The 72,089-nt window shown below is 28.9% G+C and overlaps 1 protein-coding gene across 2 annotated transcripts; it reads left to right on the forward strand.

Moving 5' to 3' along the window:
• The first annotated feature begins 20,402 nt into the window (after positions 1–20,402).
• LOC107442078 (zinc finger protein AEBP2) lies at positions 20,403–56,187 on the forward strand. 2 transcript variants are annotated; one of them, XM_043045388.3, is made up of 6 exons: positions 20,403–20,802; positions 30,815–31,559; positions 35,137–35,398; positions 40,956–41,080; positions 46,484–46,551; positions 50,277–56,187. In XM_043045388.3, the coding sequence occupies exons 1-6, from the start codon at positions 20,504–20,506 to the stop codon at positions 50,431–50,433; spliced, it is 1,656 nt and encodes a 551-aa protein (XP_042901322.2). In that variant the 5' UTR covers positions 20,403–20,503; the 3' UTR covers positions 50,434–56,187. The 2 variants fall into 2 exon arrangements, with proteins under 2 accessions (XP_042901322.2, XP_042901323.2); XM_043045389.3 differs by lacking the exon at positions 20,403–20,802 and adding an exon at positions 27,198–28,757.
• Positions 56,188–72,089: the final 15,902 nt, after the last annotated feature.

The following is a 72,089-nucleotide window of genomic DNA, read 5'->3' on the forward strand; positions in this document are numbered from 1 at the left end:
AATGTTAAACGAGAATAAGGCAAATATCCATTAAATAATGATTGTGGATCTGAAGATTCACAGTCTTTTTTTAATCACTATTAGATTCTGAAACAAATCTCACTTCCCTACATGGTTTTCTCATAAAGTGACTTTGTTAAACGAGAATAAGATAAAGTAAATTTCTAAGTCTGGTTTCTGTAAATTTATAAGTTATTTTCTAAAGTCTTTGCCAGAGGTCATTTTATTTGACATTACCAAGAATGCTTCTGAGAACTTTCTTTAAGAAATGCATTTTATAATTTCTAAATTGTGTTAAAATCTGTTTTAACAATATTCAAACTTCAGCCAATGGATTAAAATCTAGTTTTCAATTGCATAATCATTGGATATATTATTACTTATCTTTATTACTGCTTTAGTACTTATCTAATAATATATAGTAATGGAGAATGATGTTTTTGAACTTTTTAACTTACATTCTTAAACTTTAAAACCTTACCTTTTAAAGCCTTAATACCTTGTTAGCATTGCTCTACCATATAGCTTAACTTTTAAACACTCATTTTGCTAAGAAACTCCTGGGAGTGTCACATTTGAGATATTTATGTCTAATATCAGATATAAGTGCAATCAACTGATCAATGCAAACAGGATAATTATAATTCTTTTTAGTTTTATTACTTCTTTGTATATAATGTATTTGAGTTTGCAGCTATCAAGTCTTTTTTTGTTTTTGTGTTATTAAATTCCAATCATTCATTCATTCATTAGTTGTCATGGTATGTGTTACTATATTCATTTGCTTGATTAAATTTTTTATATATTTGTATTCTGACAAGATCTTTTTTAAATATTTTCCTTTTATCCAAAATAAATATATTGAGGTATAAATATTTTACACTACAGTAGTGTGTCATTTAACTGAACGCTAATTTACCCGTTTCTTTATTTTCAGACTATCTGAAAGGGGTCAAAAAATGGTTTCTTCTGTCCCGGGGTCCTTGAAAAGAAACTCTCATTCTCTTGCCCAATTTCAATGTGAGTGGCTTATAGTTTCTAACAATGAAACAGGTTTTGATTAAAGTTTTCAAGAAAACTTTTAAACACGCTATTTGCAATATGTTATAATAGGCAGTACTACAATTGCTAATTCTAAGCCTTAAAAAATTGTGAAGGAAAGTTCTCATAACTATTTTTTAAAGTTGTCCAATTATCCTGATATTCCGTTATCTGGATCATTTTTGATCCAGTTAATTGCCACTCTACTGTATTTCTAATTAAATTCAAAGTTTCATGTTTGTTGTACAATCTCTTGATATGATTTTTTTAAACATGTCTTGCAAGTTTATTTCAATAATAAGTTAGCCAATTTACATTAGCAGTAGATAATTTCGACATAAAAATAAATACAAAGTGTTTCAGATTTTCAGGTCCAAGCAACTGCCAACTCTGGTATTTAAGGCTGTAAATGATTTCTATCATAGAATCTGCAAGTGATTTATATAAAATATTTACAAATATATTTTCCATGGATAATTTTGTTTTATTATGTTATTCAATGTATTAATTTATAATACTGCTATATCTGGCAAGTAACTTAATATTTTTATAAATAATTTCATTACATTTTAGTTTTTATATTTTCTTTCTTTTTTTTTTAAATCTTTCAAATTTTAAAAATTTTCTATGCATAATATGGTATTTAGAACCCTTATTTGTATTCCTAAGTATCAAAAAAAATGGCAAAGGCTATGGGAAATAGCAAAGTCTATGAGTTTTTGCAGATTTAAAAATAATTGTGTTTTTGAAATTTCATAATTAAAATAAGTATTTTTAAAAATGGAGCAATTTTTAGCAAATTTGTTGTAGTCATTTTAATTATGGGTTGTTTTCCCTTTTTTACCAATTCCATGTTCGATTAAACCAACCCCTGTTTTTCAAAAGCAGGAATTTGTTGTAAGATTTGCTTCGGAAAATGCTTTTACTGTTAAGCATTTTTCCTATCCAAATGTGCCACTTTTTACCATTGACTCTGTCAATGTTAAAAAAAGGCATGTGGATGAGGATATAAAATGCTTTATTGGCGATTGAAATTGGCTACCTGTAGAAGTCGATGCAATAGTTTATAGTCATCAACCATAATTTTCAATTCTGCTACAAACTGAAGCCGCTTCTTTTTGGTATATTGAGAATAGCCCTCACATTTTCTTGGAGATCAAAGTTAAGGGAAAGGACATCCCATTCATGACAAGCACCCTGTTATCCAAAACTCACCACTGGGAAAATTTTTCAATGTAAATTGACGCATTATCCTACTGGAAAATTTGGCTTGGTCCACCAATTCTCTCCACAAATAGCAATAATAGTGTTTGAGAAAGAAGGACATGAAATTATTTTTTTCCCAGGAAAAGTCAAACTACACGGTTTTACTCCACTAAAGTAAAACCGGGTGGTTTGACTTTTAATGTGTTTGTATTCTTTGTAAGTCAAAACTATCTTGTTTTTAAAAAAACCATGCGCACTACTGTATTATTTTTTTGTTGATATTTTACTGCATATGAAAAGGAGGACCGCCTGGCTGGTAGAGTGTTGAACACATGTCCGAGAGGTCATAAGTTCGACCCCCCAGCAGCCGAAGACTTTCTATGTACAAAATGGGGACTGGTGCAAGCTAAATCTGTCAGGTTCATAAAGTCCTCCAAGTTCCCATGAAAAAATCAATTTCTCTGGAAGTACTGGATCTGATATTGTTTATGCTCTGGTTCAGGTCTAAATTGCGATTTGTGGATGGATGGTGTGTGAATGTGTCCTCCCTGTGAACGGGATGTGACGTATATATGCTGTCTCTGAATCATCCTCAGTGATGTTTTCAAGAACGTCGCTAACAGCCCAGTGTGCAGCTCTAGTGCAACGTAAATGGAAAGTACCGCCTCGTACCATACAACAAAGATTATATGTTTTCGAAGAAATTTGAGGACACACGTTGAAATATGGTAATATTTTCGTCCTCAAAATATTTGTTTTGTGAAGACAATCAACGAAATTCTAGGACTGACATCAAGATTTGAATGTCCCGTTGTGGACTGGTGGTTAAAACACTGTCCCCAGCAGATCACCGAAGTCGAGCGTCACTGACTGCGGTCAGTGTGTGGGTGGGTCACCACTTGGATTAGTCTGTGTAGAGACTGAGGGTGTGCGGTATTGGTCCTCGTTAAACTGTCCTACCGTAAAGTGCTCGACTTCGGGTGCAGGTCGTCGAGCTACCAAAGTTAGTGGGGGTGCCACCCCCTCTGCTGAGGATCAAAATTGTGATGGCATGTTTTCGGGTCATCTTCAGGGATGTTTCCTAGACCGTCGCCAATAGCCCATTAACTACGAAATAGCACAGAACTTAAGATTTGATGATCGCTGCACCCACTGTAATGAGGCATTTTACTGGGTGCGATTTGTTCACATGCAAAGAAAAACATCATATGTGAACAAGAATTTGATTGGCTAATTTGTTGCGGGTCAATATTTTTGCTCGCATCTCTGCATTAGCATGCAGCATGAATGGCCCTTTATAAGGAGCATTCAGTTTGCAATGCAAAAAAAATCGCATTTCCGAATTTAAAGATGTAGATAAGGATTTAATTAGCGGGTAAATGTATTTTATCAGTAGGTTCTCTTTCGCAAATGCGTTTTTTTCGCACGCAGTGGGAATGCTCCCATATAGTTTCTTAGCATTCTCGCACGTGTCAACGACATGCAGTGTGAGTCACCAATCACAACTCAGTATTATTTCCGTGAATGTCATTGCGCCAATCAGATTTCTAAAAGCGCCTGCGAGCTTTACTGAGAATTTTCCTTTGTCAGTCTTGCATTTTCTGTAACCGAGTTTGTAACGAACAGAAATAAGTCGTCGAAAACGTAGAAACATTTTTAAACAAATGAAAACTACCAATTAAAAAAGAATACGGTGTTTATTTCTGTTGTTATGTCTCTATTACCCTCCCTGAATATCAAGGTTGAGAAGATCACTCCAAATAAAAGTAACGAGCTTCTTCTGGTTCCTACTTCCTACGAGTATTCGATTAAACCCTTTCAACAAGTTAATTTGCCTTCTGCTTCATCATCTCAAATCCGCAATTCCAATTTTAAAGTTTCTTCACAAGATAGTAAGAATTTAATTGATTCTTCTGCTAATCGAGTGACATGCAATGTATTAGTTTCTGAAGATTCAAAATCTTTAGAAAATAGCTCGCATGGAGAATCTCAGCTGAATACAAACAAAAATAGTTTAGTGTATAAATGGCCATACAAATGCGATATTTGTTTCCAACCTTTTAGTAAAATACCAGCTTATATTTCCCATTATTACTCCCAACATCTTCAAAAGAATAATAAAGGAATTTCACTTCTTAAACTTTTATCATTATTCAATATTCCACAAAAAAATTTGAAAAATGATTCTACAGATTCAAACCATCAAGGTCTAAAATCTGTATACAGCTGTAAAATCTGTAAAAAAGATTTTAAGGAACAGTGGCTCGTCCAGCTTCATAACTTGAGCCATGACAATAAGAGTATCAATCTCATTGATACTCAAAGTAATGTTAATAAGCTTTTACCTTTAAAATTAACATGTGATAATGTGCCATCTCTTGTTTCTTCATCATCATACAGTGGTAACAATATATCCACCCCACAAACTGTTCATACACCTATTAAAGGAAATAATATACTTTATGTCATATATCCGTCTACCAATGTATTAACTGCACCAGAAATAAAATCTGAAAAGATATGTGAATCTGTTTTAAATTTACCTTCAGAACCTATAGCTGAAGCTCAGAAAGTTTCAGTATCTGAAGTTAAACTGAAAGTTGAGAGTAAAACTAAATATGTATGTGAAATCTGTAAAGAATCTTTTGTAGAGAAGTATTTGTTTAAAATGCACAAGGCTACTCATGGTATAGAAATTGTTGAAGCGAAATGTAAGATTTGCTGTGAAGTTTTTCCAAATAAACATCAACTTCAAAAACATCAACATAAATTTCATGCAGAAGAATTTCCACATGGGTGCCATCTGTGTCCTAAACGATTCAGGCTTCCTTTTAGGCTAAACAGACACATTAATTTTCATACTAAAAATTATCCTTTTACTTGTTCTGTGTGTAATAAGGGTTTTACTAGTGATATTGGCTTTAAAAATCATACCAAAATGCATGAAGAAGGTAAACTTTATCAATGTGATTTGTGTGGTTTATCTTTTCAGTATAAAAGAGGATTAGTTAATCATTACGTTATTCATTTTAAAAAGAACAGTAAAAAAAAATCTACTGTTAAGAAGCTGTATACCTGCGATGATTGTGACAAGACCTTTAAGAACAAATTCAATCTTAAAATTCATTCATTTGTGCATACAGGAAAGACTCCTTCAGAGCACTTCTGTAAAGATTGCGGCAAAACATTTAACAATGTATCGAACAGAAAACGCCATGAATTGATTCACAAGGGTGTGAAATTTTATACGTGTGATATTTGTAAAAAAGGGTTTGATAGGAAACAGAAATTCAACGATCATTTAAATACTCACTCTGGGGAGACGCCATATGAATGTAATCTGTGCAGCTTAAAATTCTGTCAAAAAATAGAGCTTACTCAACACATAGTTGAGCATACTGGGATAAAACCTTATTCTTGTGAAATATGTCTTAAATCATATAATAATAAAGGTTGCCTGAGAAGTCATGTGAAAGGACATTTGAACTTCAGAGCACATGTGTGCAATGTGTGTAATAAAGCTTTTCGAAGTCTTACAGATTTAAAAGCACACTATAGAAGTCATACTGGTGAAAAACCATATGTGTGTGAAGTGTGTCAGAAAGGGCTTTCAAGTAGATATGCTTTGAAAATTCATTTCAGGATTCATACAGGGGAAAAACCTTATGAATGTGACACGTGCCATAAGACATTTAGAGTAAAAAAATGTTTTGATGATCACTTTAAGACGCACCGTAATTGCAAAGCTCCGTCAACTTTGTAATTTAAAAGCTTTGATCTATGCTTCTGTTTTTTGAAAAAAGAAAGTCCTTTAACCAGAGCTCATTCTAGGCAGTGTAAACAGGGCGAAGCACCCTGCTGCCCTTTTAGTCAAAAGAATCCACCCTGTTGCCCCTGATGTAAAAGACTCATGCCTTTTCTTTCCTCAACTCTAATTTGTTTTCCCCTCAAACTCTACTATGGATTTCTTAAACTTTTGTTATTTTTAACTCTTTTTATTTAGTTTGTTGTTGCTGTCAATACATAGATTCAATAGCCATCATACCCCTTTGTTGCACTTGTCATTGAAAGTTTGCAGTTACTTCCACTCTCATTAAATCATAATTATTATTAATCATTTTAATTATTAAATCATATCTACAAACACTTAAAAACATACATTTATTATTTTATTAATATATGCAAGCATTTAAATAAATTACTAAGCTAGTTAACTCATTAACTCGATATATATGTTAATTTATTAATAAAAATTAGTAATTAATATGATTGCTTTGCTACTTTTACTAAAGTAAAGAAAAATTCTTTTTATAATTTACAATGTTTTTAATAGAACGTGTAAAGCCCATAGAAAGAAATTATTGCCTTTTTAGAATAATAATGCCCCTTTTTTAAACTTTTGCACCCTGCCCTTTTTTCTGCTTAGAATGAGCTCTGCTTTAACTAAGAACTAGTGTTTTTATGTCTTTGTATGCAGGAGTGCAAAATATCTCGGGGAGGGGGGGGGTAAATTCAGACAACCATGGGTAAATTTTTAGTCAAATTAGAAAAAATTGTTAAAAATTTTTTATTTTGAAAAAAATTTAAAAAAAATTTCCTTATAAAAAACTTTATGTCAATTTTATTAGTTTAAATTCCTTAACCAAGACCTTAAATTTAATTTAATAAATTATTATAATTTCAGTAGGTATATTTTGGTTTTTATTACTTTTAACATGCATGCTACTTTTTCATAAATTGCTTAAAAACTAATATTTTTTTTTCCTTTGCTAACGAAAAAGATATCAAAAATATTTTGAAAAAGTTATGTTAATTTTTAAAAAAAAGACTGTAATCTTTAGCGAAGTTTCAAACTAAAAAAAAACTGCTTTTAGGGGAAATATTAGACTGAGAATAATTTGCACCATTGCATCTATGTTATTTTATAATCCACTTGTTTAAATTTTTAAATGTTGTAATTTTTTATAATGTATGCCTGTTTTGTTAGTTCTTAGTTGAGCTTTTTTTACTGAATTAAAACTTTTTATTTATCTATCCCATGAATTAATTATGAAAGTTTTAACTGTTTTTTTAAAGTTGTATTAAGTACACTTTCTTGATGTATCCAATGTTATTTCATCTTAGATTACACAGTGATGATGAAGCAGGCTCAATCAGTAATTTAAAAATAGCATTCAATCACTATAGCAAGCTTATGCTTAAGATAAAATTTTTAAAATAACCTACTCACAATCTAAACTAAGATACAGTTTTAAGAAAATACATTTGGTACATTTGCAATGTAGTACATAGTTTCTTTTAATAATTTACTTTTAGGAATAATCATGATCTATTGGATTGAGAATATTTAATTCATGTAACTTGCAAACTCCATCCTTGCTCATATCAAGCCTGATTTCATTGTTAGTACACAGCGGCCTTATATCTAGTGCCTTGCATACTTTTATTTACGGCCGAATCAGAACTTTTAATTTTGTAAATACCATATCTATACGTATCCTAGCAGCAAAATAGCTTTAGCCTTCATCAGACCAATATTCACAAATCTTGTTGCAATAAGGGTTCGTAGGGCCATTATTTTCCGATATTGGCCCTATATAAAATTATCTAATTCATTCAATATTTTACAGCCAGTTTACAACCAATATTGGCCCTGTATAGAAATTGTTAAATTCACCAGATATTTTATGTTCATTATTCATCCAATGAACGCCCTATATTGGCCCCATAAAGACCAATATTGGCTATCCCCTCTGCAGAGGATCAAAATTGTGATGGTATGTCGTTGGATCATCCTCAGGAGTGTTTCCCTGACCGTCGCCAATAGCCCATTGTGCAGCTCTAGTGCGACGTAAGTTAACTACAACTACAACAACCAATATTGACCCAATATAATACCCATATTCAGTCAATTTTGAGCCTAACTGGGGCCAAGGTAAAATTCTTGCTAGGGTAGATAAAAGCATTCTCATATAAGGGAATAAATTGATGTTGCACTTTCACCAGGATTTATTTTTCATCAGGAAACAGTAAATATGTGTCTTGTAGCTAGTCAAAAACCTTTAAACATAAATAAATAAAATTGAAATGCAAAGTCACAGTTCCTTTCTCTAATTTTTATTGCGATTCCTAGAAGCAGTTATTATATTGTGGAACCAAGTTTTTTTTCTTTCCCATCCTATGTTATTATTTTCTGCCGCCGAACATAGCCAGAATGTTACTTTTTATTCTGATTCTTTATTAATTATAAACTGTTTTCTACCCAAAAATGTCACTAATTTTGAAAATAATTTTGGCCAAGTGATTTTCATTTAACATTTTGTAGTAAATGAAAAAGAACTGAACATTTTTGGGAAAGAAAAAATATATATAAAGGAAGAAGAACTCATAGCAAGTGATACTCTGGTTCATGCATTTGTCGACAATAAAGAAGTGTAATATTGAAATGGAAAATTTGCCCTACAATTACAATAAATGGCTTTTCAGCATTATGGACAACTCAAAAATATGTGCTAGTTTTTAATATTCCAAAAAAATTTTTTTAGACCTATTGAGTCCATTACAATTAGTTAAAATTGTAAATTATGTTTATTTTTCTTATGTTATTTTTAGTATGTTTCTTACAAAGTTACATTAAAATGACTTCTGTTCACTTTCATGTCATGTTCTGTACACTCGTGTTCTTTTTCAGAGATATTGTACATCAGTTTATATGTATTCAAAACAACTAATTCAACCAAACTATTCATTCATTGATCCCTTTCAGATAGAGAAAGGATTTTATTTATGGAGTACCTATAAAGTTACTATTAATTTACATAGAATTATATGTTCAGAATTTCCTTATTTATATTATTTCCTTTATAACTAATTAATATTTTTGAATAATTTTTGTTTTAATTTTCTTCACTGAAATGTGTTCTGTAGAACTCAATTACTGAATTTTTAATTTTAATGTAGGCATATTTAAAACTTGAACTGTGAAGAGCTTTAAACTTTGACAAAGTTTTAAAATTACTTACAACCTTAATATTTAAAACTTAGTAACTAATTCCAATGGAGCACATTTTAATGAATAAAATGAAACAAGAAGTATCTGAAAAATATTTATTAGTTATTGAATAAATAAAGAAATTCTGGGTGTATAATTAACCTTAGGTTAATATGGAGGTAGTAAATTATTATTTTTTTTCTTCCAAACTGAATAGGACCTTTAAATCTTCCTTTCCTCCAGCTTTTAATGGAAATAAGGAAATCAAAGGTAAAACTGTTTCCTTTAGAATGAAAACTCTTATCATAATAAGAAGAAATTAATGAAATACTGTCCCCTTCTCCCTCTCATACAAAAATTAATATCTCCTTCCAATTTAGATTGCCAAAATTATAAAGTTAATTTTGTTTCATTGACGTTATTTTTGCATTTGCTACTGGTAGTGGAAAAATATTATATGGATATTTCTGAGTTTATATAGATTCCCATAGCAGAATCGCTTCGACATTGCCGCAGAACGATCTACAAAAGAACTTTTATTTTATGAAGTAAAAGCAGAAATTTACACGTCAAATTTGGTTCGCGCATTTATATAATCATTTTTTGAAGAGCTGAATATATGCCGATATCGTAAATCCATTTGATTTTATTTTTCGGCAGTTATTGACATTGATTTTCATGTGGCTTTTAGATATCGTGATATATTTCAGGCTATATGGGAAATTTTCATCATTTGCTTTTTAAGACAATGATTCTATTGATTTTTTTGGCAGTTATTGCTTTTGATTTCCACAAAGTTTTTAAAACCCTATATATTTTATGCGATATTATTTATTACAACAATTAAATCTTGAAACAAAACATACATTTGAGCAACCCCTTTGTGAAGTGCCCGTTAATCTGTTTTTCGATAATTAGTGCTACAGATTTCATGATTTTTAATTATTTTTTTAATGTGATAATGATTTGAAAAATGCGATTAAAGAAATAATTATTGCTTCCCCCCCCCCTAACAAAATTCGAGAATATCGCCCATGTTAGAATCTAAAAAATATTACATATTTAATTAAAAAAATTATATTGTTTTTTTGTTTTAGTAAACACGGCATTTTTGTTACCTTAAATTAGTAGCATGCATCTTTGCTATCATTGAAAGTATTATAGAAAGATATTAATGCTGGAGAGTTTTGTCGCAGAATGCCCGAAAAATTCTGCCACAGGGATATAAATAATAGTATCTTGGTGTAAAATATATATATATAGTGAAAAAAAATTTTATTTCCAATGGCAGATTATAGACAGTAACAGCATACCTAAACATCTAATAAAAATAAGAACAGAAACAAAGATGCAGCAACAGAGTCTATTAATCACAACATGTCTCTAGCTTCCCAATAGCGTTCAGTGATAGAATTTCTGCAAATTGCAGAGCAGCGGAGAAGGTGCGTGGAGTCCATGTCCTCATGAACTATATAGTGAACATCAAGATGATATTCTAAGCTGTTTAAGATAGATGTTTCTCTGGAACCTTTGGTTTGCACTAATGACTTATCTGGTAAAAATGGTGTCGCTGAAAGAAATGCAAATTTGATACCGAAATTCAGGAAACGCACACCTCGCTTTATCAAACATTGTTATGAAATTGTGCTATGCCAGTAGTTTCTAGATATTGTAAGTAAGATTTTAGCTTAAACTACATTTTAATTCAAAGGTTTCAGGACAGATGCCTGCAACAATTTTTTAAAATGTTCCCAAACAGAAAGTATTTAAAATGAAAATAGTATTAAAAAATTCAAAGTCGGATTGTGTCTTGTTATCTGAGGGTTGACGTCTACCTACCTATTCTCTTTGCGTCAGTTGGCACATATGGCCCCTTTTTCCAGCGCTACTTTTAACTAAGTTTCATGAGCTGTAAGTGCTACAACTTGTTCTCAAATAGTGAAAAGGTGTGTCCCAAAAATTTACCCTATTCGGCAAATTTTGCTTGGCTTTTGGGCATATTTACGAAAATTCATTTTCCTTTATTGTAAAGAAAACACAAATGAAATTGTGAACAAGTCTTACTTAGTATAAATTTCTTAATTTATATGGTGAAATTAAATTCTAAAGCTTTCAGGTAACGTATTACATTTGTAATTCGTTACCTGAAAGCTTTATCATAACGAATTACAACTGAAGAAGATGAGACTGAAATCAAAGTTAGTTTGATTACCTAATGAAAGGTAATGCTTGCTGCCTTTCGGCCTCCCTTAACTTCGTCTTCTACGGCAATCAAACATGTTTGGATGTTCTCAGTCCACCTTCCTCACTAATGATTTCCCTAACTAAATAGTATTTTTCTCTCGCTTTTATAAGTGCGTTATAATTACAACCTTTAATATGTTTAAATTTTTTTCTTCATTCTAGACTAGAATTCTAAAAATTTGCGTCAATGTTTTGTAGATTATTCCTCATAACTCACTGCAGACCAGGTAATGTTTTGACAGTTGAGAAAAGAAAAAAAAAACATATATAAAGTATTTATTTTTGTAACATAATTTTGTTTATAATCAGGATTATGAAGTGAATAACTCAGAATATTACTCTTTCTCACCTAGTATTTAATCTCTATTTTTAACTAACTTTGAAATTCTTAATGAAATATCCTGTCACTCGAAATTCTGCTTAAGGCTTTTAAATTTGTATCTTAATGAAAGATTAAAAATGGCTGAATTTTCTTGTACATGTAGTTATATTATTTGATACAGAACTATTATTATATGCTCTATAACATTTTAATCCAATCTAATTGCGTTATTTTCATTCTTGTATATGTTCATTTGTTTGTAATAAAATAGCAATGGAATAAATGCAAACTTTTTTTAAATTCTCGCTTATTGTTGTTTTCTTTTCACTTGTATTCTTCACACCCACATGCAAATGAACTTCTTTCTTTTATTTTTATTGAACCTGGCAATTTTTTTACAGCTTTCAAACCACTCTATAACTTTGCCTATACAATTTTTTTTATATATATTCTGGTATGTTCTTGTCGAATGACTACGTATCAACTGTCTTGAAAGTAATGTGAATCAATTAAAAAACATTTATTGATCCCATCGGGATTGATACAGTACATAAAAAGTTTTTAAAATCTCCTAGCCGGTGCATCGCTTCCAACTATAGTTGGAAGACATTGATAGTCGGTTAGGTTTTTTTTCCGGAAAATCCTTTAGATTTAATGTGACCAGATTTCTGACCATGATTTGAGAACAAATCAGTGGAGAATCCTCAAAAAAAAAAAATTTCGAGGATACCCATGTATTTATGGAAAATATTAATTACCTATGCGTAATTAAGCTTTTTTTATTAATAACAAATCCAGAACAATCTACATCAAACTTAATATCATTACTAAGCAGTTTTGATATATCATATGATATTCTGCTTTTGTTTAACACTTGTAAAATGAAGAAATTCATGATTATTAGTTCATTTTTTGTTTCAGACGATTTTTTGTTCCATGCCTTTCGATAGTTTTCTCCGAAATTTTCTCCCGAAGACAAAATTATCTAGATTAATGAAACATGCGCACTTTTGATTTTTTATTCTTTTTGATATTTCACCTAATATTAAAAGCCTTGATATTTCGGACAAATTGAGGACTTTTCATGTTCCCGGTGATTTTAAAAAGTTTTCAGGACAAAACTATTGAAATTCGAGAACTGCCTTCGATATTTATGGTCATTTGAGCCAACTTTTCTTTAGATACTTTGAGCAAAAGACTTGGTACTTATTAACTGAAGCGAAATGATGTCCTTTCATAAAATTTTCAAACTCTGTAGGAACTGGAAGAATTCTGGAGAATCTATGGTTTGACACCTTTGTATGGGCTATGACACAATGCGGAATGGTAATGCTTTGCATCACACACTTTTCTCAACTGCAAGTTGTGCATCAGAATTCTTGTGAGCAGGGCCTGATTTATCATTAGGCCTGAGAACCCAGGCCTAGGGTTCCCACATTTCTGGGGGCCCGCTAAATGTTACAATTATATAATTATATTATCTCTCTATTTTTTTTTTTTTTACTTAAGAATTGTATATTAAGAATAAGAGTTAACAAAAATGGAATAACCTTGAAGCATAGTTTCTTAACCTGTGGTTCATGGACCCCTTAGGAGTTCATGGGGTCATATTTTAGGTGTCCTAATTTTTAAAACGTTTGGATCAATAATATTTAAACGACATTAATCTTTTTTTTATTTCTAAAAGGTGAAAACACATACATATTTGAAACTAAGTGATTTGTGATTGGTCGTAAGCCACCCCGTGATCGAGATACCCTTAAATTCCGCACGGACTGCCCGTAACCCTCTAATATGTCTGTCATAAAGTCCTTGCTAAAAATGGATTTCGACTTAAAAACACTCGAAGAGTTCTGGTCTTCTGTGAGAGAAGTCTACCTATTGCTTGTAAAGCGAGCTATGGCAGCTATAGTTCCGTTTGCTACAGTGTATCTTTGCGAAGCGGGATTTTCCACACTTGTGACAATAAAAACAAAACATTGAAATCGACTGAATGTTGAACATGATATGCGAGTTGCTTTGTCGAAAACCATCCCTCAATTCAATTTATTAATTAAGGAAAAGCAGCTTTCCTAGTCCCGCAGTGGACTGATCGTTAAAACACGGTTCCCATCAGCAGATTACCGAAGTCAAGCATCACTGGCTACGGTCAGTGTGCGGGTGGGTGACCACTTGGATTAGTCTGCGTAGGGACCGAGGGTGTGCGATATTGGTCCTCGTTATACTGTTCTATCGTAAAGTGCTCGACTTCGCGTGCAGGTCGTCGGGCTACCGAAGCGGGGGTGCCATCCCCTCTGCAGAGGATCAAAATTGTGATGGCATGTCTTCGGATCATCCTCAGGGATGTTTCCCAGACCGTCGCCAAAAGCCCATTGTGCTGCTCTAGTGCGACGTGAATGAACTACAACTTCAACTTAAGTTTGGTTAAGAGGAAAAAAACTTCGTCGAACTTAAAAATCGTCGGGAAAAAGCTATTGTCTTGCAAAATAATGAATTATTAAAAATTCAATTATTAATTAATAAATTCAAATTCGTGCGAAGTAAAAATTCGCAACAAATGTAGGTCGGTACTTTATTTACGCCGCACTAGAACTGCAAAATGGGCTATTGGCGACGGTCTGGGAAGCATCCCTGAGAATGATTCGAAGACATGCCACCGCAGCTTTGATTCTCTGCAGAGGAGATGGCTTCCCTGCTTTGGCAGCCCGAAGACCTGCCCGCGAAGTCGAGCACTTTGCTGTAGAACAGTTTAACGAGGACCGATACTGCACACCCTCGGTTCCTATGCAGGCTGATCAAAGTGGTCACCCACCAGCTTACTGACCACAACCAGTGATGCGTGTGGTCAATAAGCGGGTGGGTGAGCACTTTGATTAGTGCCAAGTAAAATTTCGATGTATGTACAACTTCGTACGTACAAATGTACGAGTGCCAAAATTATAAAATAACAAGTTGTGGATCCCTAATATTTTCCTTGAATTTATTTCAGTTTCATTTTTTGTGCATGCTTTTGTTGTACGCAATGCGCAAAGAAGGAAATCACTCAAATAACAAAAATAATTAAACGTGAAATCTAATGTCCGGCAAAGACGAATCAACTGTCCCGCAATGTTACGCGACGAAACGACTCGGCATAAATTAATGTTATTTAGTCATTCAATTTACAAGATATTATTACAAGATACTCAATTTACAAGAAATTTATTACTCCTCTTTGGAATTCACAGTTTCGAAGGTGCTCCGTGATCAAAAAAGTTTAAGAACATCTCCTCTAATAAAATTAAAATAACTTAAATATAAAAACTATGGTATTAAGCCAGCGAACTGGTAAGAACTGAGTAAGTGGTTCTACGGGTTAGCAGTAAGTCACTGAGTTCCTTAATGTATTGAATTCAACCCTTTGTGGCCGTATGGCAGTTTTCAGTCATTAATTCCGGATAAGTATTAACGAAATAAGACCACAAAGGGTTAGTAAGAAGTTGATAGGTCGTCTAAAAGTAGGTGTATAGAATAAGAGTAAGGCGGAATGAGCAAGCCAAGCGTTCTCAGTATGCCAAACTCAGTATTAAAAAGAACTGCATAAACTGTCTTAGGGATTCACGAGTGATAGCTAGCAAGGAGTGAAACAATATCTCCTAGAAGAGAGAAGGCCTCAGCACGGACCCCCCACTGCGCAGCTTAGTAGTCGAAATGTAGTGACATCTTTCTTATTTGCCTCCACTGCGCAGTTTCGTTACGTCGGAGTACTGAATTGATTCGTGCTGAGGCATTTTCTCATCTAGGAGGTGTTGGGTGGAGCCCTCGCGAACGTAAATGAATGATCCTTAAAGTTAACGACATCTTTTTAACTCGCGTTTTCCATCGAAGCATTTATTACAAAACAAAGACTTTAAATTGTTTATAATAAAATCCTTTTTTTCGCGTTTGATAAAAAATTCAAATAAATTATTCCGTTTAAAATACCAAAATACCTTCAGAGACAAAATTTCGAAATTTTCAATTTAGAAATGTTTTAATTAGATTTATGTGTATTGCACACTATAAGACTGTATAATACAAAAAAATATGAAATAAAATTTAAATTTTTTTTTTATAGAAAACTGGTTGAAAAAGAAGCAAAATTAATTTTTTTCCAAAATTTCATAAGTTTGTTGAAATTTATTATTTTTTCATTAATCTTGTTTTATAATTCTCATAAAAAACTCAATTTAGGAAATAGATTAAGCATTAAATTAAATATTAATACTTCTATATTTTACTGCAAATATTGAAACTAAATTGCGATAAATTATTTTGGTTTTAGCTGCAAAATATAAAATAAATAGTTTCCTCAACCAATCCGTAGTTTATTCCATTGACTTAAATATAGAAAGCAATCATGCGAAATTTCAAGTAATTTGAACTAAAATATTTTAAGATAAAGAATGAAGGAAATAAACCGAGTTCGATATTTGTTTCGAGAAAAAGGTAAAAAAAGACACAATTATCAATTTAATAGCCAATATATATGGTTTTTTAAATTATCATTACTTATTCTCTATTTAACGTAAAAACAAAACTCAAACGGTTTTTTAAAAAGAAAAGTCCATTGTTTAATTTTATGTAAAAACAGAAAAATGATAGTTTGGTTAAAATTGGCTTGAAAAAGGTAATTAGGTACCTTAATTACTAATTTTTTTCTCTCTTAAATCTATGAATATTTTTTTTTATAATTCAAATAAAATATTATGAAATCAATCCGTATAACACCTCTTCATAGAGCATGGATTTCTAACTTTTCCTATAGACCAGGGGTTTCCAACTTACATGAGGCCGGGGACCGCAATTAAAAACACGAGTCAAATGGCGGGCCGCAACTTAAGAAGTAGATTTTTAAAAATATTTAATTGCATATTAAAAAAATCTGGCCACAAAATTTACAAATGTAAATAATTTTGTCCAAAATGAGTGGTTTCAAGAAATTAAATCGGAGAATATCTTCGGGAAAAATTCTTAATCGCGCATGTTAAATTATATTCACAAAATACGAAAAAACGAAATAAAAGACAGCAACATACACAATTATTTTCGTATTTGAATAAATATTTTCTTGAATGCAAAACCTAAGAAAAAAATTTTTTTTCTTGCACGGTTGGTATGTTAAATTTCACATAAACGAAGAAATTAGGGTTTTTTTTAACGAAAGAAAAGTATTTTAAACCCATATAGAGTTTTACGAAAATTGTACGCAAAAAAAATTACAACTAATATATTTTAGTTCGCGGTCCGGATGAGGCCGGCGGGCCGCCAGTTGGAAACCACTACTATAGACCAGGGGTTTCCAACTTATATGGAGCCTTGGGCCACAATCAAAAACACAAATCAAGAGACGGGCCGCAACTTTATCAGAATTTTATGTGGGACTCTTTTATGTTTGAAGGAACGTTAAATATTACTGTCAGATTTTTACCAAGTTGTGCAAAACAAAAGTATTGAATTACAAATTAAAATAAGAAGTAGATTTTTAAAAATATTTAATTGTTATTAATAATATTTAAAAAAATATTAAGTAAAAAATAAAAATTCGGGCTACAATAACTTTAATGCGCACCTATGTATTAAACGATTAATGTGCTACAGATATCTAATTAACTTTAGAAAGGTTGGTATTAAAACTTGCATAGTAGCACACAAAATGTTCAATGAGAAAATTGAGGTTTATCTGCTGCAACCAAAAGTGAATAGATAATTACATTTTAAATTTAAAATTTACAAATGTGTGTGTAAATATTTTCGTCCAAAATGAGTGGTTTCAAAAGTTAAATCGGAGAATTTCTACGAGAAAATTTCTGATACGCACATGCTAAATTATATTCACCAAATACAAAAAAAAAAAAAAAAAAAAAAAATGAAATAAGAAAGAGATTTACATTTGATTAAAAGAGATCACGATTATTTTTGTATTTGAATAAATATTTTCTTGGATGCAAAACCTGAGAAATAACTTTATTTTGCACCGTTGGTATGTTAAATTTCACAGAAACGAAGAAATTAGGTTTTTATTAACGACAAAAGTATTTCAAATCCATATAGATTTTTTACGAAAATTGTCCTAAAAAAAATGACAACTAATATATTTTAGTTCGCGGGTCACAAAAAAATTCTTCGTGGGCCGGATGCGACCCGCCAGTTGGAAACCCCTGCTATAGACCATTAAAAATTTTCCCCTCCTATTATTAGCTACATATTCTTAATTTTAGAGAATAAAAGTTGGGAGGTATGGATATAAGTCGAAATGAAATTGATAAGACCGTTCTCCAAAAACTGTGAATAAATTTAGTTTAGCTTTATTTCAATAGCGAATGATAATAACCACGTTAGCAGGACTGCCAGCTTTCTACGCTTTGCGGAAAAATTTCGTTTGTGGGTGCAAATTTTATGTTTGAATGTATGATTCTTTTTGATGTATAATGTTTCTTTGTTTAGTAATTTTGACTTAAAATACAATAATTTTCCACGCTAGCTACGGCATCTGAATGATTCAAAAATTCACATAGAATACTACTTTGTTCCAGTTCCTTGGAAATGTTGTGAGGCTTTTTTAAAAATGTTGGCATAATTATCCAAAATTCTGAAAGCTTTAGCTTTTTTTATTGTCTGTAATTCAATAAAATGTTTTGCAAACAGAATAGTCAGCTCTAGTGCGACGTAAATTAACAACAACGAACAGAATAATAGTTGGCTGCCTTGAGATATTTTTCTGACATTCAAACCATAAGCGTTTTGGTGTTCAAAATTGTTGAATGTGTTACTTGTTCTAGTTGTCAAAAAGTATATTAATTTTACTTTCTGAAATTTTTGTTATTAATTATTTAAGTTAGTTTTAATTTTTGTCGTTCTCATTTTTTTAGTTGAGAATAAAGCAATTTTTTTTTTTGAAATATTTTTTCCAATGTTAGAAATTTTCTTCTCCTCTTGATTTAATTTTAAAATAACCAAGGAACGCTACTTCAATCAAAAAGCCCTCAATGAATTCTTTACCTAACTCAGGAGTTTCCTTGTCTTTTGGCACTGAGTACAGAACTACAAGGTTACGAAAGATTCACAATGGGGATCAAATTCTACTTTTTTTTTATTAATAAAATAATTTAAAGTAAAAATAAGTTCAAGATCTGAGTGCAAAACAGTGACCACGAAGAAAAATCCAAATAAAAACAGCAAGGGCGTCGTTTGTGTGAGGGGACGATGCGTATATGCCCCCCCCCTAAATAATTAGAACTCTCTAAAAATTCCTCTCACTATTTCAGACAAATAAAAATTTTTTTTATATGAATCATCCAGTGGCGTACGCAGAATTTTTTCAAGGGGGTGTTCATAATTTTCTGAAGCTACTAAAAGAAATTCAAGTATGTAATAAAGCACTATTATTTCCCTAATTTAGACAGCTAGACAGTTTTGACATTTTATTTAGACAACATTGTTTAGTTAAATTTTAATTTGATTTTTTAAGTTTAAGAACATAATGTAATATCTTCTCGCATGTAATATCTTCTGAAAAAAATCCAATGTCATATGGGTGGGAAGTAACACTTTGAGGGCCACTTTCACATTCATCAGATTTTGTTACGCTCGAAACGTTTTCTTCAACGGAAGTATCACATTTCTGTACAACAGAAAAACTTACATTGTACTCCGTTCCCCATTTTATATAATTTTTCACCCCATCTCCAAAATTCTCGAATTGTCTCAAAGATGACAGAACGTCTAAGATTCCAGAATCATCGCGTAAAGACCTCGCGAATGACAGCCAGTCTCGAAAACTATCGCGACTGGCAGAACAGAAAGGAACCAGTCCATAACAGTATTACTTGAATTTGGTTTCAAAAGTACAACCCTATTATATTAAATGTTTTTTTCAATATTCTGAGAAATACCGTGAGAAAAAATGGTAGGCATAAGGCAAATAAAAATATATAGTCTTAAAAAATAATACCCGCATAATTTCTACTAAAATTTTTATTTTTGCCATTTTGTCTGAGCTCAAGGGGGGTGTTCAAACCCCTAAACCCCTCCCTTGCGTACTCCACTGGAATCATCATTGATTTAAATTCATTTAATAATTTAAAGCAAGGAAGGAATAAAAATGATTAATTATTTACCAGATATTAAGCAGTTTTAAGAATTTTTTCTTGTGTGTGAAATTTAAAGAGCTACTGTGACAGTTCATTTTAATTTCGTCCCCCTCAAAAACTGAACCCCAGCTAAGCCCCTGGAAAAGAGATTTGATAATTTCAATAAATATTGCATAGAATAAAATAAGCAGACAAAATTATTTAGCGAATAATTTTTGTGCGACGCATTTTAATTTTAAACTCGTGCCTCTGCAAAAAAATAAACTTTTCAGGATGACACGGGAAAAAGGGTTCTCTATATTGAAAGGGTTAACTGAGGGGCACTTTTCAAGGAATAAAAAAAAAATGAAAATAAAATTCCCGAAACTTATGTAAAAAGTATACGGAACATGTCAACGGCTTTTTTTTTCTTCTACTTTTTCCGACTCTTCGCCCACCCCCAAAAGAGGGGGTATAGCTTTTCCTATCCCAGGATACTCCGCGACGATGTAAGGGGGAGAGAAAATGAACAAAAAATATGTTTTCTGATTCCTCTCTTTTTTTTCCGAAGTTGAGAGGAGCAGCAGGAGCAGGCAGAGCTGGTTCAAGATGGCGGCTAGCGGCTTGGTCGATATGACCGATGCCGCTGCAATTGAAAAAGCAATAAATTTGAAAGTTCCCCTTGTGCGATTGATACCGATGAAGGCGATTTTTCCTCAAACTCTGGAGAAGAACGGTGTGAGAAATGGATCAGATATTGCGAAGTGCTTAGAAAAATTAAATAGCCTAATCCCTCCAAAAGACAAGACCAATACACTAGTAAAAACAAACTCTCACGCTAAAAATAATGGATATTTTGGAAGAGAATCTTTCAATAGTCGGCTCGGACGATCGCCAAGCACCGACAGGTAAGTGAAAACTATTATAAATAAGTGATATATCTTTTATAATTACGTTTAATTTCCATTGTCAATAAAAAGCTAACCCCCTAGTGGGGTGTACCATTGGAACAGTCCCTGTTTAATAATATGTTTGGGACATATGGGGGAATGAAATACAATAACATAGAATCGAATGATTATGTTTTATCTAATTTAAAACTCCTCTTAATGATTTTATTTGCTTTTAGTAATAAATAATGTTATTATTAAGTTAGTTTTATAATTATTAAGTTTTTATTTATACTTCAATGTTGCGATCATTTCTTTGGTATCTTTTTAATTTGTATAATTTTGTTACAAACAAATGGTTTTGTATTTTGTGATTAAGAATGATTATCATGTGTACTTTTCTTGTAAAAATTATAAACAATATGGTAGATATTTTTAAGTTTTATTTAATTATCTCTAGGCTTGATCTAAAGGGGTGAAATAATAGTTGAAAAATCACTCGATTAATAATAAACAACAGATCAGATGTATACTTATTAATAAAAATGAAATCTGTTTGTTGCAATAATTTGCTAGCCGTCTGGAGTGGCGCCAAGATTTCCCTAACGGAGGATTTGATAGCCCCCCCCCTCCCCGTGAGAGGGTAAATTCGGGATTAATTGCATTTTTTAAAATTAATGTGTAAAGAAAGTAACAAATAGAAAAAATGCCATTTAGCTAGTACCACTTTTGCTTGTTATCTGCAAAAATTGTAAACAAACACTAATAATAAAATTGTCTATATTTCCAATTAGTGCCCATATCAAAACAACTACACATGTGTGTTTAATTAATCAGCTGTAAATTTTGCACTTTTTCATAACATGGTTAAACTTGCTCAAATTTATCTTTTTCTTGAGTCTGTGTTTGCTGGTTTTAACATTTCAGTAATAGAGCACTAATCTGCTAGAGTTTAGAATTGAACCTCAATTATAAATAACTTATATGTACTTCAATTATCAAATTAAGTGTTCTAAACAAAAAAGTAACCTGTCTTAAATTGTTGAAAAAATAATCTTTAACTGAAGGTAAAAAAAGACTGGTGTTTACATCTGTCTTGCTATAAATATCAAGTAAATTTATATTGGAAATATACAGTCTGTTTTTTTAAAAAACTATTTAATGTTTAGTGTGTAGGACTATAAAGCTTTTTCTAGTCGTGGTTTAACATAAAAATTTATGCAACACTTAAATGTATGCTCGGATTTTTCTTTTGTACTAAGGCTTGCTACAGGTAAAGAATGTATAATTAAGTACCATCAATTTTATTATTTATCTATTCATCTTTGAAAAAGTTTGAAATTATATTGTTACATGCTGAAGAAGAATACTAAATTGAATTTTAGGTGATATATGTAATCAAGGATGCCTTTAATTGACTAGTAATCCTTGCATTTTAATAGAGGCTCAATTATGTGATTATTATAGTTATTTAATTTTTACCTAGCTTTGGTCAAGATTTGACAGTAATGAGCTCTTATTCTGACAATAGAAAGTTTTTGCAAAGCACTTGCCATATGTTAACTGTAATATTAACTTAATTTTGATATCCTTAAGGGACACGGTGATATGTAGAGAAATTGTAAATGTGCTATGAAGCTCAAATAGAGTGAACGTTAGAATTATGGGTAACCACAATCCAATACAAAATCTTTCTTAATCTTATGGATTATTAAAATTCTTACTTTGTCATAGTTGTTGATGACATACCAAAAATGCACTTCAGGGCTAGTTCCATATGTGCTTGTTCATGCCACTTTATATCACCAAGATGGCAGGCAGTGACCCTACTTATATTTGATATGGTTGGGCTTGCACATCGTAATTATTTCAACACAAATACTGATATAGAAATCTTCAATGTACTGATGTCGTTTCCAAAAATGTGTAGTCATGTTTGAAGCTGTTGTATATCTTCTATATTAAAATAGCAAATACTACCCAGTTTTGTTGATCTATTGGATTGCCTCGTCTAAGGAATCTTTAAGTTTAAAAAAGTTTATACAGCAATTTTAAGTCTTTCTATCATTTTGTGAAATAAGGAATGCACACAGTTTCTCAATTTTATGTCTTAGTGTCAATTGTATAGATGTCGGGTTAAGGAGCATTTTAGATTATTCATTGTTTCCAAAAATATACTTGGTTCTTCCTTTTCTACTTAATTTCAGCCCTTATGAGGCACCAGCAATATCATGCAAATGCAGAGCTGTATGGTAAATATATTGAAGATAAATTATTCTCTTCCTTGGCAATGTAAAAAGGATATTTTTAATTAATTTTAAAATTTACCTTTATAATTTTTACTTGCAATACAGAATCCTACTATTATTACATGAAATAATATTCTGTATCTTATTGCATACTACAATACAGAAAACAATTGGATGGATGCTTTATTTGGCAATGGTAGCAGTCAGTCGCAATTTTTTAAATTAATAAAATAAAAGTTATTGTCTGTGAAGTTGTAAAATAGTTTAGGATCCAGAAAGCCTCATTATTTTTGATTATTGATTATTAGATTGATGAAGTTAAATGATAACTTAAAATACTTATTTAACTTGCCTGATGATTTTTTAATCCTTTTAAAATGTCTAATTGAATTGTTTATTACTGCATTTCCCAAATGACATTCCCTGAAACCTTAGGGTTCCCTGAAAAAGTTAAAGGGGCTCTGCGAGTTAGTACATTTTATAGCCAAGAATAAGTTTTGAAACCTCTGATTATGTTTAGATTCGTATTATAATTCAATAATAGGTAGTAATGCAATTATAATTCACAATTTGTTTAATCTTTCAAAAACCTTAATGAAATTATTTCAAGTAAAATATATGTGAATATTGGCATTTTTTTTAAAGAAAATATAATGTTTCTAATAACAATCTAATACATTGAATAAATGGTGAAAATACAAGCATGCGTAAAATATTCCCATATTTCATATAACGCTTATTAAATTGAAATAAAATAATTAAATTGTTTAATAAAGAAATATGTTTCCTTAATAATTATTTTTTAATATTTATCACAGTTTTTTTTAAAGTTTTCATCTCAAAGTGAACCATAATTAGGCTTATAAATGCATACCAAAGTTGAGTCCATACCTTGACTAGATGCAGTAGAAGGATTGCAATTTAACTACTGAACATAGAAACTAATTTAAAATTATTAATGATAAAGCGATGAAATATCTTTTATAGGTTATAACATTAACTATTATTACCTTAATAAACTTTATTTAAAAAGTCAGTTGTGATTCTTTAGAATTTCGTAGCCGAAAAAAATTGGGAACAGCTGGTTTATTAAACAGAAAAGAAAATTTACTCTTTTTTTTTCTTATCTAAATTTTTTGTTCGCAAATTTTGCAGAAAAATCTGAAAAAGGAAGAAAATAAAATTGGCAATAGAGAAATCAAACTTTTGTCATCCAGTGATCAATCTGTGATTTATTTGGATTATTGATTTCTTTGGATATCTGAGTGGAAAAAAAGTGTACTTAAAGTCATGAGAAAAAAAAAAGTTATGCCACTTTATAAGTATCATTTTTATTTTTTTAACTAATACAAAAATTATTTAAACTTTCTAGCTGAACTAAAAAGATGAATAAAATAAAATTTTTCTAAAGATAATTTATTATTCTAGACAGTTTATTTCTAAATGTTGTTTAAACAACATGAACTTTTAATATGAAATAGGAAGTACTATTAAATTATTTAGAATTTGATTAATCTACTACCTATTTCAGTATCCTTAAAAATTTTGAATGAAGGAGATAATAGAAAACTGCATTATATACCAAATCATAATTTTCATTGTCTTGTATGTGACTCCTAAAAAAGAAGGAAAAAAAATAATCGTTTATAAGAAGTCTGAGTAAAAGAAAAAAAAATGCTATTATAAAACTTGCTCTTTAGAATTATAGTTTTAATGATATATTGATATGAAAAGTATAGCTACCCATTCTGAAAAAAAATTCTTGGAAACGTAACTCACTGCACATACCCAATGAATAACTTGCAATCAAATAAAAGAGAAATAATTAAATCAGGGAATGGTATAGTTTTCCATCATCTTGAATTTTTAATGAGATAACTAGGATTAGAGTTTAAATTTCAAGTTCTATATGTATATAACATTGGAGCGCTTCTGTCAAGCTCATTCCTATTAAAAGAAGGAAGAAAAAAAGGTTCAATGGCAGCAAAAAAGAAAAAAAAAAGTTTTTATTTCAAGAGGTAGTAATTTTAATTCATAGTCATTTTACAAAACACACACGAAGAATAAAAGGATTGAGCAATTATGCTTCTTAATTAAATATGGAAGGAGTAATTAAGGTTTTTAATAAAAGTAATTAAATATTTTTTTTAGGTGAAAATGAAGATTTTTTTTTCGCGGAAAAATCCATTGTTAAATGTTATCATAAAAAAATATTTTTCCCGTCACTTTTTATTATTTTTTTTTTATTTTAATTGTAAAATTGATTGGCTTTCTTGTTAAAGGTTTCTGTTTAGAAAAAAATAATTTTTTTTTCATCAATATTATTATTATACAATTTTCTCAATTATAATTATTGACGAAGACTAAACATTTTTTTGGTGATGGGGTATTTAAACTATAATTTATTTAAGAGTGGTTCCTACATTTGTATTTTACTTTGTTCTAAAATATCTATTTGAATTTTTAAATTTAATTTATAACTTAATTTTTTTAAGGGTAAAAAAAATTTGAGCTAGGTTATCCTCTCTGACCTCAGTTGTCTGGTCTAAGGTTCTGTTTTAATTTGTAAATATTTCAGTATACCAGCCTTAAATTTAATTAGGTGCAATTTGAAGAACATGCAACTTCCTACATAACTTCGATTTTTCAAATTGTTAATTGAATGTTATTCTTCAACTGAGTTATTATAGTTTATTTTTATTTGTTATTTTATACAATTAAAATTAAGCTAGCATGAAGGCATTTTTTTAAAAAAATTTTACGAATGTATAAATTTTTGGTATTCCAATAAGCAGTTTCACAAATACCAAAAACATCATTTCCGACAACCTTTTAAAATTATTTCTGGTTGCCGTCCGACGAATACGACCTTCAGGATTGCGCTGATCGATAATTTCAACCTTTGAATCTCTGTTGTGATTTGCATTCATTTTCTTTTACATGTGAAAACAATTTCATTTTTAATCGCTAATTTTTTTCTTACCGTTTTGTTTTTATTAGAAAGTAAATTTCATTTTTACTGATTGGATAATTCATGAACTGCTGAATAAATATACTAAAATATATTATTTGCTTTTTTGTATTAATTTTTTTTAAAGAAATTTTGAGGGTTATTCGTCTGTTAAATGCTGTTTTTAATCGTTCAGCTATTTTTTCTTCTAGTTTCTATATTAAAAGTAAATTTCAATTTTACTGATTGGCTAATTTATGTACTGTTGAATAAATAATTTTTTAGTTGTATATAATTTTTTATTTCAGTAATTTTTGTAGAAATTTTGAAAAGTATTGATTTATCTGTGAATTGCTGTTTTTATTACGATTCGTCCTTAACCTTGTACTTTCCTCTGCTTCCGTCATAGGTATATCTGTTAACATGGCGGTAAAGGGGGGGGGGGTTATAGTACTTTCAGCTGTTGCTAAGCCTTTCGTCACACATCTGTTTTGTGGGTATGTGTGTGAGTGGGGTTAAAGTAATGCACATTTAACCTTTATTCAGCATTTTAAATTCAAAATACTCTCTTTTTCTAGAAATTTATAGACGATAAAAGGGGGGGGGGATTTTTATTCCCTCTTCCTTTTTGAATTCTCTTTTATAACAGCTTTTTTGTGTTATGTGACAAAGTAAACAGAAATTATTAGATTGATATTAATTTGTGACTCACTTTTCTTTCTGGCCTTTTGTGCTAAAAATGTGGTAGAATGTTCTGCGTGGGGAAAATAAAATGCCTTAAAACAACGTTATAGTGTACATCGACTTAAAAGTATAAACTTGTTAATTTTGACTTTGAACTTTTAACAGAACTGCATAGTACTTTTGTTTATTTTTTTCTTCTGTTTTTAAACTTAGTATTTAGGACTCAATGTTGTTTTTAGGAAATGAAATTATGAAAGCCACGCGCCAGAAAAGTAAATGTGGCAGTTTTCGTTGTGTAATTAGAATTACAACTTTCTTACTTGCCATATTACATTTATTATTACAAAATGAACTTTTCTTTCTGAAGTAACTCGTAAATGACTTTTAAATTATACTTCTGTTATTCTTCATTTCTGAGGCTTGGATCATCTTATGTTGTTCATATTCAGTTTATATTGAACCTTTCTAACTAAGATATGTTTTATGCAATTGCCAAATTTGTTCCATATTCTTGCCTGTTTGGTTGGAGAAGAGGTACTAGATAGTTCAAGGGCGCTTTAGCTTTATTTATTTTTTTTCCTGTTGAAAGGCGTTTTACTGTTTTGCAACGCTACGTTAAGCACTGTATCGTTGTGATTTCTATGATCAGTATAGTATCAATATCATAAATTTAAATAAAATTTTTTTGTGTACTTGGATATTTTCTTTGTTTTTCTATTCTATTCTATGCCTATTAAATATAATAGGCTGGAACTATTTATTTCCTTTTGCGTTTTCTTAGCGTATATAACTTATATCTATTTTTCAAAAACTGTAAATCTCAAATCTTTTATTTTAATAATTTTTCAACTTCTCGGTGGTTCGATTTGGGGAAGTCAGGGTTCGTAGATTGGACTCATCGCAGATCATTTTATTGTAAAAACGTATTTTTCATAAAATATTTTGGCTTAAAAAGGGGCCTAATTTTTTTTTTTTTTTTCTTTTTTTAATTTTAAAGACAAACCCTTCTCAAAATTTTCTTTTCCGAGTCAATAATTGGCATTTTGCGTGTAGCAGGTGAGAACTATTTGTAAAAAATTATACTAAATGGAAAAATTATTTATTTAAATGAAAAAAGTAAAAAAAAAAAAAAAAATCCTTTTTATTTGTTATTTAACAAGGTGCGTATCGTTTTTAAAAAGTGCTTAATTTTGATTTACATTTTTTAAAAGCCCTTAAAGGTGCTTTTTTTAATTCGGGGCTTGTAAAAAGTGCTTAATTTTCTATCTTTCAAAAAGAAATTTTTTCTTTCTCCGTGTTGATTGTCTTTCTAAATTACAGAAAAATTCATGATTTTTCTCTGCAATATTTATCAGAAACTAATTATTTTATCGTGATTATGTGAAGTTAGTGAAAATTTTTTTGAATTTTATTGATTTTATGTTCATAAATTAAGAACTTTAAACGATAGAAAAAAGTAATTTTTATTACTGCAGAGATCCTAATTATTTATTTATTTATTTTTGTAAAGTGTTTAAAAATATTTTTTGAGTGCTTAAAAAAAAGTACATAAAAGGTGCTTATTTTTTGTTGAAAAATTTGACTAGGCACCCTGTTAAAGACTAAAATGTTTTTATTTGAAAGCAAATTTTTGTAATTTTAACAAATTCACAAGAAAAAAAAGGAGGGGATCCATACAATTATCAAAAAAAGAATCCTGGCTAAAAGAACCTTAATTGGAGCTAATCACAAAAATATTTTGTAGATGTTTCACAAAAACCTTAGAAGAAGTCTGCCTGCACACACTTCCGCTTCTTTCTTTATCCATATTTCTACTGCATTCATACAATCTTCCTTTGCCGACAGCGGGTATTTTAAATGTTTCTTCGTTATTTTATTGAAATGCAAAAACACTGTTCTAAATTAAAATAAAGTTTTAGGGGGCGGGGTAAAGGTGTATGCGAAACGCGTGGCAAACTGAAAAAGAAAACAAAAATAGCGGAAAGACCTCCTTGAAGCCAGGCCTCCCGTAATATGGGTTGGAAAAGAATGATTATTAATTCCATGCCCCTTATGCGTTCCACTGTCTATAGCAGACGCGAAAAGCGCTGGTGAGTGTTTTGTCTCTTCGAACGATGTGCATCTTATTTCATTTTGGATAATAATTTTTAATATTAGAATTTCTTTTTTTTCCTTCTTATTTCTGGAAATTTTTGCTTTCTTTTAATATTCCTTCAAAAATTATCCTTTTTTTTGTTTTTAAGATTTTATTTTACTTAAGCGTTTATTAATAGTTTCGTGTTTTGTTTATTTTTGATCATGAAATTTTATCATTTACATTTATTACGTTAAAGGCAAACGTTTGAAAAATCATTTTATTAATGAGAAATGCTGTTCCTAAAAATTGTTTGTCCAAACAATGGTCTTTTCCTCAATTTTATAATATCATGCTAATATTTTTCTTTTCTTTTTCATTATAATATATTTTTCCATTAAAACAATTTTGAGACAAATTTATAAACAAATTTGAATGTTAAAATGGCATAAATTGATGAGCTGCAGTACTGAGTAGGCTTTATTTATTTATTTTTTTATATTGATATTTTTCCAAGATCACATATGTAAGAATTAAACTATTTTTTTTTTTACGTTAGTGGAATTTATTCCAAGATCACAAATAAGAATTAAACTAGTTTATTTATTTTAACGTTAGTGGAATTTATTCCAAGATCACAAAATAAGAATTAAACTATTTTTTTTAACGTTAGTGGAATTTATTCTAAGATCACAAATAAGAATGAAACTATTTTTTTTAACGTTAGTGGAATTTATTCCAAGATCTCAAATAAGAATTAAACTAGTTTTTTTTTAACGTTAGTGGAATTTATTCCAGGATCACAAATAAAACAATATTTTTTTTTTTTTAACGTTAGTGGAATTTATTAATTATGGTCCTAAATATTAAGTCACTCATTGAAGCAAAGTAGGATTGTCAGCAGCTTTTGCATTTCATCTTGGATCTTTGACTGGTGCTTTCTCTCTCTTTGTATTAAGTTTTGCAATTTAAGCTTTGCTAATCAGTAATTGTATTTAGCTGTGCACTAGCATTTAGGATGGAATTATATAAAAGTTATTTACTAACATATATTTTTATCTTATCAAAAGTCTGAATCTATGGTGGTAAGAATTATAGTCTTGACGGAAAATAGTTTGTTTTATTTTTATTTCTTCTCATGTTACCAATAATAATAACAAATCACGCATTTGTCTGTATAGAAAAGTACGCAATATTCTTCACAAAATAGGTGCAAAAACTTCCAAGTTAATGCTGTAAATTACAGAATAATCCACCACAAATATTTTTCTGAACCAAATTTGTTGCAATTATGTTAGAGGACTGTTAAAATGGCAAAACAAGGTGAATTTTAAAAATAAAATTAAATCATCTAAAAATTTCAAAATTGATCTGAGGTGAGAGCAAAGGAATATGTTTTGTATTAAAGCCGAATTAAGTACAATGAGTAAAAGCTTCAAAATATATACATGTTACCGTAGTACGTAAAATCTGTATTGTAAAATTTAAAATACAATAGAAATCATAAATAATCATAGGCAAAATAGAAATCATAATCATTACTTTTTAATTTTATCATATATTATATCTATTCTGCCCTTAAAACTACAATTCCTTCTTAAAAGAACTATAATTCTTGTTTCTAAAAATGAAGGTTTCTTCTCTTATAAGTTGAAAATTTTCAAAATTCTTACTCATCAAAATTAAGATTTTGATTGCAAAATTTAGCTTTGAAGTAAATTTTGTAAGTCTGTCTGTTTAAAGAACTCCCTCCATGTTTGTCTGCTGCTAAAACAAGAAGAAACACATTTTAGAGAGGAGAGTTTTGGATACTTTTCGCTCTGGCAGCACCTGTCAAAACTTGCTCCAAATGTTTTTACCATGCCACAACCCTACTTGGAATAGTTCTACCTCATAACCTTAAACACTGACAGTGCTTCAGATGACTGGTGAGGGGAGTTCTTCCTATAGACAGACTATATGTATGTAACTATGACAGAAAAACATGAATAAGCCATAAACTGTCGATAAAAAGTTATATTATTTATTTTGTACTTTATTAGGTATTTAAATTTTTTAAATATTTTTTTACAGCATTGTAGTGAGCAACTTCGGCAGCGACCAAGGTAGTGTTGATTCTTGTCATTATAGCAGCAATGGAAGTGATAGTAACAGTGTATCTTCTCCAAGCTCTCCAGAGGAGCCAGACTTGTGTTCTAGAGCAGGATCCCCCCATTCTATGCCTCCATCTTCACCAGATCTTAATTTTAATGATCAAAATGATGATGCAGTTAATCAGATGGACTTTGAGGACAAATCTACTGTACAAAAAATTTGTCCTTTGTCGGGAACTACAGACTGTAGTACATGTGGAAATTGTTGTGAGACTGTTTCTTTCTCCAACAAAATTCCTCAGTCTCTGTTCTCTAAAGAATGTGACTTTGGAACTTCGCAAATAACAAAACCAAAGGAAAACTACCTCTACCAAAGTAAAAACTTTGTGCCAAACTCCAAATGTGAATCATTCCAAAATTCAGTGACTCATTGCAATGTAAAAAGTGATAAAATTGAAGAGTGTACACTTTCTACCATTAAATGTGATGTTAAAAACTATAAATTTAATTCTGGGTCCTCACAACAAATAGCTGTACAACCCGAATTTGTATCATGTAATGGCACAAATCAATCCAATTGTTCCTCAACTGAACTACATTGCAATTGGATGCAATGCCAAGCATATGTAGATGGTAATGCTGAACTAGTCGAACATATAAGGAATCAACATGTACAAGTACAAATGGACAAAGAAAATTTTGTCTGCCTTTGGGTTGGATGCAAAGTAATTCATTTCTTTTTTCTTTTCTTTTTTAAATAGAACAGTTTAATAAATTACTCAACTTTCCTCTGTAACATTTATTCCAATTTAACTTATACTCAAAGTGGAGTTTTATAAGCCAAATTGTATTGTAAGTGTTTTATGTGATACTCTAAAAATTTACCAATTGATTACTATTATTTTTTTTTACACTATTTATTTCAGTGGTTGAACTTTTTATTTAAATTTTTATTTAATTTATTTTAATTTAAATAGGAATTGATACTCATCCATTTTGCCAACCCTAGTACATTTAGCTTTTTTATCAATAATTTTCTTTATTTTAATTTTTTATTTATTCAATTAAAAAATTAAATAAAAAGCTGTTGAGTTTACTGTTTTTTCATTGGCATCTTTAACGACTATGCCAGCTAAATGCATTAATACCAAAAGTTTTTTATGTTGTTAAATTTATATTTAACAATACTTTTAAAGAAACTGATTTATTAACGCTCAATTTCAGTCGTTTTGCTGATTTATTTTTCATTGCTAAGTTTGTCACCAGATTTGAGAAAAATAAATCAATGTGTAATCAAGGAAAATCACATCTATGTAAAAAAATATAAATTTTATAATTAAAACTATGCAATAACATACAGGTAAAATATGAACAGATTAAAATTACTGACCCATGAAATGTGAGTCAAATTTTTTATTCTACTGAATAACTTCTAGGCTTTGGCCATTCTTTAATCACTTACATCTGTATTATGCACAGCAATAGTCAATCTTCTGATTACAAAATCAACTACATTTGATTGTTTCACGCACGAAAAACTTTTAAATTACATCTAATTCGCAATCATCAATTACAAACAAAATGTCTTTAAAAAAAACAGTCCTACGCACAGGTTCAAGCTTACAGGAAGAAAAAAAAACTTGCACTAATTGCCTCTGGTAAATACTTTCTGAGAAATAAAAATGTATTTATCCAATGTTGATTATTTATTTTCACAAAATTTTGTTTCAACAATTTGTAATGATTTTACAATACTAGTGCATATTGTTGTTTTAAGTATTTAATGTCTGTGTTGAACTGCAATTATGTATAGTAAAACTTTAAATTATTTTGTACTTATTTCAGTTATTATTTCCTTTATTAATCTGAGAAAAGGGTTAAATGAAAACATTGTTTGCTGGAATAGTGTACTCTAATGCATATGACATTGTATCAAGCAACAGGCTTAATTTTCCATCTTATATCTGGTATCTCTTTAAATATGAGATTGTTATAAGTAGTTCATATTGTATATCATTTTAAAACTTTGAATATTTATCTAGATTTCGGTTGACATTTTTGTTGAGGCTAAGACAGTGATAGATAAAGATAATGTTAAATGTTTCTCAACAGCATGGCAGGGAGCTGATATGACATGAGCGTACAAAATTTGACTGGATGAAATTATATTAAACTGGAATTATATTAAAAAAAGAAATTTTTCTATTTCGAAAGAAATTGGAGGCTCCAATTTTCCTTAGGGCTCCAATAATTTGAAAATGGTTGGTAACTAGCAAAAATTTCTGGTAGTCAGTAAAAGTATTTGCACGATTCCCCTTTTCTGTTCATAGCTTCTTTTTTTTTTCGGACTTGAAATTTAGTTTTATTATAAAATTTGTGCTGCAATAAAATTTTGCTAAATAATAATAAATGGATGGAAGGAGGCAAGAGGACTGGCACGAGACATGGGTGCCTGGGTGTGCCAGCTGGTGTGAGGTAGATAGATGAGAAGAGAAAAAAATACATCAATTGGGGTTTTCATTCTTTTTTAACGTTAGATTATTAACACAAAGAAATTTTAAATCACACTTTTGAGTGATCATGTTTTAATGGGCTCAGCTTTATGCCAATTTCATCCTAAATCCATATTGCTACAAATTTTTACACTGTTTGTAAAGTCCTGATATTTTTAATACAGTAATATTAAGCCAGTTAAATGTTGTATCCTACGTTTAAGTAACTATTTGTCACATACACTTAATTTATGCTTATTAAATCAAGAATTTGTTTGGTATTTTAAATAATTTTGTAGCAGTTGAACCCGGATTTCGACATAATCTTTAAAATTCTGTTATACAAAGGCATCATGACATGAATCTTGAATTGCGCATTTGATTCACCATCTTTTGATTCACAACGACTTTCCAGGTTTTGTTGGTTATTTATAACCAACAGCCGAATAATCTTTAAAACGAAGCATGTAATAAAAGATTAATATTTAAATAGAAATTTTTCCACCAATCATTCATTAATTTGGTTGCATGTGTTTTTGTTTCTTACCAAATTGAACTTGAATTTGACTGGTATCTAAATCAATTCTATTATTTTTTCCCTCTATATTTAGCCTCTAACATTTGTAGATAGAATTTAGTTTTTAATTGAACCTAGTTTGTTTGTTTTAAACCTGTTTTCTAACAGAGTTTCAGTAAGGAAGAAAATTTTTCTCTAACATAACATTTTCTTATTTTTTTAAAAAAAATATTGGTATACAGGAATGCAATATTTTAGCCTTTAAATGGATTTCCATCATTTTAGGAATGAGTGGAATGGAATTAGATAGAAATTGATAAATAATAATAAAATTATAACTCAATTTGATATTTTTACTGAACGTTCATAATGCGTATTACCAAAGTTTTAAAGCTTTAGAAAAAATATTTTTTTAGTTAGCTAGGTAATCCCTTTAATAAACTATTTTTTTCTGAAAATTATTAGTCAAGTAAGTAATTTAAGAATAAAATAAGTAAAAAAAAATTTAAATCTGTAAGAAACTGTTCACATCTTTAAAACAAAGGAAACACTTTCTGCTTTTCCCTTTCAGAAAATATGCATATTTAACAAATAATACATGAGCAGCTGTTAATTTCTCCCCATTATTACAACAATTAATTAAACGTTTCTCTATTTTTATTTCATACTTTAAGGTCCACTTAAAATATGACTACTCTAGCTTGTATGAAAGTTATTGCAATTTTGATTAATAATGATATTGCTACAAATTCTGCTTTCTATCTGCACAAAGCGATTGAAACTACCATTATCAACTGCCATTATCATTATACGTAGAGCTCCAGTAGAAATTTTAGTGCTTTAGCTAGTTGAAAAGTCATTGAAATGTCATCATAAGATTTCGCCCTGACACAGACAGAAATGAATTAATAAAAACCTACGGAAAGCAAGTGTAATTTAAATACTGTAAAGCAATGAATTCTAAAAATGTGTTCAGCTTTTAAGTAAATTGTAATTGCTTACTAAATCTTGATTTTTTTTTTTTTTTACTTCTGCAAATGATTACTTTTTTATTTTTGGAAAAAATAACGAATTTATGAATAAGAATTATTTTTAAAGTTGTTAAAAATCCATCTCTGATTGCTGTTGTTATTAGAATTCTGCACTATTAATTTCAGCCTGTTAGTTTTATGTATACACAGTCACTAATGAAAGTGTGGTGGTTAGAATTCCAGTAAACAGAAATATAATTGACCATGTATTTTTTGTCTACATTCGCACTGCTTTTTTTAAAATTTTTTTTATTTGATTTAGGTTTATAACAAACCATCCTGTTCTTTGAGTTGGCTGGAGCGACATATTCTGCAACACGGTGGGAACAAGCCTTTTAAGTGTATAGTCGACAGCTGTAACCAGTACTTCCCTACCCAAGCAGCATTACAACGACATGTAAACTCCCATTTTGACAACAGTGGCCACAGCAATGGATCTCGTAATGGAAGATGTCGAGATGAAATGGGATTCAAGAGCTTTAAAAGAAAAAAACACCTCAAGTACAAACGGAAACATGTTAACGGTATAAAATTTTCTTCGTTTCTTTTAAACCTTGATGTTTACCTTGCACATTTTAAATTTTTATTCTCATGCTTTATATACTTTTACTGCCAAAATTTTGTCGTTTCAATATAGTGGTCTCTCGTTGATTCTTGTCGATTTAAGATGAATCTACTCTGTGATTAATGAGAACATTTTGGGGATTTCTAACATCTTCTGATGGTAATTAATAATAAGAAAATACTTAATGAGTACTACTTATTAGATGATGCAGATTTGTTTCTTGTATTTTCTTATTTTTTGAGTGCAGTGAATAAATTTTTGTTTTTCATTTCATTTCATCAAACAGTTTTTTTATCTTTTTGACTTTTAAAGTGGCAATAATAAATATTATCAAAATTAATTTTTTATTCTATTAGCTATACAGCAAAATTCAGGGTTGCCACCAGCCATGAGGGGACTAAATGTAACAAGTGGGAATTAAAAAATTGTTTGCAGTCTACTGATCGCCATTTTTTTCATTGAAATTACACCTTAACCATATATATTTTTTAATAAATATGGAATTGTATATTTATCAAAATAAACATTATCTAATTTGGACTGAGATTAATATACCATTAAGGAGGGTTATCCTTTAACAGTCTTGTTACAAGAGACCATTGTATATGATGATAATATTTTGATTGAATTTCAGCCGTTGATTTTATGTTTATAAATGTGCTAAAATTCTTAGAACTAATGGAACAAAACTTTGTTAAGTGGTGTTAGAATACAGGGTGACAAATATTTCTTTTGTGTCAATTATTCTGGGAATAAAATAGGGTAAAAAGGATGACATTGTTTTCAAGTTATTGTAAATGCTCGAAATAATTCTTAATTTTTCAATATCTGTTTTAAGTTTTCTTAAGTAATTTGCTTGACAAGGGTACAGAATCTCAATTACACTGTGTTTTATTTGTTTTTCATATTTATTAAAAATCTCATTTTAGTGAAAACTAAAGGTGCATGAAAGCCTTGTATAGTTCATGTACCTTTAAAAAAATTGTTAATAAGAGATTTATTCATCCCATATACAATAGGATTAAATAAAATCGTATTGTATTTTGCAAACGATAGAGCATTTGAAAATTCTCTTTTGATTTGACTTTCTTTTTTCGCAAGTTCTTTTTTGACTTAATGAAAATTAGTAATATATAAAATCTGTGTTTGGATGGATTAAAGAAATAAATAAAATCGTAACATATTTAGTTTTTTAATCCACTTGTATGATTCCTTTCAAAATCAATGGTTTTTCTAAATTTTTTATTATTAGATTTCACACCAGCATTGAGAGTTAAGTCATCCAAAAGGAATACCTAAGATTCCATTTATTGGTCTAAAAATATATCATAGTAGTTAAATGTAAAAAAGTTTTAGCTATACCAGTATGCAAGTATTGGGTGCATATTAGTTGTAAATATTTCTACAAAGAAAAAGCTATTGTCTCAATTTTGAAATATTCTAAATGCTAAACGGTTTTTAAAATATTAACTATTTTGTGTTATATCTCATTATTCTAATATCATGCAGTAAAGTAATCACTTTTTCGCATGCTTGATTCATGAGGATTTCTTTTTAAATTCAATTTTTTTTTTTTTTTTTAATTTTTTTTTATAATCGTGTTTCTGGCACGCATTGCTTTATATTTCTATGTGGCTTTGAAATCCTGATATTTTTAATAGGATATTATTTTGGCTCACTTGATTCATGAGGATTCTAGTGTTGATTCATTCGATCTTGTCATTAACATTTTTGGCTATGGATCTCCATGTGGTTTTTTAAATATAGATTTTTTAATATTGTATTTTTTTTTAAATGTTGTGTGTTATTGGCAAATCATGAATTGTTATCACTTTTCATCATTTGAGTAATCACTTTTTGATGTGAACACTTTTCAACGATTTAATTGTAAATCCACATGGTTTTGCTGATCTCTTTAGGCCATTGTTGCTACTAATTTCTGCATGATTTTTAAAATCTAAATTTTTTTTTTTTTAACATGATAATATAAATAGTGGCATACAGGAATATTTCAATCGGCAAATTTGTTGTCATATTGACATGAATCCTAATTGTAACTAATTTTTCCCAACTGATTGCTCTTTTACATTAACTACATTCTCTATCTCGAGACTTACTTAATTTGGACCTATTCTACCACTTCTCTAAGTTTACACCAATAGTTTTGAGTCAGTGTATATGTTGTCCATTGGATTAAATAACAGGAGCATTAGTTATAAATTATTAACTTATAGTGTTATATAACTTATAGTGTTAACTTATAAATTGTGTAATATTAAAACTTTACGCTTCAAGTTTATCACTGAATGTTAGTTGTAAGCCTCTTTTCTAAAACTTGTGTTTTATTTACAATGAAATAGATGAGTACTACGGATTTTTCTTATCAGTCTTATTGCTATACGTAATTGATAAATTGTAGCTAAGTTTTGTGCTTCTTATTAAAAAATAAGGAAGTTATTAAATATTTTTTTATATTATTTTTATATATATAAATATATTTCATATTATTTTATATTTATATATATTTTAGGTTGTAAGCTGTATTTTTAAATAATTCTAATGTGCTCCTATTATTTTATCTGTCCAATTTGCATACCTTGTTATTAGAAATAATTATAAATATTTTGTGATATGCATATTTTTTAATACATAGTATATTTATTTTGTCTAGTTTCTTTAATTGTTGTATATTTAGGTTAATTATTAACTGTACAGACATAAGCAACTTTACAAGTAAATGACATATAATAAGATCAATTTTACATTAGTTTAATTACTAGTTTTATTGCTGTACTTGTTTTGTATGATAGTTATTAATTGTTTAAAAAGTGTTAGGCAGTTAAATTAGATACTCTTTTAGAACCTATTTATATATTTGTTTAGTTAATATATATATTATTTTTTACTTTTAAACTAATGTTATCATTTAATTATCATTGTAACTTTTTATTATTTGTATTGCTTGTAAACTATTTTACCATTTTTATCGTGTATTATTTACTATTTTAATGATTATTAAGTAAGACTGACGATAATCTTTGTTTATTTCATTAGAATTTTATCACTGATTACAGTCATTTTTATCTGCACCATTCTTTAAAAATGTAGATAAAATTAATTTTTATATAGCTAGTGAAATGTCTGTTTGTCTTTTTGCAAAACAATAATGTGCAAAAAACTAAATAAAGTAAGAAAATAGTAACAAATTAAGTATGGTAGTTAAAATATCTCCCTTGTTTCAAATATATTGGCCCTCTTTATGATATGTTACTATAATCTAATGTGATTTTAATATCTAATTTAAACCAGATGTAATTTAGTATTTTTCAAATAATAATACACTTACCAAATTTAACATATTCTTATGCTGAATTTCATTGCTCTATAACTGATTCACTTAGAAGTAAAATTAGAAGGATATGCTAGTATATAATATATTTTATTAAAATAATTTGTTTATATGGTTAGATTCAAATTTCATTTGTAAAATTTGGTTCATAAAAAATAGTTTTTTTAATATTTATGATGTAAAACTAGCTGTAATTAAAGTTAGTAAAGCTGTAATTATTTATATTATATTTTTAATAATAATATTATTACTTATGATAAATAGTAGACATTTGCTTTAAAAGATGTAAGGAAAAAATGGATTTTTTTCTTTGCTCTTGTTTAATATGTTGCTTAGAGCTAGCTTTGGTTGCAGTTAAAAAAAAAAGAGAGAGAGAGAGAGAAAGATCGAGGTGATGCTTGTGCTCCGTATAACATTATAATACTGTTATGGGTTGTTCAAATGTGTTTCTTTCTTCTAGCTTTCCTAATGGTCTTTTCTTATTTGATGGATTCAGAATTTTGCTTTCTATAAAATCTATAAGTGACAACCGTGGAAACATCAGGGGAACATTCTTTCGTGAAACGTTCAAAATTTCTCTTAACTTTCTTACTTAGAAATTTCTAAAAAAATGTTTTTGATATAAATGCATTGCTGGAAAAATAATGTAGATTCGCAACTTTGTCATTTCATTAATAATCTTAACAAACTGAGCATACATCAACATTTATGAAACTCTATTAAACAATTAAAACAACTTTGATGGCATTGATATTACACAATATTAGAGTGGGAGGGTGAATAGCACTCAATTTATTATAGTTTTTATTAAATCTTCATATTTGTAATTTGGATTGAAAATTTCAGTTTATTTGATCCTTTAATAATAAAATAAATTTTTTAAGGGATTTAATTTATGTTGATTCTGAAGTTCTTTATTAAGATATTCAGTTTCATGTGATTTATTGTTAAATTAATCAAAAAATTACTAATTCCCTTTTTTTTTTTTAAAGATTAATCATGTGTGTTTGTTTTTGCATTATTTTTTCTCCGTGTAATATAAATGTATTTCTGTTCTAATTATGAAACAGTGTTCATAGATGTAAATTTATGCTTAGTTTAATTATGTATAAAATAAAATGATTAAGTTAAGAATTTGTGTGTTTAACCAGCAGTGTAACAAATGTTGTATTTCATTAAATCGTTTCTCTTTTACTAAAATTTAATTTATTTTTAAATCATTATTATATCAAGAAAAAAGAAGGAAAAAAAACATAAATCAGATTGCATCTAAGTAAAAGAGTGTTTGTTAGTTTTAACTTAAACATTTTTATATTTATTTAAAAGATATTTTTATTTTGGCATTTGCTTTTATTAAAGTTTAAAAAAAAAAAAATAGAAATACTGTTGAAAAATTTAGATAAATTTTTTGAAATTTATTAATAAGATTAATGCTATAATGACACGATTTATGAAAGATAAGTGATTAAAAGACTATTTTTTAAAAAAAGATTTATGTTAAGCAGTTCGACAACCTCAAATATAACATTCCATGATATAAAATTTTTTGAAAATGTAAATAATTATATATTTTAAGAATTATTTTTGTATAGATACAGTTGAATCACACATATTTGATTTTAAGTCAAACATTTTCTGATTTAGAAATCTTTTCCATTTAAGCAATAAAGACTTCAATTATGAGCTTCCACTGTATCTATTGTTCACAAATTTAGTTCAATGAAAAAAAGTGTGGTCATACTAAGTTCATTAACAATGTATGATTTTTCACTATTCCAAGTAGTTATTTATTTTATTAGTTATTTTTTACAATTCCTTCCTTGCTTTGACCTAATTTCGTATGTTCAATAACTACACTAAAATTTCCCCGGTTTATAATGTATTTGAACCATCTCCAAAATAGTTTTGTATTAACCACTCTTCTATAAAGAGTGCTTTACGTGATTTATTACTTTTATGATTATTTTATATAATATTTTTATTATTTTAGTCATAGAAATTGAAAATATTACCACTCAGTGGAGTTTATTTTTTAAGTAAAGAATTTTTCTTTATGAAAACAAAATTTTGCCAACACCACAAATTTGTTCACAAACTTATATTTGACCACCTTTTTTTATGAATGTTGTATGGCATTTAATTAATCGCAGAATAACTCATATTTCAGCTAAAACCGAAGATTTTTTTGATGCTAACATCATGGAGCAAATCAGGTACAAGCTAATAGACATTCATTCTGATCAACTTTCACCAAGTACAAATGATCTTAGAACCGCAACTTTTTATAGCAAGGTAATGCCAATAAATTTTTATTTCTCAATTTTAACTTTTACAGTATAATGAAGAGTTTATGCCTTTCAGAAGTAACTTAAACCAAGAACACTTTGTATTTTTCGATAAAGTGTAAAGTTTAGATAAATCCAACCTTAAAACCATAAAGTGATTGTTTGGCAACCTTTTATCATGTTGAATGCCATAGGGATCACCGGTGACTGGCACTGAGTTTGTTCGTCACGCCACGGGGCACACCGGTGACCGGCGAAGCCAAGATTATTAGAAACACATAATTTGAGTAAATTTTTAATGCCTTTAATTTTTTTTTAATATTACTATCGTTACTAAAATGGTTTGAAGAAAGTAATGCAATACATATTGAGAAAATCATTTTGACCAGACCGGCGAGCCATGTAAAATTAGTGTGGCATTCAACGTGTTAACCTAAATTGTGCAAAGAGAATATCATATTATGAGAAAGATTTATTGATGTAGGAATTATTCATTACTTGAGATATTGGTACATTTCTTGCATTAATGAAAATAATTTATTACAAAACAGGTTCTTATTTAACCTCAGCAATGTTTTGATTTTTGAAAAATGCAGTAAAATCTAATAGTTGTGAAAATTATATTGACTTCAAATAAGTCATTTAGATACATTAGAACAGTATTGTTCCCTACTACATAGTGTAGTTACCGAAAGGTCTTTTTAAAATTAGCTAAAGAAAAATTTTTTTTTTCACGAGGTAAGCTTTTTTGAAGGCACTCACTTATTTGATATGTGAGTGCCTTCAGATCAGATGTAATGTTACTGCTGATCTACATTTCTTAAATTTTTTTTTCACAAATAAATTTTAAAAAATGCATCCTCCTTTTTTTCTTCTTAAGTATGCATGCTTATGCAAAGTTTTAATTTAAATATGTTTAATGAAAAATATTGTAGGCAGGGATCCTACAAAGTTTAAGAACCCTTTACAAAACTCCAAACCTCGAAAAATGATCTTCTAAAAAAAAATCCAACTTGAGGCTTTTTACAAAAATTTAATTGAATGAACCTTTCACAAAATTCTAAACTTCAAAAATGACCTTTTCATAAAATAAATAAGTAAAAAAAAAAAAATTTTTTTTTTTTTTTTTTTTTTTTTACACACTAGAAAATATCAATGAATGTGTTAAAAATTGACCAAGACATGTTTATGGGGTCAGAATTATGTAACAAAGAAGAATGAGATGTAATGTTTCTGACAACCAGCAATTGACAAATTGTTTTGTTTAAAATTTTTAGTATTTAAAAGTTCATATAGTCTTTTATAAATTTGGCCTTAGTTTTTGACAAAAATAATTTTCTCTAAATTCGAAACTTTTTTCCTCAAAGTTTCTATTTCATTTCTTGCAGCTATTTCTGATTATACAATGATTTTTATTTTTAAACATGATGTTGAAAAATAAAATTTTTTGTATGATTAGAAAGAGCTCTAATAAATTTATTACTTAATTGTATAAAATTTGAGCTACCTTTAACTTTTAAAATTTTTAAAAATGGCTTTAATTTCATAAACTGAATTAGCACATTGTTGGGAGACATATTACAAAAATAACTGTAAAATAATGAATGTCACAGCGTAAATCTTTTGCCTCTCAAAAGCTACATTGCAAAATATAAATCACATTATGATTTAAGAAGCGCAAATTATTAGTATTATTTCAGTTCATAAAAAATTGTGATAATGATTTTCAAAATGAAATTTTTTTAAATAATTTCGTAGAAAATTCCACATGCTCTTTTCTTTACATGGTTTGAACCTCATAAATTTCTCTCTATTAAATATTTTAATTCCCTTGTTACTAATTTGTGTTGACACAAAAGTTGTATTAAAGGTATGTTACTTAGACTACATAATCAATAAGTACTATAGTGCTCAATCATTGCCCTGCATAATTTAAATTAATAAAGCCTCTTAGAGTTTCACACTGATTATTTTAATAATATCTCTTATTTACATATTTAAATGCTAATATCTTTTTTTACTTAACTTTTTTATGGATATTTTTCTTAGAACTTTATTTAGTTAGAAATTCAAGTTCAAGAAATCTTTGCGTTTCTTTGATGACAGGCCACTGAAGAATTGAAGGTAAAAAAGAAGTGTTACATGTTGTGCGTCAGCTGCAATTCAGTAAAATGTTTTCTTCTTTTGTGGTACAGCATTTATGGTTATAGATAGAAAGGATTAGAGCATTCACAAATTGAATTTGCTGAAATTGCTTCTTTTGAATTTAGAAAATGAAATGCACCTCAAGTTTTAGAGAAAAAAAAACTCTGTTAAGATCCCAGAAGCAGATTTATTTCATATGTTCTACAATAAGACTTTTAATAATTATAAATGTCATGCAGGTATCATCAAAGATAAATAACTCAATTTTAATTTATATCCGGATGGGAACATAAGTACTTCTGAAATGATATGGATGTGAATAGTTTTTCCCAAACGTAAACTGACAAAAACAATACATAATTTTGAGCACTTCCTGCTTTGGGAGCTAAGACTAAAACTTAATTTAACAGAATAATGAAAAATTTTCATAATAGAAATATTTCATTACAACCTTTATGGCAGGGATGGCGAACCAATGGCACGCGTGCCATTTATGGCACGCCACATAATATTTTGGGCATGCCACCGATCACGAAGTTCACTGTGAAGCAATTTACCAATTAAATTAAAATTCACAAAAACAAACATAAAAAAATAAACAATTATTAACAAAAAATTACGAATTAATGCCAAAAAACAATTAATTAACATAAAAAACAAGCTAACAATAAATAACTATCAAAAAAAAAATCAACAGACCTGCTTAAAATAACATCTTACAAACTAATATAAGTTATTTGTCATCTAATCTGCAACAACAGAGGTCACACTGATGTTACTTTAAGTTGAATTACGCGCCGTCAAACAATTTTGACTTCGTGATTATTGGGAAAATAATAACACTAAATACTATCAACTCTAAACTCTTCATTTACTATGAAAAAGAATACATTTAGCAATGTCTCAGTTATACGCGTCTATGACCAAATTAAACAATTTTTTAGAAAAAATGGAACGTTGGTGTATAAAGATTCGCCACCCCTGCTCTATGGTAAAAAAAAAATTTTTGTAATTTTTAATTTGTGAATTAAATTCTATTTATTTTACTGAATAAAGATCTATAAAAATTTCTAACAAACTTAGGATAAAGCATCAGTGCTAAAAAAGATAAATTATGCAGCTATTTCTTAGGCTCTAAGAATGAACTATTAGCTTAAACCTCAACTTAGTGAATAAAACATTTAGTGAATAAAAAAATAATGAGAAATTAAAGATTTATTGAGTTTATTTATATATTTATTTTTTCTTAAAATAATTGCTGATTACCAATCTGAAAACAGTTACATTTGGCGATCGAAATGGGCTACGGGTGGCGTAGAGCAGAACTCTCTACCTATGGCGACACTTTGCATGCTTTCACCATTATCACGTGGAGAGTCATAGTTGAAGGAAGTACGTTAGTTTCTGTCTTGATTTTCAAATAGATTAAAATCTTTTAAGTTAAGAAACTATATGGAACTAAAAACTACATTAAACATATTTCTAAAAGAAAGTGTCATGGAAATTTTAAAAAATATTTTTAACAATTAAATATGAAAAATATTAAGAAAAGGAAAAATATTGTGGTACATTCCTATACAACTGAAATGAGGAGGTGAGGGAAGGGCCAAATGCATGGAACCAGTCTTCTCCCTAGATGGCGTATTCGACCATTGTGATCACCTATAAAAAAAAATTAGGGGCTGCAAAAGGTTAAAAACTAAGAACTTAGAAAATTATTATGGTGCATATTTAAGCATAAACTAATGTACTTGAAATAATAAATTCAATTTTTTTTTACTGGCTCTACAATTTCATGATTTATATTGACATAGGTGCCAGTTCATAAAAATTATTAAATTTTCAAAACTATTGTGAACATAACTTTGTGTACATCAATGGCCAATCATGCAAATATTGCAAGTACAAAAATTACAAAAATGTTTTAGTTTAAAAATCTTTTTCACTCATGTAATATAATTTTTTTGCATACTTCTAAGGAAATAGATTCTCACCACGTTTTGAGAGTGTAGGATTGAGCATAAGTGGCATTTTTAGATATGGATTGGCATCTATGTTAATTATTGCAAAAAGTTCTTTTTTATCTAGATTAAATTTGTAAATAATATTTTCTTTCTTAATTTTTTCATGCATCTAATGTACTTCTGAATTATTTTTAGGACTCTTTTCTTCAGAAGAAAAGATAAACTCTAAACTCTCTCTATTCTGGAGAATTTACACCTAACACACTCGAAACGAATATTTAGTTGTCTTCTTTCATGTTATAGATTAACTTGCATGATTTGTATTTCTAAATAAAAGCTGCAATGGTATGCTCATACTCCTATCATTCTTTGTACCAAGTGCACAGAAATGTTGCACTGAAAAATATTAAGTCTTCTGTTTCTTCTTTTTTTCATATCTCTTTTATTTTATGTATTATTAAGTTTTCTTTCCTTTGTACAGGGTGCGTAGCGTTTTTAAAAAGTGCTTAAAGGTGCTTATTTTCGTTTTTTAAAAGCCCTTAAAGGTGCTTTTTTTCATTGGGTGTTTTTAAAAAGTGCTTAATTTTCCCTTTTTCAGTATGAGATTTTCCCCTTACCATGTTGATTTTCGCTTCGAATTATGCAAAAAGACACAGTTCATTTGTTCTATTCAACGTTTTCACAATTAATTCAACCCCAATGCATTTCGTTGTATTGTCAGTCCGTAGCGTATGAATACATCATTCATTTTACATGATTCAAAATTTCAAAAACAATGCCAAAAGTTTTTTTTTTTTTTTTTTTTTTTTTTTTTACATGACAGTTAAAACAAGACAAAACCGTCAATTGTCAAAAACTTTCCAATCCTGCCTAATCATGATATTTTTTTAAAGTGCTTGAAAATATTTTTTGAGTGCTTGAAAAGTGCTTATTTTTTTGTTGAATAATTTGGTTACGCACCCTGTTCGTAGTTTTCGAAACAGTCATTTTATTTAAGTTATGTTAATTTAACCTCTTAGATGGTTATTGCATATCATCAAATGATGGCATGCAATTTATCAAATTCAATGTTCATATTGGTGTTCACGAAGTTAAGTAGTATGCAGAAAATGCTATTAACTACATAAGATATATCTCAGATACCTTATGTAAATCTATTTTAATAAGTTAATAACAGCTATTTCCCAAATTTAAGAAGAAGAAGAAAAAAAATGCTGAAGAGGTTAAATTTTATGGATTTTATTTTTCTGCTTCAAAATTTTTATACAATTAAACAGTAATTACAATTATTATATTTTTAGGTCAAAGCAATAAGAACAGAAAAATCTGGAAACATAAAAGTTTTATTACACTGGATACCTGAAAATATGTAAGTATGCTTAAGTTATTATTTTTTTCCCCTTTTCAAAAGGAACTCTTAGTGATTATTTTCATTGTATATTTTTAATCAAGCTAATTATATGTTTTTTTGTTAATTTTTTATTGAATCACTGTATAAAAGGGCTTCAGTCCTACTTTTCCAAAAAAGCTAAAAACTTTTTTTTGCTTTCATTATTGGTGGGTAAATATTTATGCTGTAGGTACTTCCTCTAGGCACTTAATCACAGGGTACAACAATATTTAAATTACTTAGCAGAAGAGCTTGTTAAGTAACATTTAAGTGAATTTGTGAAACTTAACTTTAGAGCAGTGTTTGTGATTAAAAGAAAAATAGTAAATAAATTTTAAAAATCTGTTTTATTTTATTTTAGTGTGGTTCTCTTTATTTAAATCAGATACTTTAAAAGTTTAGAAGATACTTCAAAAATTTTAGCTAATTAGTTATAATTTATAAATACTATTGCAATATTGATATTATTAAAAATAAATTATAACAATATATTTCTAGCAATATCATATTAATGATTGTTTTTTATAAATAAATTATCAGTTCAAATGACTGATTCAAATTTATTGAATAAAAGGAGAGGGATTATTTGAAGGAAAAAAAATAAGGCTAAAATAAACATGTTTAATCATTTCGAATTCAGATATTTTTTTTTTTTTTATATAAGATTGAGGTGACAAAATTAATTATGTTACCTAATACTTTACTTTAACTGCAGGTTGACTAATATTCTATATAGATTTACTTCATTTATTCATTTTTTTTATTTTAAAAAATTACTCTATATTAAAAAGAATCTGAATTAGTCTTTAAATATCTTGTTTATGTCCTAATTAGAATACTTAAAGATAAACTTTTAGATTCAGAAATACTGTAACTATTTTGTAATAAAATGTGGTCTTGATCATGTTTTAAAATTAAAAATTGATAGGATTGTCTTTAACTTTGTTCCCAGTGAAGTTGGTTTAAACTGAGGTAACTTTGAACCAAACAGTTTTTAAATTAACCAATCCTGGTTTTTGTAAGATTTTTTTTTTTAATAATTTAATTTTCTATTTAGAAAAAAGTTAAAAATTAAATCGATAGTTATAATTTGCATGTTTTGATAATTTTTAAAATTCGTTAAATATTGTAATTGTGTGAGTTAAGATCAAAGTTTCTCTAAATGTTTTTTTCCATCTTGGTAAATAGATTCATGCTAAAATCAAAAAATTAAATAGGAATGAGGTGTTATACTAATTTTTATATTTTATTTATTCTTTATTTTTAGAATTTTTTTCCTTATCAGCGTTATTAAATGTTACTGCAAACATGCAGTATGTTATGATTCTAATAGTTTCAAAGGACAACATTTATATAAAAAAGAATTTAAACAAAATAATATTCAAAATTCATATGCAATATGAAGAAAGTATGTGTTATTTTACTTAATGCTGATGCATTAAAGCATATTGTTTTGTTTAAAGATTTTTTCGTTAGAATAAATTACCAGAAAGAGTGTTTTATTCTTTATTTATTTATGAATCATTAGTATACTACTAAAACACTTTTTACTATTTTATACGTAGATATGTATGCAGCCAATTTGACATTTTTCGTCCTTTTTATATTTTTATTTTATTCAAAAAATTTTTTTAATTGGAAAAAAAGATATTGTCTTAAATTTATCTTGCTCCTTTTCATTAAAATTTGTATGAGAAAAAGCAAACAAGAAATATTTATTTCATTAAGTAAATTTATATCTATGTTCTAAAATGTATATTGGTAATTAATGTCATTAAATAATTATGCAGTATGACATTTTCATGTTATTTTCACAAGCAAAGGGAAACTCAATCTTTTACATACATTACCAATACAACATTTAGATAATAAAAATCCATTATGTTAAATAGAATTGTAAAGTAATGAATACGCAATTTCAAAATCTTCATTTATTCTTTTTTATAGTGTTCGCATATTTATGAAATGAAAAAGAATAACACACGAAAACTCTTCCTAAACAAATGTCCAACATGATGTTTTCATTAACAAGAGAAATTTAATTTAGCAAAAGTTTTTAAAAAAAATCATTAAAACCATTCAATCTTTTGATGTTGACACACATTAAGTTCAATACTTCTTGAATTCTCTTTCAATGAAAGAATAGTTAGAAGACTTCTAAATTCTTATCTTCAAGGGTCGTAATCTAAGGTCAAAAAGTATGTGAAATATGGATTATTTTGCATTGATCATAAGAAATGTATATTGCAGTCTCATGCAGAATTTAACATGAAGTCTGGTATGCATTCATGAGATTATGCATTCAGAATTTTTATCAAAAATTTACTTTTAAGTTTTTTATTTTAAATTTTTATTCTCTTATTGTGAAATGTTTATATTATCATCAGTTTATATTTGTGTAAAAACATGTCATTGTTGCATCGATCTTGATCTATGATATTTATTGAAAAAAATGGTGGAAACCAGATTATATTTTTGGTGCATTTTTCATCTTTTATTCACCATTAACATATACCCCCACATAAAATAATCAAGTGGATTGAAATTTTGCAAATTGCTTCAGAACCATGTCTGCACCTTTTTTGATTCGTGGGTGGGTGCTGAGATTTGTTGAGAGCAATATGATTGCCCTCTAAATAAATCAGAAGGAATCAAATGCTTTTTCAAGACTTGTTCCGAGTAGTACCCCAAGTTGGTTTTAACTCCTAGATAAAAAGAAGTGGAAGCTTTCCTTTTTGGGAAATAGCACCCCCATACCACCACTTTCAATGCATTTTGTTATCATTTTACTGCCAATTTTTCTTTTGGAATGTCGGCAAGACTTGCTGTATATACTGTTTTGCTGGTTGTGCCTGTCTTGTAGGATAAAAACTTTATCTTCAGAAAAGAGACTGTCACAGCCCATGTTGACGTAACATCTTGCAAGATGTTGTGCTAATAATATCTCGCTCTTTTTAACTCTAGTATGCTTTTATGCATTGATAAGACCTTGAATTCATTGTTTCTTGTATGGTATAAGTTGTAAATCTTCTTTGAGTTATTTTGTTCATCATTGTTGTGGATATCTTTTTTTAAATACCCCGAACAGAAACATGAGGAAAGATAATGATAACACACCATGGTAATCAAGAGAAATGCTCTTGACATTAAGTAATTTCTAATGTTTAAAAAAAACGTTTATCCAGACATCGGATTATTATTATTATTCTTTTTAATAACCATCATTGAACAGCCGACCTAAATTTGAGTTTACAGCTACCAATGTTCAAATCCGTAGCCTTGTAATTTTGAAACCAATCCAGAAGACAAGAGAACTCCTGGATCAATACCTCCAGACGTATTGTTTTGTTATGGGTTCTTGGAGAACTTTGTGATTGCGACAGATTTAATGTGCACCAGTCACCATTTAAAACACTGGGATTCTTCGGCTGGCTGGATTCGAACTCGCATTCTCACGAACAGGAGTCCAACTCCCTACGAACCAGGCTGTCATGGCCCAGACATCGGATTAGTGATAATTGCATAGCATCAGTTTTACCGATGAATCACCCGGTCCTAACACCTTCAGTAGTTTCGTTGCTTGTAGCGTCCTGCACCTCCGATACCCTTTTTAATATTAATATCGTGATTTATCCATATATTTATTTTACATTTGCCTTTATATATATATATGTTTTGTTCTGTAGTATAATTTTTCTTCCCAGCTTACCAGATTTGTGGGTATCTGAAAAATCTGCCATCAAGTACAAAAGAATTTCCTATGCATCACTGCCACCAGATATCCGCACATCATTAGACTCACTGCCAACTAATGGTGCAACAAGCAATGAACCTCCACGGGTAAAGCACCGCCGAAAGTGATCTTTTTCTCATTTTCTATTCAGCGAGAGAAAAAACATGTTCCTGCAAGTGCCATGCATTGAAAACTTACATTCACTGTGCTTATACAAAAACTATATTTTAGTGTGTTTTTATCCCAAATTAGTAAAATTAAATTTCACACTTTCATCTGATAAGCAATTAAATAAAAGGAAGGCACACAATAATAAGATTGGCTGCTAAGTGAATATTTTTAGGGGAGATAATAATCAGTGCCTTTGTGTCTTTTTCATTGAAAGAATTGTTCTCTCTCCACAAGAAGAAAAAAGATACACATTTGTTATTTTTCATGCTGTGAAGATTTCTTGCATTTAATCTGGTAACAATAATATACATTATTTAAGATTCTGCAGTTGGGTCTTTATAAAACAGTGTGCAATTTTAAAAAATTTAGTTTTCAGCACCAACTCAATGCACTTTTTTTCATATTAACTTTCTCGTTGGGAAATTTTTCTTTAAAACTTTTTAAACTTTTTTTTTTACATATTTTATTTAAAAAGTAAAATATAAAAGTTTGCAAAATCTTTTTGAAAAAGGAAAGTAATAGAAACTAGTAATTATTACTATTTCTTATTTAAATATTTACTATTTTTTAGAATATACAGAGTAGAAGGCAGGCATATTTTTTTTTTTACTAAAATTAATGAAACTAGAACAATTTCTTATGTTCTCTTCTATTTGTTCTTTTCTATTTGTATTCTATATAGTTCTAAATTAATTTATTTTTAATGAAACAAGCAAGTTTTAAATCTCTTAAGCTTATGGCCAAATAGTGTTCAACATCTAAATAATTTTAGAACACATTTAAGAAGTTACTTGTATTTCAAGAATAACTTTTAAGCAGAGCTAAATCTTTTTTAAGGTGAAATGTCACCTGCGAACGACAGATTTGGATCTTTATGTGCAACAAAACTAAAGAGGAGGAAATAATTTGTAACAGCAAACAATCCTTTATTATAAAAATATTCCTGACCATTATTTTTAGCTAATACAAAGCAACAAAATATTAGTTTTTAATGCCCATAATTTTACTTTTCTTTCTCATTTTACTTTTTTTGCAAGCATGCTCTAGTATCATTTATTTATTATTATCTTGCTGATTGGGGATAGTTGGGATTACAAAGTCTAGTCATGTAGTATACATATTATAAAAGATTTTTATTATTGTGTGTAAAAAAATGCATGTGTCTTTTATTCACTAAAAATTAATTCAAAGAAATGGTTGTTGATTTCTACTTTTGGTGTATTTCTGTTATTATATGATTTTATTTTTGGATGTGCATTTTTTTCTGGTTTGAAATTGCATGTAAATATGATTTTGTCTTTCTTTCTTTTTTCTTTCAAGATATTTTATTTTTTCACTAGATGAACTATAATTAATGAAGCCCTTATATATATATTTTTTTCCAAGCGTTATTCTTGTATCAAATTTTAAACATATCGATCTTAAATTTCAACTGTAATGAAAAGTTTTTCAGCATTATTTTAATTTTGAAACCTTTATTTTTTGATGTATATATATTTCTCCTGTTAAAAGAATTATAGCATAAAATGTAAATATTATTCCTACAAAGCAGGTTCATGTATCATATTGATTGTTGTTTGAAAAAAAGATTTGAAAATTTTTTGTTAGCTTAATTTTTTAAGTTAATTGTAAATGTGATTTGAAAAAACTACAATTTAGATTAATAACCAGCGTTAATACAAAAACTGTCTTGTTGCTTATACTATCAAAAGTCTATAATTTCTAAGTAATTTTGAAATTATGCAAACTTTTCTGACTGCAGAATCTTTTATTTATTCTTAATAGATTCATAAAATATCTGTGATAAATAGTACAAATATTTTTGCATTTAAAAAAAAAAAGCCAGTTATTTCTTAGATGTTTGAATACGATTGAGAAATTACACTTTTTCATTTGTATCGCTCAGTTTTCCAGCATCACAAATTCTATTAACAATAAATACATTTATTTAAACAGTGTCTATACTAAAATGAAATAAAGTAAAATTGCAATCTTGGTATGTTATATATATTCTGTTTCAATTTTTATTTTATTTTAGTTCATTCTTTTTATTAATGATTAATGTTTTTAAGATAATAACAGTACTGTTCTTTATTGTCATGAAAAAGTTATTTTAACTTGTCAAAGTTAGATCAGTGTTTAGAACAACACTTTTTGAGATAGTTCATATGTTTTATCCAGTTTTTTACTAGGCTATGAAAATATAAATCCTATCTAAAAGTGAGGCATCTAATAGTGTCTGAAAGAAAGGTAGCCAATTTTATTAATCAAAATTTTCTTATAATTATATTCTTGTGTTTCAGAAACGCATTTTGCAATAGTGCTTGCGTTAACTAGCTTTCATTTAAATTTTTTGGACTTCATATTTTAGTGTAGTAGATTTATTCGATAGCTAAAAAATTTCTACTTAAAATTTTATTTATTTATTTATTTTTTAAACACAGAAGTAATTGTATTGATATACCAAAATATAAAATACTTGCAGAAGTAAATCGAGGAAAAGTACGCCACTGCAAAAGTATGGAGGTTCGTTGTTTAAAAGTCTTTTTTCTCTTTAATAGAATTTAATAAACTATGTTAAGTAAATATGACATATACAATGTTTATTGAAAATTTTACCGATTTTTTCCATGGGTGCAGCATTTCTTCTCGAAATTGTTGTACTTCGTAGATCAAATAAATTAGTCCCCTTTCTCATCAAAATTTTATTCGCACAAAATGCGACCCTTAAATAATACTAATTATTTGGAGTTCAATCTTTTGTATAAATATAGAAAATCCCTCTTTTTTTAAGAAAATAAATAAAAAATCAGCACTTATATGCTTTGCCTTAAGAATGTGTATATTAAAAGAGTTGGGCACATTATTTGTCTCATTTTTGGCTCAATTGAGGCATTGATTAAAAATAATTTGATAATTTTAAGTCTAGTAATTATTTTATTGTGAATTTACCCTTTTCTTAATTCATTCATTATAAATAACTTTGTCATGAATATTAATCTGTTCTCTTTTCTTTTTATCTTTTATTTATTTTTTAATTTTCAAACCTTAAGGAATTAAAATCAGATGATTCACATTTTTCCTTTAATTCTTATTCTAAGTTATTTTCACTATCTTAATTTTTAATTTGAAATTATATTGTAATACTATTTATATAGTAGTATTATAATAATTGAACTATTTAGACTTCATTAATAATTGTAACATTTAAATCTAAGAAATTCTGGCTTACTGTACCCACCGCTTCATTTATATTACATTGTTTTAGTTTTTTTTTAAATGCCTATTAACTAACTATGCATTAATACAGAGTGTTTCAAAACTGATGCAATCTCTATATATATCCCAAAATATAAACCAGTAAAATATATTTAAGTCTTTTTACATTTTAGTTTTTAACAGAGGATCTGCTTTGATTGGTTTAAGGCATGAAATCGTGTAGGAGCGAAGTTCAATTCAAGGTGGCAACTTGAAATCCACTCAATTTCAGATCGATTAGTACCAGCTGGTCTGGGAAGTAAAGGTGGTTGGCGTGCAATGTTGATCACACTGCCCCCGCCATACTATTGGTCTTGAAATTACGGAACCCTAAACCCCCTGACTTACTTGGCCCACAACTGGCTTTTGTGGGGTAGCTTTATTTCATATAGCACAAAATGATTGTGCATTTTGAAGCTATCTTTTAGAAATTACTTATTTCTTATAAACTGTTTTGCATTTTTATACAAGTTCTTGTTTGGTTTAAAACCCGCAAGATCTACGAGGTTTTCTGAAATGTACATATGTGATTTTTAAATTGTAACATAAAAATAGCTTAAAAAAACTTTAAAAAAAGGAAATATCATGAAATGGTGTTAGTTTGGATCCAGTTTGGTATTTGTTTCTAAAAGTATATGGGATTTTACCATTTTTGAAACACCTTGTACGAAGACATCTAATGTTCAAATATTACAACCTGAAACCTATCAAATCATCTTCATTAATGCCTAGTCTGTGTTCACTCCATAGATTTTCGTTCAAAACCTACAATCATATTATAGTCATTCATTTACTTCTAATAGTAAATTTTAGTGAAAACCAAATGTGTGTTCATTCATAATATATCACCTTTAATTTATTCAAGCCATATCCATACTTTTTCATTCTGTATGAATTTACTTTTTTGTTTTTTGGTGTTTTTAGTTGTGATATTTTATACACTGGAGCCAGAGAGTTAAATTTTTTTCTATATAAATAACAGTATTTAAATATGAATAGTTTATTTAAGTATTTCATGTTGTGGACGTACTCACATGCTTAATAAATGCCTTGTATTATTGAGAATATTTTATGCTTTTTTTTTTTTTACACAATCTTGAATTTTTTGTGTGTTTAAAACAAATTAAATAGTGATAATAGATTATACAATATATCATATAACTTCAAAAATCCATATTACTAGAGGCTTAAACATTTCATGAAACTCGATTTCATTATAAATCCGTATGGGGTTTTTTTCTCGAGATGAATTAAAATAAAATTGTCTGGATTTTCGTAACATAAACATTAACAAGCTCTTTTATATTGATCTAACATGATAAACATTTTTATGTATGTTTGAAATTAGAGTGAACTTTGGTGGCTATGAAAAAATGAATTAAAATTGCTAAAATACACTACTACATGACTAATACATACTATATCTGGTGTTGATAAACTCTTACATGTAAGAATTTGTGTCATTTTTACAATTTAAATCCAAACTCAATTATTACTGATAATATGTAAGCAAAATATAGTCAAACCTTGAAAATAAAGTACCAAAATATTCAGGATATCAAAAAAATAGCAATATTTTTTAACATTTATTCAAAGCAATAACTGCAGCTGCTTTTAAAATTATATAGCATTATAATTTATTATAATGATTTACTTGCATTTAAAGTAGCAATTCAACTTCAGTAGTAGCTCTTTTATTGTTCATCCTTATAGCAATATAAAAAAGTCATTGTACAAGACAATAATAAATTAATTTCTTATTTTTAACTGTCTGGCTTTAGTAATCCTATTTTTAATAATTAATCATCTTTAATTTTGGCATAATTTATGTGTTCTTATATTTTTAATATAATAAATTTGTATAAAAAGTCATTTTTTGGTTAGAATTTATGAAACTTGTTTTACCTCATGACCATAACCACATATTGTTAAATACCGCATATTGTTTCACACTCACCTCTAGTTACACTGCCAATGTGTTCATTATTGTTAATGGCTTTTGATGTATTAGCAGCCTATGAAATTTCTCTTGTAATGTCACTGCCATATCAATGAATTGTGTTCTCTTTCTGTAAATAATGATTACATTTTTCCAGGTGGATGATTAACTCTAATCATTTTTTTTTCTTTTCTGTTTACAATTGTATATTTAATCCTGTACATAATTTTATTCATCTTTATTTTCTCTAGATTTATTATATTTTTTTATATTTATTTCATTCTATTTAGTATAAAAAAAATCAACCAAATGGGGTAAAAATTATGACTGATGTATCATTATGTAATTAAAAATCGATAATTTTCTAATTTGCTTGGCATGTTGTGCAGAAGCTTTACTTCTGATGAAAGCTTCGTTGCCTGTACTTTGTAAAAACTTTAAAAAATTACTGTAGATTTTTTATTATGTTTCATTTCTGTGTTAAAAATAAAAAAAAGGGAAATCACTTTTAAAATCATAATTTTATTCACATTGAAGAAATCAGATTATTTTTATTTTAAAAAATCAAGAATTGCCTTTACTTGCACCGATTTAGCAAACTCATAATTATACCAATTGCTTTAGCTATTTTATTACTATTAATGATTAAACACAGGGATTGAAAAAATCTTGGGTACTGGGACGTGCCATGGCCCCTAAAGAATACCAGCTTCTGACTACTATTTTAGTATCTTTAAACTAATAAGACCAGATTTCGACTTTTTTATTAACTTGAATAACGCCATCATTTGTATTAGATTCTGTCTTTTGAATTTTAATTTTATTTAAAATGTATGGTAGTTATCAAATTATAAAGTTATTTTTAGGAATCTTAAGAAAAAATGTGCTTTTGGATATCTCACTTAAATAAGAAAACATTTGAAGAATATAAGGATAACGTTAATGAAAAAGTTTCTGTACAGAATGTAACAATGCAGAATAGTGATATTGCACAAGCTATCGTGGATTAATCTTGTGCAAAACATTAACTAGGAAGCATGAAAAAGTGCAGAAATTTCTAGGTTATGGCTGCGTTGGCATCAGAAGTTGTACTTATAATTATTATTATTATTTTTTTGTTCAAATTAGAAACAAAAAGCTATCATACTTTTTAACCACTTTATTTTTAGTTAAATACGAAATTAATAATAATAATTCCTGGTAAATCTTTCTGGAGCAGTGAGATGAAAACTAAATCACTTTTTTGACACTATTAAAAAATCACAAAAATGTAGCATTTATTTAAGCTATGCAGCTTTTAATCAATGTAAAGATAAAGCTGATCACTCCATTTTGAATGGGTATACAATGGCTACAATGTTTATAGTACTTAGTCTATAAAATTTTGGTTCAAATTTTTCTGCCCCACAAAAGTAATTAAATATAAAATTTCATCTTATAATTCAAACAAATAGCAAATTTTTGTACGTACACTACCCTACAATAATGGAAGAGACAAGGATTATTTTGAAAGTTTTGAGATGTTTAGTTGGTATACTTGGAGTAAATGTTTATGGAGATATGGACATTTTTTTAAGAAAATTTATTTTTCTCTTTGCGGGTTTTGATTATAACTTTATAGATATTTAATGGAATTAAGTAAAACTTTCGGAGCAGTTTAAGATTAATTACAAAATTGTCGATTTAAAGTTTTAAAAAAATTCGTTAAAAAGTGAGCAAGTTATGAGTATTTAAGCTAGTTCTTTTATACTGCACATGCACTGAATAAATTTTAAAAAGGTTTTTTCATAATTTTGTAGTGAATTGTATTTGGCAACTAATAAAAAAAAACTTGATTTGAATATCTTAAAAATTTAAAAAGTTTCAAACAATTTTCCAAATAGCTTCTTAAAGCTATTTGGAAGCTATTTTCCAAATAGCTTTCACAAATTTTATGAAACTACTCAGAAAATTAGTTGAAGAGACTTTTTATATATTTAAGATATTCACAAATAAAGCTTTTATCATTAGTTGCCAAGTATGATTCCCTACAAAACTTATGAAAAAAAATTTTTTCGTCGCATATGCAGTCGTTACAAAAGAACTAGCTTAAGTACACATATCTTGTGCAGTTTTTAACGAATTTTTTTTTAAGTTAACAATTTTGTAATTAATCTTAAACTTCTATCAAAATTTGTTAAATTCCATTGAATATTTATAAGTTTTATCATTAAAACTTAAGGACATTTTTTATGAAAAAAAATTTTTTTTATGCCTTATCTCCATAAGTATTTACTCCAGGTTTAAGCAGTTATTAAAATTAGCTAAAGTAATCAATACTAGTTTTTTGGCATTATGTGTTAAAAAACACTTGTTTTCTCTCGTAATTTATTGTAGGTCTCCCGAACCACTGAAAGCGTTAAATCTTATTGCTAAGCATGAAAAATTTCATGAACTAAACACTTCTGAAGTTACATAATAAAGTATTTCTTGAGAAATTTAAAAGAAATGTCAAAAACTGAACGTGCCTCTTCTAAACTGAATTAGAACACCTTTTTTGCTATTGAAGCTTTTATATTTAATGTGCTTTTAATTTATTATGGAACACACTAAAGTGTGTTCTGAACACACAATGAACTCTTTCTAGGTGCTTAGTTATAGAATTTGAATTTATTATTTTAAATCATAAATTTTGCTATAGAAGTTCTAAAAACTTTTAATTAAGAAAATTTTTTTTTTTCCTTGTTTAGATCTAACACCAAATAAGTTGACTAAACAGTGGATAATATTTGTGCGGCCCATAAAAGGAACTAAAAACTTGATAAAAATCAATTAGCGTATATTTCTGGGTATGGAGCAAAAATTTTTGGTAAATTTTCAAAATCTAAAAGAGAAGGGGGTCGGTTTGTTTATAATCGAATCCATTAACGTCGCAAAATTTTACACAAACATCTCCAACAAAAAAATACTTTTTTGTTGGTAAAGCATTATTAATAGATTGCTAAATATTGTGAAACAGTACAAACTAAAAAGCAGAAATGCATAAAATAATGGTTTAAAATTAAGCGTTTAAAAAATAATAATTGAAAAGGAAATACGTAAAAATGATAAAAAGAAAGGAGTAAAATTTTTTTAATGAGATTTTCTTTAACTGTTCATATTTCCTCATAAACCAGCAATGATGTGTATATCGACGACATTGATACCTAATTAGTTTTGGTAATGGGCGCTACTCTGCCATGTAATTGAAAAAAACAACGCAAGTGACTTGGCAACTATTTTCTTTCTATTGCTAATGCTATGAACGTAAAAATAGAATTTCTGAAAACTGATAAAACAAAATTTACTTCCGAAAATAAAATTCGCAATATGTACCTTATGATACAAAAGTGCCATATACATAAAACTCTCGATTTTGGATTTTTTTTTCCTTCTGCTTTTCGTTGATTTTCCTATTCCGTGGCAGTACTGGTGTTATAGTAATTGGTACAATTTTAATCGATACCAAATGTGCTAATATGGGTAATAATTGTTATAATATATTTGGTACCGATTGAAGTTTCATCAATAGTGCAACCCTCTAACAAACTAATCCCCCACCTCGAAAAAAAGAAGAAGAAAATTATTCTGATATTACATTTTGTTTTGTTAATACATATACTTTCATTTCTTAATTTTTTTTAAGATTCATTTCTTCATTGTTAGCCAGATATTTAAAAATACGAATTTCTTGTACTTGCAAATTTTGCCACGAGAAACTGTATTGATGGAGCTGGCATAGCTACTGACTTTGAAACACAAATAACTGCAAACAGTAGTTTCGTATACTAACGTGTTTGTGGCTGGCCAAGAAGGTGGTGTTCAAAAATTGATTCGAGACAAATATCCTAAAGCTGTGTTTTTTCATTGTGCCAATCATGTATTGAATCTCGTGATCAGCGCCTTAAACGGCGTTAAGGAAGTACAGAATACTATAAGGACAAGGAAGGAAATTATTAGCTTTTTCAGAGAAAGTAACTTGCGACGAGAAGAAATTCCTAACATCCCTTTACACTGCGAAACAAGCTGGTCAGAAAAGTACAAGAGTACCACACGATTTTCTGAAAAGTTTGTTACAATTATAAAAGCTTTTGAGGGCCTTACAGAAAAAGCGGCAAACAAAAACACCAAAGTGAAAGCTAATATACTTTTATCAGCTGCTACAACGCCAACATACATTGTATCACTTTTTGTTATTGCTACTTATTCTGCCAAACTTGAATCTGTGTGCAGTCAGTTGCAAAAAGTAAACACAGATCTAAAAGAAGTAACTGATTATGTAGTCAAATTGATAGGTGTGCTGCAAATTCATCAAAACAATGCTTCTGATGAGTTTTCTGCAATTTTCACGAAAGCACAACACATTTGCGAAGAATTAGGTATTGAAATGAATCGACCTCGAGTGGCATCTAGACAAATTCATAGATCGAATGTGCCTTCTGAAAACGCAGAATTTTTCAGGAGGTCAATCTTTATTCCTTATTTGGACTCCATCATATCTTCGTTGAAAGACCGTTTTTCTTCTACACAAAGAAAAGCATTTTAACTCTTACAGATTCACCCAAATGCGATTTACCAACTGGACAAAGCATCATACCTTGAAGTTGTAGAAGATATATATACTATGTATAAAGATCTGCTCTCACCGAATTTCATCACTGAAGCTACAACGTGGTACGAAATGTGGAGGAATAGAGAAAATTCTTATGAATCCCTCGAATACATCGATTCAGTTATTGAGGCTACACCGTTTTATGCAGCTGTAGCGGAGGCAATCAAAATTGGCTAACTCTTCCAGCTACAACGTGCACTATTGAACGCACTTTTAGTACAATGCTACGCATCAAAACATGGAATCGGTCTACTGTTTGTCTAAGATAGGTACTCTGACCGCCACTAAGTCTGCGGCAGTCTGGTGCTATGGAAACAAGAAGAGGACATTTTAGGGAGGGTAGCTTCGTTAAAAAAGGTCTCTTCTCTCGCCGAAACCAGTCCTGAAGAGGGATCTCGCACCCCTACTTGAAATTATCATACCTCGTTACCATAGTCACCGCCACAGTTCCAGGCGAATGTCTGGCAGAATACCTATTAAAGACAAACAGTACAATGTCTCACGAGAGATTAAATAGTTGGGCATGCTCAATGTGAAAAGAATCAAAGATGACTCAGAATTCATTGAAAAAGTTATAAACAGATTTGGACAGCAAACAAGACGATTACAATTCTTGTTTGATTAAAAAATACTTAAATTGTTATGTATCAATAATTACTTAATTATTTGTTTTCGAATAAAAATATTTTCAATAAAAAAAAATTTATGACAAAATTGTTTTTCTGTATCTCTTGTTAAAAATTGTTTAAAAAAAAGCCAGGTCACCCCCCTGCCGGTGCCCTTGCAATAGTGTTATATCAATTTAGTTATAGATACTGTTGGTAGAAGATGTTTACTACCCCTCTGAGTGGATATCTACAAGAAAAAGTTGCTTGATTGTAGTAAATTCGGACTATTATGAGTTGGCATCATGCCAAATGATATTTAATCTATATTTTGATGGGATGAACTACTAAAAATGTGTTTTCCTTAATCTAATAACATAAAGCTAACTTTAAGGGCAAAATATAATAATAAATAAAAAAACTGAAATTATTTTAGCTTTATTAACTGCGTTGAAAAGGTGTGCATGTAAATGTAGTCAACGCTACTGGAAGAAAAAAAATGCGGGCTATCTGGATCATGATGAAATACTTCTGAAGCACTTTAAAAGAGAAAAAACAGGTCGAATCTGAGGAACTTTTCATTTCAACTCCTTACATTTTCTAAATTTTATTGAAAATGTGAATATAAACCTTAAATCAAGCTTATTCTAACTGTAATATATGTATACTTTAGGTACTCCTATATTTACTTAGATTGATTGCAGAGTGTGAAAATTTATACAGTCATCAAACCCCGCTATAGTGAACCTTCAAGGGACCGAAATTTTGGTTCACTATATCCTTTATGCAGGCAATTTAACTAATGGTTCCCAAACTCCTCCCTTTTATTACACATTATTTAAATAAATGACTGAAAAATGTTATTTAGTAGCGAAAATGCGTTATTTTTCATTACTCTTCGTCCTGCTTACAAAAAAAAAAAAAAAAAAAAAAAAAAAATAGTAATCTTAAGCTGATGAGCAATCCTGACAGAAAATACATATTGGCGATCGAAATGGGCTGCAGGTGGCGTAGAGCAGAACTCTTTTCCTATGGCAACACTTCACATGCTTTCCCCATTAGCGTGTGGAAAGTCATAGAGGAAGGAAGTACGTTAGTTTCTCTCTTGATTTTCATATAGATTGAAATCTTTTAACTAGAAAAACTATAAGGAACTGAAAACTACATTAAACATAGTTCTAAAGAAAAGTATTATGGAAATTTTAAAAAATATTCTTAATAAATAAAAAGGAAAAATATTAAGAAAAGGGAAAGTATCGTAGTACATTCCTATACAACTGAAAAGAGGAGGAGAGGGAAGGGAGAAGGGCTAAAGGCATGAAACCGGTCTCTCCCCAGATGGCGTATTCGTATAGAGCGCGATGGCGTATAGTGTTGCGATCGCGAATTGATCCCACTGACACCTTACAGGTGCACTATCTGCCAGGGTTGGAAATATCTGCTTGGTTTGTTTAGGGGTAGGAAAGTAAGATAAAAGAAGCTTATCGCTAAATTCCCCTCTATAGATGGTTTTAAAAATCGGTATATGTATTTATTTTAAACTAAAAATTTCAAAATTATTACAAAAAAAAATCAGTTGAAGGCAGAAAAAAGTTCATTATATCCAACTTCCTCACTTTTTTGGTTCACTATATCCACAAAAAATAACATTATACGTGTATAGCAAGGCACGGGACCTAACATTTCGTTCACTATATCCGGGAGTTCACTATAAACCGTGTTCATTATAGCGGGGTTTGACTGTATTTCATAATAAAAATGCTATTCTACTTTGTTCAGCGAGAACTGTACTGTAGCGAAAGCTCGGTCAAGAAAATACCCAAAACTTGACATTACTTCTGCCTGATTAATACCAAGATTATAACGAACAGCGTTAATCTGGCTAGCAATCAGAAATCAGCAAGGAATCGGTAGAAGTAGGTAATATTGGCTATAAAAAGCAAATATTTATGTTTAATTCCACTTTCAGTTCTCTCTGAACAAAAGGTTAGTAGTAGTATTTTTATTGTGAAATTAAAATTTGAACTCTTTATTTTAAAATTATTGCACTCTGCAGACAATTAAAATAAATATAAGATTACATATAATGCAAGTGGTGACAGAAAGCAAAGTAAATATAGGAGTACATGTATTGCAGTTGGAATAAATTTCATTTAAGATTTATATTCGCATTTTCAATAAAATTAAGAAAATATAAGGAATCTCAGGTACGACCTGCTTTCTCTTTCAAAATGCTTTCGAATTCGTTCAACATTCTCCCGTACAGCATTAGCCTTAACTATATTTTCATGCACATCCTTCCAACGCTTTATATCTTCATAAGGGTCCAAAGCTAAAATTCTGGAAAGAAATATCTAATTGGTTATACCTCATGTAACCCTTATTTTAGACGTTCTTTGATCTCCATTTTTAATATACAATGCTAAAATTAACTTTCTTACGTTATTTATGACAATGTCTGAGCATGCGCAATGCACTAAGGTGTAGAAAATAAGGTTAGCGTTAACGTAAGATAAACCTCATGGGCACAATAATTTTCGCTTTGATTGTAAGAAAAAAATACAAATAATTATGATGATTATTTTCATTCATTTCTAAGCACTAGAAAGACAGAAGCTTAGTTTATACCTTTATTGCCCAAAAATCAGTCAAAATGCCTGGATCATGAAAGTATAAATAATGTGTAAAGAAATTTGTTTAAAATTAATTTTTAATATTTTTTATATTATTTACAGTTACATAACAAGTTATTAGTAAATATCAACAATAAAAAAATTATATGTTGCACAAAATTCTAAGAAATTGTGTCATTATATACATCATTGTTTTTCTAATTGAAATTAAAAATCTGTCAAATTGACTTTCCTTGTTTAATCTAGTGATAAGCAAATGAAAAAAATTGAGGAATCTTTGAAAAGGAATTCGAAATAAATAACTAAATACCCATAACCTCATTTTATTCATAAAATTAATTTAGAATCGTGTTCTACAGATACTAATAAATCCGAATGTTGATAAATATTCAAATTCGAATGCTGATACATAAGCAAAAGAGGGATTATAATGTATTCGGATGGCCACATCCTTTAATACTGGCCCGAAGCTGGTTGTCAAATTTAAACTTCTAGATACATGATTCAATTTTGGAAAATACTCGATCAACTATTGACTCTTTCGATCAGCAATTTTAGCGAATTCTTCACCAAATGTTTGTGGTATAAATGAAACGTCTTTTTCGCTGAACACCCCCATAAATTTGTAATATTTAATTGAACCATTCTCTAAGGCATTAAGAGCATCCACAGGACCTTTCACGTCTGATCGACATATATATTCAATCATGGAAGCAAAATAATTTTTAATCTTCTCTTTAGTGTCAGCAGGTTTCTGTGTCTTCAGCTTACCTTCTTGTTTCAAAGTATTTTCAAGAGTATTGGAGAGGACAAAAAAGTAATTCGATGACGTTAGCTTTCTTTTCTTAAATGCACCGTCAATTTTACTCGACACCGTTTCACATAGCTTATATGGACTTGTCAAGCCCATACTCCCACCAAAATAAGTACAAGCTCGAAAGTAAGTTTCTTTTATTTCGCTGGCTTTGAAAGAAATATCGAACAGTTTGAAAAAGAAAACGTCTGATGGTATGGCATTCAAAAACAATTTGTTAAATTGCGATAAATTTTTATCCATTTTCAATTTATCAAGAGCTTTATAGTCTCGTACTCCGTCATAATGGCATGGATAATCAAAATTATCAGTAAAAACAACTTCAAAAAATGCCAAGATTAAGGCTATACGTACCAAAAGATAGTCAACAGACATTTTATCTCGTCAAATGCTTCTCTAGTGTCCGATTACCTGAACAAATTTCAAATATATAAGCATACGTTTTAGATTATGTAAATAGATAAGTGGACAAAATAACATACCAATTATTAAATTCCGTTATATTTTATTCTGCCATCACGAATTAATTTTATGGAAAACGTCAAAAGATTGTAGAAATAAACAGATTAGACAAGTATATGGAAATTGGTAGGATGTACACGTAGCAAATTACGATTAAAATCTAACATAAAAAAATAAATTGAATTATACTTTAAGGAATATAAATGGAAGTACTAAGTGAAAAATATTTTATAACTTAATTGCAATCATTAAACTTAAGCTAATTACAATCTGATTTTAATAATTTTACTTTTAATAAATCTGCACTTGATACAAAGTTAAAAATATAGAATTTCAAGCATCATGAGGTATGAAATCGCTTACCCAAAAATCAAATCAATTTATTAGAATTAGTTTATATTGTACTAGTCACAGTAGTTTTCAATTACCTTTTACATTGTTTAAATATAAATCTACTAGTGGGCTGCGCCCCCTGCTCGCTAAGTCTACTCTAGTTCTGTTGCCTAGTCAACAATAAGTTTGTTAAAAGAATGCTAATATCTTTTAAGCAAGCAGCCAATGAAATTTAATTCTTGCCTTTAATTCTTCCTCAAAACAAGAGGGCCAAAATTTGAAACTCAGAAATATTTTTATGAGTTTACTAGGGGGCTAAGACCCCTTCTTGCTGCCGCTAACCAACCCCGATAATTGCTTCTTTTCTTGGCAGAACACAATTTTTTCACTAAAGTTACAATTATTCACTTAACACATATGTAGTAAAAGAAATTCTGTTTGTTTACGCTTGTACCTCTACTTCCCACGTCAAAATACTATTATCTATTAGCATTATAAATATTTAGATCTATTGGTAAGCAGAGGTAATTTTTCCAAGTAATCATTTTTGAAAATAACAATTATATTGTTTAACAATATATAGTTATAACAATATATTGTTCACACAAATTTGATGAGTTCACGTAATTTAAAATTTTCGCATACCAAATGGGCGGATATATTAAATACTATTTTCGCTTACAACTCATGATTGCTCATGAAGCTGATCATTAAGTTATAAATCATTTAACAAATCTCTTTAATTGTAACGTATTACAGCATATAAACGTTATTTGCACAACAATAATAATTGTAAAACGGTTAATGAGATTTTACGACCTTTCTAACTAACTTTATCTTAAAATGTAGTGCTGAATTACATTATAATAATAATACAAAAATACAACTATTCTTTTAATTTTAAACTCGAAACATGAATTAAAAACACAATAATAGCTGTATAGAAAAATAACTTTAAATTAGGGATACAAAAATCATAATAGAAAAACAATCAGAGATCGCAAGGCTCTAGTACGCCCTCTAGCGGAAGGCTAAAAATATCGGGCATTAGTTCCATCATAACCTTTGACAATGATGGAAGCCATTTTCTTAGCAGCAAAATTTCCCTAAGGAAAAGGTAGAAGAACTTGAAAAAAAAAATAACCATAACATGTCAAACATTGAAGCAGAGCACGCCAAGTATTTGAAGAACAATTTCTCAATAATTTTTACCTTTTATTACCAACAACATAACTTCCGATTTCATGATCACTTGCTGTTACAGATGTGTGTATTACTGTAAAATAATTTTTTCTGTGTTCAATTCATTACTACAAATTAAAGTGAAGTCAACATTGCTTTCGTCATTCCAATGAATAAATGTGAATTCAGAACGTACACAGAAGTGTATAATAGTTATAGAATATTCTTCTTCTTTATAAAATAGTATATATTTCTGTATCTATATAATTCGGAAAACAACAATAAGAAATCATCCGTACTACTTGAAATAGTTTCATTTGTGCTGATTATTAATAAATTTTTATCGTTTTCTTGGTAAGTATTTTTTAGTTTTGAAAGAACAATTTCAACTAGAATTCAGCTATTCTGCTTTTAAGCTACATATTAAAATTCATATCGAGATCTTACAATTATAAAATTTTGCTGTGTGGTATGTTATCTAAAAGTAATGAAGGGATAATCTATGTATATATTATTTGAAAATAAACTTTTCAAACAAAGAACAATTCGCTTGGAATTCTCCTGATTTAAAAAGAAGGTGCGAGTGTTATGATTTTTATAATAAAAAATTTGCTTGTAGATATTTTTTTTTTCTTATTTGATGATCGTTCTCCACAAAATGGTTTTTTACGTCTGATTAAGAACTATGAGAATTAAAACAAAAAGAAACAATATGAAAGTTTTCATTTCAATATGAGGAATTTTTAAAATCGTTTTTTATCCTAAGAATTCGTTATTTTACGTTTTTTAGTTTATAATTTTTTGATAAAAATTGTCAAAATAATTTTTTTGAAAAATTAATTGGTATAACATTATGTGTTAATGTATACTTCTTGCATATTCTAATGTTTGAAGTAATATGATTCAGAAAAGTATAGAATAAAAATTCGGTACTTACGTATTGACGCCACCGCAGCTACAGATTTGGCTGTTTTTAAGTGCAGCCAATCTACACTTAAAATTTTTGCGATAAATCATAAAATAAAATACTTTATTTAAAATCAAATTCAACAGACAGCATTATTAAAAATTGTTACTTTTTCACACTCATGCGTTCTCAATTTTGCTTGGCTGTTTCGTGCGTTACTAACGGCAAGTCTTTTGTGATTGGCTATGTGTTATCATTTCACTCTCTTCTTATATAATATAAAGACATAGAAAACCATTGTGAACTTTTCATACTCAAAGGCACGATAACTGCTTAAATTTCAACACATCTGGCTAACTGTTTCGCAGCATGTAGAATTTTGAAAATAGTACAACTATTCTAAACTTGGAAGAAGTAGCACACATTACTACATAATGGGCTATTGGCAACGGATAGTACAAGTCAAAAATGAGTACATTATAGGAATTTAATTAAACGATTCCAACTGTTTAACTTATCTTACAAATGGAGAATCTCAGTAGTACGCCGTGGTGCCTCAGGAGATAGAGCGTTAGTCTTCCAATGAGGTGGACCGGGTTGGAATGCCAGCGATGTTTGGTCTATACCAGTGGTTCCCAACCTTTTGTGAACCATCGCCCCCCTCTTGGGGTTGGCTGACACATATCGCCCCTTTCTCTTTTTGCTCAAAAAACCATTCATTGTTGCTTGTGAGCAACCAAATGAAAATATGCTATGTTATTTGATTTTAATTTAAATTGTAATGCAAATAAGAAGGCACATTTATCCTGTCATTTTTATTAATTAAAAAAGATTTTTGCAACTTTTTTTTTTCAAAAAGAAAAGATATTTAAAACGGACTAATAAAAACAAAAGTACATTTTTTTAAATTCATATTTTAATGTAATCAAGAAAAAGTTAAAACGTTAACAACTAAAATTTGAGAAAAAAAAATGAAGAGGGAGAAAGTACATTTTTACCACTTCAATGACTGCCCTGTGCTTGGTGTATTTCAAGTTAAAGCTTGAATGTTAGGTTTTATGCTCGTCAGATTTAAAGGCGGGTCTTCTTTGAAGCAAATGTACAACCTAGCTCTTTGCTTTGTGAGCAGCTGGAAGACAGAACTAAATCCTCTCTCCACTAAATATGTTGACGGGAACGAGATGAGAAGCGGCTCAGTTTGTTTCCACAATGGACAATTGCAGTCAATTTTTTTTATGTTCTTAATGAATTCAGAATGATGGAAAAGTCCTGAAAAACATCTTTTTACCTCCCAAAAAATGCTACTTTTTTAATTAAGAGCAATTAAAAATCGTGTACTTTCGTTTTCAGTTTAAAAAGGAAGTCACGTGACTTTTAAGAAAGTGACGCCATTCGAGCCTGACTCGCGTTTGTTTACACTTTTTCTCCTTGGTGATTTAACGCTTGTTTACGTGCCTAGTTGAACGTCGTTTGTTTTTTTTTAAAATATATTTTAAAATCGAAGTGTATTGCTTCTAAAATAGAAGGACACTTTGGGGGAAGATCTTTGATATCTTTTTTACCTAAACTAGAAGCATGAATAAATTTTTGGGATGAACCAACTGATGAAAGTTTAGATTTTTTCCAATAGCATTCTATTTCTGTTGGAGATGGTAGCGAACATTTTCGGTGAACCCAGAAAAGAAATGCTATCATGTGCTTGCATCCTCCTGCGCTGGCCGCACAGTTATCGCACACTAATGAGTTTATGACCCCAGAAGATTCATCACATGTCAAAGTTATTGCATATGCTTTGGTTTTTATTTTATGCTCAGGAGTCATTTTCCCTTTAACAATGCAGATATCACTTTCTCGCTTAACTTGCACATAGCCTATAGCATTATCCCCATATGTTTGTCTTGCTGATCTGAAGTTAAAATATATATATATATATATGTATATATATATATATATATATATATATATATATATATATATATATATATATATATATATATATATATATATATATATATATATATATGTGAAAAAGATGATTTAAAAACTGAAAAACAGAATCTTATTAGACTAAACAACCAATTGAGACAGACCTGGCCTCCCCAAGGCCACAGTGTCGATAAAGAAGAAGTTTTTTATAGCTTTCCTATGTCCATGTAATATTAGTTTGTGTTAATCGCTATTTCATATCTTTCTTTTCCGTAAAAATTCTAAAAGTTTCTGGAAATCTTAAATTATGAAATAGTTATTTAATATAAAATTTAGTATACATTAATTTTTTCTTTTTTTTACAGAATAGGGATAAAAACTATTATATTTTTTTAAATCCTTCAATATGCACACTATCTGCATAACTAGACGCTTTAAAATATAATGTAATAAAAATCTTTTTGATTTTTAATACATCATTCATAAAATGTACCAGTATCTTTCAAAATGGTTCATGTTATTATTTACACCTTGGATTTAACACTTTAAAAAATATTATGAAGCAAAACTTATTTTTAAATTTAATAGAAAAATTCGATAAAAAAACATTAGCAGGTGTAGTTAAAGTAAAATATACTAAAATTGAAGATGTGTATTTATGTTTGACAGTAGAAAGGGTAAAAATATTCTATAACTAGCTTGCCTCTGACTATTTCTTTAATTTTTTTTATAAATTAGAATCTAATTTTCTTTAATTTTATTTTATTAAATATTAATTTTTGATAAAACAATAATTTTTAATAAAAATAATAGCTTATTTATTTTTATAAAATCGTTTATAAATTATTTTTAATAAAATTGACTTCAATTAATTTTTAACTAAATTAATTTTAATAAAATTGATTGTAATTATTACAAAGTTGTTTATAATTGGTCTTTAATAAAATAATAACTTTAATTCAAATTAATTTTTAATAAAATAATACATTTTATTAAAATTAATTTTTAATAAAATAATTTTAATAAAAGAGTAAGTATAACGTTTATAATAATAATTTTGTGAGTAAGTATAATTATTTGTTTTTGTGAGTAATAATAATTTAGTGTGTAAGAATAGCGTTTAGTTTTATACTTTTATGAAAGTGGAAAGATGTTTTTAGTATACTTAAATCCTTGCTATATTTTAACGTGTACCTATATGTGTTATAACAAATCGCCGTTCCATTTTCACACACAAAATTATTTACAGCCAGGGGCACCGGTAGAATAAAATATAGGGGGGTGCAACCCTTTAACAAACTACCATCCCCACAAAAAAAAAGATTAAAACTATTCTGTATGATTGCAATTCTTGTTTGATTAATCAATTTTTTACATAAAATTTTATAACTAAATTGCTTTTCTATTTATTTTTAATTGCTTAAAGAAAATCCAGGGTAGTGTAAGTGCACCTCCTTGCCGACGCCCTTATTTACAGCTACAGTTTATAAATAAACAAATTTATACCTTTGAGCCTTTATGCCTTTTATTTCAGGCGAAATGAAATCTTGGTTCGTTCGAAAAAAATCCATTATCATCTCTTCAGTAACTTGCGGCAAATTGTCCGTTTGAGCTTTTTGAAACCCCTCTTCCATTTTGATTCTATATATGCAATAGATTTCAAAATATTTGCTGCTAAATACGCATCTAAATACACGCGGGAAAATTTGGAAAAAATAAGTTAAAGAAGAGCTAGTTAAAACCGCAAGAAAGAAAATACATAATAACAACGGGAAGGTCGTGAGGAGTAAGGCTCTAATGACGTCACACCAATCAGCGGTCGTTTTCGAGTGAGGGCGTTTTCGCTCAAATTAAAATATTAATAATTAAATAAATATTTATTTGTCAGAGTTAAAAATTATATTTTCGTAATCAGGAAATCAATCTTAAGAAGTAATGACTATAATTTGGAAAATTTAAGAGATGCTGCAATTGTCCATTGTGGATAAGTGTCCATAAGCTTTACCCAAGCTAACTCGTAACCGTATTTTTTACAGACGACTTTAGTCTTACAGTCATACTTCAAATCTAAAATCTTAGTCTACAAAGAGGAAGTGAACTTATCCACAACTTCAAAAGAGAAGGGATCGAAAATCCAATCCGGAATTTCTAATTTCATCAAATCTTTAAATCTTGATTCCATAACTGATCAAGGTGATCAGTAAAAATTAAGATTTTATTTTCGAGAATCTCGATATCTGCCATTGAACACTTTTTAGGAGTTGGAAATTGCATTAGCTCTTTGCGACCAATGTTTGACTTGTAGATATCAAACTTGGCGATGAATGAAGATATGATTCCTTTAGCCTTGATAATGTTCATTTTATTTCCTTGAAGTTTTACGTTGATTTACTTCATTTTTTCAAAACTATCGGTGACGTACGTAGTTTCCAACTTGCGTTGCTTCAAACTCTCATTTAAAACAGGAACAGTGGTGTCGAGAAACTCAGTAACCAAATCCATCAATTCGAAGAAACGGCTCAGTTTCCTTTTGAAAGCCATCTCACAGCTGTATGTAGGAGCAGGAATTCGAAATCTTCATCATTTTCATGGTAAAGTTCTCGGAACAAACGGTTATTAAGAGAATTAGCTTTTATTTTATTAATGCCAGAAATAACCAATTTTTCGCAGCTAAAAGTTGACGATGACTAACATAATGAATGGTGAGATAACTTCTGGTACTTCTTTCTTAAGGTAACCCAGAAACCCAGTATGACAACCAGACATGGTTGGAGCACCATCTGTTGCACAAGCACTTACATTTGTGAGGGGAATTTCTTTTACCTCAAAATAATCTTTGACCAATTTAAAAATCGATGATCCTTTTGTATCTGTGTTCAAAGTTCTTGTAAACAACATTTCCTCGTTAATCTCCTTACTCTCAT

This window comes from Parasteatoda tepidariorum, chromosome 9, assembly GCF_982258835.1.
Source record: "Parasteatoda tepidariorum strain Cologne lab strain chromosome 9, Ptep-v5.0, whole genome shotgun sequence".
NCBI classification, from domain to species: Eukaryota; Metazoa; Arthropoda; class Arachnida; order Araneae; family Theridiidae; genus Parasteatoda; species Parasteatoda tepidariorum.

Coding starts and splice junctions, on each gene's coding strand:
- LOC107442078 (XM_043045388.3), top strand. CDS start 20,504: ATGGCGGCTAGCGGCTTGGTCGATATGACCGATGCCGCTGCAATTGAA. Junction 31,560..35,136: donor GCCTTTGGGTTGGATGCAAA/GTAATTCATTTC, acceptor TATTTGATTTAG/GTTTATAACAAACCATCCTG. Junction 35,399..40,955: donor CAAACGGAAACATGTTAACG/GTATAAAATTTT, acceptor CTCATATTTCAG/CTAAAACCGAAGATTTTTTT.